Source organism: Schistocerca gregaria, chromosome 8, assembly GCF_023897955.1.
Source record: "Schistocerca gregaria isolate iqSchGreg1 chromosome 8, iqSchGreg1.2, whole genome shotgun sequence".
In the NCBI taxonomy this organism is placed as follows: Eukaryota; Metazoa; Arthropoda; class Insecta; order Orthoptera; family Acrididae; genus Schistocerca; species Schistocerca gregaria.
Window position 1 is genome coordinate 193,864,694 of NC_064927.1, and position 72,089 is coordinate 193,936,782.

Sequence of the window (72,089 nt, forward strand, 5' to 3'; positions counted from 1 at the left end):
AAGACAAAACACATCAAATAATACCTCTTGTAAACACACGATATCGACTTGAGAATCGTAAATAAACTGGCGTAACGCAGCAACACGTAATTGGGAACGTATCCTATTAACATTGAGGGTATTAAATGTATACACCTGCATCCGTTAACACATGGAAGGTCAATAAAACAACATTAAGGAAAAAAGCACAATCACGTCCGTCTCCCCCCAACGTCCGGAGGCGGGGAAAAGAAGGTACAATGCTAGTCCTCCCCCCATGACGCTGAGGAATCCTCGCTTTTCCTTTTACGACGCGCCGCGCCACGGGCAGATTGAAATCGCTGTTTCACACCACTCCGTGAAAATATACACTCTTGATGTGGAGGAGCCATTGTCACCGCACTTATCGGAAATCGGAAAACACAACTCATAACGACCAACAGCAACATCAGGTACAGAAGAGACAGGTAATGCAGTACCGGTGTTGGGTGGCATCTCCTGAACATCAGGAAGAGAACCCGTATAATCCTGTTGTTCGATCGACTCAGCATGGAGGAGGGGTGGTACTGCACTAGAACACTGTAAAGGCTGGCCAGCAGGTGACGTTTCTGCGGGAACAACGGAACCCACGGGAACCGTCACGTTAACGGGTGAAGTGGGGGACGCAGATTGAACACACATTTCAACATCAACAGAAGCAGCTACTTACTCTCTGGTAATACTGGAATCACAATTAACGTCAGTAGACAACGCATTACCGCCAGAAGGTGCACCCTTTGTCAACGCGGTGTCAGAAGAACGAGACTGGAGTGGGGCGTCCTCGAAGTCTGTACCGTCCTCAGTCCGCCGGTGTTTGAGGTGCGCTGCAGGAGCCGTCGTCTCCTCATGGACAGAGGCCGCACTGGGACGCGTCGGTAACGCTGGAAATTTGCGAGGAGTAGGGGGTGATGTTGCCCCTACATCGCTTAAAGCTGGAGACTGACTGACAGTGGACTGCGAAGCTACTATGTCCTTCTTGCCCTGTATACGTAACATGGATGCGGTAACCACAAACAGGTTTAGTGGGAAAGAATATTTTTTAACGCACATGTTCACAGTTCGGATACCATTATAACACTGGAAGCGATGTTGTGCTGACCAGCATTCCCATTGGATATGTCGTATGACTCCAAACGGAAGCAACGCTGTTTTAAGAAATGAATCGTCCACTTCAGGAGGAAGGTTATGAACTCTAACAGGAGTGAAATGGGCTTTCTCGGTTTGTTAATACCACCAAAAGGTGAATGACGGAAGGTGTGGACCAAAGGGATTTGAGGCACTTCATTCACTATTTTTTTTTACAACACACTTCTTTATTAATAAGTAATAATACTTTTAAAAGGCAACAACACAACAGGCCTTGTAAATCGCCTAACTGCATAAGTGAACTACTAAAAATAATCGTTAATATGTTTAGGAACACAATAAACTTCAACTCAAAAATAGCATTCAGTTGTTTACTAATTAATTAAATGTCTGTTCAAGGCAATTTTCCCACATAATCAACAAAAAATTAAAATCAGAATTCAATACACTTCCTTGCTATTAAATGTCTGCATAAGTTAATAACCCTACATAGTAACCTCTGAACAACAATTCAATTGACTTAAAAAAAACACAATCACCTAAACATATTTAAAGAATTATGGGAAAGAAATGCATACACACCTTCTGTTTAGCAAATGAACCACTTCCGGCCTGAGCCACCAACAACGTAAGTCGTTCTCATTATCAACATAGAGCCACTCCGAGGTACTGGAAGAAAAACATACGTGTACACCAAAAGCACAGTTTCCCAGACTGCAATCCGTAAGAAACTAGTCAACACACTCCCGCCACCAAGTACAGGAAGGCGTCGGGCTAGTAAACAACGCCCGCTACAGTGGGCGGGCGCGACTACGTAACTGCTTGCCGCAGTGAGTCGGTTCCTCCCGCAGCCTCTGCGAAGACCGGTGGCGAAATTAATGAAGTTAGCACCACCTTTGACTCAAAGGGCAAGCAACTCACCAACGTAATAAGGACATAAATTATTTGCATATACAACTTGTCCAAAACAGCTGTCTATCGACTACTTCAGGCACGTCAGAGGACACCACTTAAAACAGTGAATTCAGAGTCATCTAAACATGCAGCGCAATCTGCGCAAAACCAATAAACTTCCTGCATGAGCGCACTAAGGAGTATTAACTTAACAGATTGGGTGTTGTGTGATGTCCTTAGGTTAGTTAGGTTTAAGTAGTTCTAAGTTCTAGGGGACTGATGACCATAGATGTTAAGTCTCATAGAGCTCAGAGCCATTTGAACCATTTTTTTAAACTTAACAGAACATACAGCTTCTAAATCTCCGGGTGACTGGATCTACCAACACATCATCATGGCCAATAAACCGCCTCCGCTCTCCACTTGCGAGGCACAAATAGGATATGTCCTGCAACACACTGATTAAAACATTCAATGTCACAGGGAAACATTAATCAGAAACAGACGTCGGTTCGTTACAATAAACGCATAAATTACGTGGCCGAAAAACACAACGAAGTCTGTGGCACACAAGAAGGTCAGTAATAGTAAGGCTCTTTATCATTTTCTCATCCAGAGTGGCCGACCGGTTCTAGACGCTACAGTCCGGAACCGCGCGACCGCTACGGTCGCAGGTTCGAATTATGCCTCGGACATGGATGTGTGTGATGTCCTTAGGTTAGTTAGTAGTTCTAAGTTCTAGGGGACTGATGACCAAAGTATTTAAGTCCCATAGTGCTCAGAGCCATTTTTGAGGGGCGTAAAACAAAAACACTTAAGCACAGAAGTATTAATGCATTTGAGCAATTCACTGACTGACAACAACTAAGTTCTTAAATGCGGAACACAAGTCCTCAAAGGATAAATGCGGCCTTACGCAACGGACTCCTAATAGTAAGGTCAAGCGTCCACTGCTCAATAAATACACCACAACGGCAAGCACACTCAGTAATCGCCAGGACGATGGATACTGAGGACAAAATGCTGCTTATATCCAAACCAACTGTGCTCGCAATGGCATCACATCAGTCACAGAGCCATAGAGACGAGAATGTAGTCACTAGAAACAAACGTTAAGTCCATCATAAGCAAGGAAGCAGCATGTTCCGGACAGCATCGGCGCCTCCACCCACCATGTCTCCCGTAAACGCCCAAACACAAACAGGTAACGTGGCAAACGGCGTCGGCAGACACGGCTTCACGCTCCGCACACTACTGCCTATCCCACTGTTTCTGCTCGCCCTCCAAAATCCAACTACTCGACTATCACAGGTGCCTCGCCGACTTCCCCCACCAGAGGCGCCACTCCTCTCTTTCCTCCGCGATACAGCGATAATATTATACGCGGTACGTTCGATAGATGAAACCCGAGTCGCCGCGGCTCACGGAGTACACTCGAGTGCCGCATTTTGACTTGACTAGCAGAACCATCGAGATGTGTAAACAACACTTTAGAACCAACCCGGGAGAGAAGTCTTTCTACTTGAACGGAATCATAAAACTTCACAAAGAATGCATACAAATCAGAATCAAAGTAAGCGGTATCTACCTGGTCAGGTGTAACACGGATATCACCAGCCAACCAATCGTGAATTTCTATGGAGCCAGGTTGAACACGGCGCGCACTCTTGTCAAAACTGAAACGAACAGTAGCTCGACAAGGAACAGATTTAGGAGACTCGACAGACACCATGGCGCGGGCAGAAAACACCACTGCCAAGAGGAAAAGGACGACAAACTACGCAACTACGATGTGACTCCGGCCGATACACCAACAAGACTGAGTAGCTCCGACACATGCAGCGCTGCGGCACAGGCGGAAGTTAACGACAACTTGCTCGCTCGACGCGCAAGGCGACACTAAGGACCATCCGACCGCCGTGTCATCCTCAGGTGAGGATGTGGATAGGAGAGGCGTGTGTTCAGCACATCGCTATCCCGGTCGTTGTAATGGTTTCTTTGAAAGGAGCCGCTACTATTCTGTCGAGTAACTCCTCAACTGGCATCATGAGGCTGAGTGCACCCCGAAAAATGGCAACAGCGCATGGCGGTGTGGATGGTCACCCATCCAAGTGCCGGCCACGCCCGACAGCTCTTAGCTTCAGTGATCTCATGGGAATCGGCGTATCGACTGCAGCAAGGCCGTTGCCCATTTAGATTCATAAATCAACAATTATAGTAAGATTATTAATATTAATTATTTTTCTAATTTATTTAGGAAGATGTTAAAGCCAAAGGCAAGTAAGAAAGAGTGCTAAATGAAGAGAAGCGACACATGAATACGTTAGTATTTGTGATTTCATCAAAAAGGAAAATACTAAAATTATCATAATTATTAAAGTTTATAACTTCGAGTAAGTTTTAATGTGTATCATGTAGAAAAATCTTTTGTTTTAGACATTATAGTTGTGTCGTAAGTCTTAACGCATATGTAACATTTTTCTGTTTGATAAACAGTTTGTACGTTCGCCTGGCTATGACCACAAAGGTATTTTAGGTCGTTTACTCAGTTTTCGTTAAAAAAGGGACAAGTGAAGAATCAATAACTAAAGAACATCGTAAAGTTTCTGGTGTGAGGAGGTTTCTTCCCCCTGTGTAAGTATGCAAGATATTTCGGAAAGAGCCATCCCAGTCCTTTCTGCAGCAAATGAGATTAAATTAATGGCAAAATCCGCAACTATGGTCGCCAGTTCAACAAGCTACGTAATAAGACAGCGAAGTATCGTTTGCTACTCCAAAACTCTTTATCATACTCACCAAACTCTGCAAATTATACAAGTGTACTAATGAGAGCACTTAGTGAAACACTGAACATAATTTCAAATCTTTCCTAATCATTTTCACACTTACGTGCTTAATGTCAAATATAAACATATTACCTGACTTGTAAAGTAATCAGAAGTTTCCAGTTGTTTTATACATATAGGCTGCATTCTTACCAGAATAGGTGTTTACTGATGTACCACTAAAACGACAATAAAGTAATCTGCGGACGTAAAGTCCGTGTTATAAACAGGATCTCCAAAAATTTGATATAATGCTCATCAAAACCGAGTAGATAAGAAATAAGGCTGCAAATTTGTAAAATTTCTGCTGTCTCTGTCTCGACGAAACGAAATTTAATGAAAATTTTTATCTTCTTCAGTTAAAAACTAAAATAAAACCCAATAAAACGTGAACCTGAGACGTCGGATGATAGATGGGTTAGTCTAGCAAGCAGTGTAATAAATTAGAATCTTTGGAAGTAAGGAACAATGGCCGCTCACTTTCCCGATAAGCCACGCGAGCCAATGAGGCTGCCGCAGCGGTGGAGCTGCAGATTAACGTAGAGACAACGTGGATATCGACTGCGTACACCGTACTGGGTGAACTACCCCCGGCCTACGTCGTTCCCAGGGGCTGTGGAAAGGGGGCAGTGCCGCTGCTAATTGTATCTATGGCTACGCTGCACATCGGCAAAGTGATTTAGAGCGCCGGCAGACAGATAGCGCCCTTTGCTCCCTGCAGGCTCGTATCTCACGACCAGGGCCGTGCCGCGGCGCCCCGCGTCTACGCCGAACACAATCAACGTGCTGGTCAACTAGCCGGCGGGAAATGATGCCTCGCGGTGCGGCTAGCCGCAGGCGTGCGTCTAACGTATTCCCGAAGGTGTCCTCCACTGTCGAAACGTTGCAGAACGGGAAACACCTAGAAGCGCAGTGGATAACACATACACTGCTGTCTATTGGAACTGAATCACCATGAGTGCCAGAATGTCATTTTCACTCTGCAGCGGAGTGTGCCCTGATATGAAACTTCCTGGCAGATTAAAACTGTGTGCCGGACCGAGACTTGAACTCGGAACCTTTGGCTTTCCCGGGCAAGTGCTTTACCATCTGAGCTACTCCAGCACGACTCACACCCACTCCTCACAGCTTTACTTCTGCCATTACCTCGTCTCCTACCTTCCAGCTTTGTAGAAGCTCTCCTGCGTACCTTGCAGAACTGGCACTCCCGAAAGAAAGGATATTGCATAGACATGGCTTAGCCACAGCCTGGGGGATGTTTACAGAATGACATTTCCACTCTGCAGCGGAGTGTACGCTGATATGTAACTTCCTTGCAGATTAAAACTGTGTATAGGACCGAGACTCGAACTTGGGACCTTTGCCTTTCGCGGGCAAGTGCTCTACCACGTGAGCTACCCAAGCAAGATTCACAGCCCCTTCCTACAGCCTTACTTCTGCCAGTACCTCGTCTCCTATCTTCCAAACTTTACTGAAGCTCTCCTGTGAACATGGTAGAGCACTCGCCCGCGAAAGGCAAAGGTCCTGGGTTCGAGTCTCGGTTCGGCACACAGTTTTAATCTGCCAGGAAGTTTCACCATGAAAGTGGTCTGCAACTAACGTCAACCAGGCATGAACACTACTGCATGCTCGTATCTGTAAATGATTGGCATTGCAGCAGTACAAGCTCGGGTGGAATTTTTACTAGTGTCGAGGTATGGAGACTACTGAATTACAATGGCAGTTTACATGAATGTGTGGTGTGTGTTCTTTAGAACATGTCCAAAAGAAAAGGCGCCGTGTATGGCGCTGGAGCATCATACTGTATCTGTAGCAGGAATTTGAGCAGCAGTTGGCACCAGTGTGACACATTGAACTGATACACATTGATTACTTCAAGAACGGCTCCGAGCAAGACGCCTGTAGCATTCATTTCACTGAACCGCAACTATCGCAGTTGCGACTTCGATGGTGTCAAGCGAGAGCTCATTGGATGGTTAGGGTGGAGGTTTCTTGTGTCTTTGATGAAGTGTTTTACCTCGATGGCAATAATGGCCGTGTGTTGGTCAAAAGAAGGGTAGTTCGAGTATTACTGTGTCTGCCTGTTAGACATATTAGACCTATTCCTGGAGTTATGGTCTAGCGTATGATCTCGTATGACAGCAGAGCATTCTCCTGGTTATCTCTTTCACCCAGACTGCAAATCTCTAGGTCAGTCTAGTGATTCGACCTGTTGTGCTGTCATTCATGAACAGCATTCCAGGGGTGTTTTCCAACAGGATAACGCTCACCCGCATACTACTGTTGTAGCCCAACGTGCTCTGCAGAGTATCGACATGTTGCCTTGGCCTGTTCGATCGCCAGATCTGTCTTCAATCGAGCACGTAATGGACATCAACGGATGACAAATCCAGTGTCATCCTCAACCAGCATTAACCTTCCCTGTATTCATCGAGGAAGTGCAACAGGCATGGAACGCCATTTCGCAAACTGACATCCGGCACCTGTGTAACACAATTCATGCACTTTTGCATGCTTACATTCAACATTCTGGCAGTTAATGAACCAGAATTTCACATCTGCAATGGCTTATTTCGCTCTTACGTTAACTTGTGGTCTTGCAACGTTAGTCACTTAAATGTGTTTTTTTTTTTTTTAATGGATATAAACAGTATCGAGCGCAAACAACCATTATTTTTGTGGTTACTGTTAACGTTCATGGCGTTCATAGCGCCTGGTTCGTTCACCGCCACCACTACCAACATGGTATTAGAATTACATTAATACCTTCAGCTGCTTACGGGGGTTGATATACCTGTATATCAACTGGGACAGGGAAAATGTGTTCCTCGACCGGGACTCGAACACGGGATCTCCTGCTTGCATGGCAGACACTATACCCAGCTGAGCCACCGAGGGCACAGACTGTTCTTTCGAATATGTCTGAAATAACAGACACCTTTGATCACCTGCAGGGTTCTAGAATGAAATTAGAATTATATTAATACCTTCAGCTGCTAACGGGCGTTAATATATATGTCCGAAAGAACAGACACCATATCCGTATAAGTATATAGTTCTGGCAAGACCGGCCATTACCTTCTTCTTCTGTGCGGATGCACACATATTCCCCGAACTCTTACGGGACTTGGATAGAATTTCCTCCACGAGTAATGAGTGTGTTGGGGTGGGACATTACGAATGTAGTATGTGGAGATACAAGGTGAGAATGTGTGTCTCGCGGGAGGCGTGCGCGAAATAGTCCCTGCAGTCGCGCTATCCTCTGTGACCTCGGTGACTCAGATGGTTAGAGCGTCTTCCATCTGAGCAGTCGCAGTCGGGGAACACATTTTCATCTGTCCCCATTGATATATATCAACGCCTGTTAGCGGCTGAAGGTATTAATGTAACTCTAATTTAGTTCTAGACAGGTGCAGATCTTCAATGGTGTCTTTTTTCGGACATGTCCAAAGGAACAGACACCATGTCCATATAAACATGGTATTAGGTCTGAGGATGGGCAGTAACTAACCGAAACCAGTAGTCACAAAAATAAACGTTTCTTGCGATCGAAACTGTTTATGTTCGTTTTAAAATACCAAGAAAAATCGATGTTCTCCAAGAGACATTTTTTGAAAAATTACTTACGTATGTTACCTAGACAAAGGTATTCCCGAAATTTCATTACTCCACATCAATTATTTTTTAATTTTGAGATATTTTCCGCCGAAGTCAACCAACTGCCACTCGGGGTGCTTGACCATTGTGCTGTCAAGCCAATACCTTAACTGTCACTTTAAAAGCCCTCGCACTGTACACGTAAATCTTTAGAATGCGTTTTACCTCTTACTATGGCCCACTAAGGCTCAATGTTCTAGGACCCTGAAAGGGGCATTTACCTGCTTCTGCTCACATAGTTTCAGTCAAATCAGTGTGCATCGTCCCTCGACCTGGAGTGTGCGAATTTACATTTAGAGCAGATCTTCGTAACTCTTCAAATTTCACTTTGTGCTCCAAAGACACACGAGAAAATGGCCCCTTCAGCAGGTCATCTACGGGAGACACTTTCGTACCAGATTTCATTATATATTAGCTTTTTTACCACCATTAACAGGCCTTTTAACTTACAATGGTAATGCACGTAACTAAATGGAATATGTTAATTTTACATATATAAAAAATACAGTTAAAATGTATTTAAATTTTATGATTAATCGTTTACCATTCCGAGGATTAAAATAAAATCAAGAACTGTAACAATACAATGAAAAGGATAGTTGCTACTCATCATACAGCGGTTCCCAGACACGAAAAAAGACTGTCATACAATTAGCTTCCGGCCAACAAGGCCTTTGTCAAAATTAGACAACATACACATACGCACAACTCAAGCAAGTACAACTCACATACACATGACCAGAATCTCTGGCAGTTGGAGCCTGACTTCATTATATTGTTACATTCCATCCCGGAATTTCCATTATAAAATTCCTCGACCCAGCGAATCGCCAGTTTTTTTGTTATTATCAGATTGACATAGTACGTTCATGAACATTCAGATAACCATAGCCGAAATCATCAAGTTCAAAAAATGTTCAAATGTCTGTGAAATCTTATGGGATTTAACTGCTAAGGTCATCATTCCCTAAGCTTACACACCCAAGCGCGAGGGAGGATTTAAACCTCCGCCGGGACCAGCAGCACAGGAAATTGAAAAAATAGGTAATTATTAGTAACAAAAAAGCGAACAAAAGTTTGAGTAATCAGGAAAATAATTCACAACCTGTCGCCTATTTTATTTAATGCTATGTATATACATTGTTTTATTTTTTTATTTTTATGTTTATGATGAAGAAAAGTGAACACGTGACTGGGCATCAGAGACAGGGAGGAATCATAAACGTCAGAGAAACTTAACAAACACCCTGCTAATTATAAACATGAAAAAAACATATTTGCAAAAAATCTCTAGGTAGCATGATAACCGCAGACAGTTTCAACGTGCGGTCCTCAGATAGTGGTGAAAGAAAAGAGGATCAGGGACGTTCTCTCCTTCAACGACGTAGTGAACATAGTGGACCAAGAGCCAGATAATCGTATTCGTTTTCCTCTGAGAAAAACAAACGGTACATCCGGACGAATAAGAAATTCATCCGAAAAAGCAGATTGAGGCCCTCGTGGAAAAGAGCCAACTATCGACGAGTCCACAGCCTTTGACTCCATTTACAAGAGATCAGCCTGTGAAGTGGCAGTGTGACGACATTTTTCACATTGATCGGTCCGGCCAAAGCCAATGCGAAAACGACGGTAAGCAGACGGTATCTAACTGTGAGTGACCCTATACCACGACGAAAGGTCTCCATCAGTAAAATACAAAGACGAAGATGAGACTGGACAGTTCCAGAATGTGACAGGGAAGCTATTTCAACAAGGGAGAGAAAATATGGTTGACCCCAACGAGACAATAAGCTTCCGGTAGTGACATACGTCTTTGAAAGGATAAGAGCACCTAAGAAAACGACGGTTATAAAACATTTACGGATATGCGGCAGGGTTAATCGGTCAATATCAACGCGAGGAGTTGGGCTGACGCGCTGGAGACAGGAAAACAAACGAGATGAAACGGAACAAGGCATCTGTATACATGTTAAGGCACTGTGTCGTACAAATAAGATGGATGCCTTCAATTTAATATCAGAAAGACTTCATCCTCCGACCTTGCGCGGCCTGGCCACCATTTCTTATTTAACTCGAAAAATGTGTCGTCGACGGCACAAGAATCGACCTGATAGTTGATTGAGTCTGAGGTCCAATATCGCAGGAAGTGCGAAGATCTGTAGAATGTAGCACACGTTACACAAAATAGGAGAGTCTAAGACCTTCACTTTGAAGAATCTCTCTGTGAACACTAGTCGTAACCATTCTCCAATTAAGTGCCGCCGTTTTGGTGGGGTTGTGATCTACTATGATGCCTTAAGTTGTCAGTATTCCGTATCAAAACCATGACGTCATCAGCGTAGTGGCGACCCAGAATAGTTTCCCCAGTATAAACCTTGCGTAACAGAAGAGATATTGAATTTAATTGACGAAAGGAGATAATATAACAATCCAGTAAATGAAGGATGAAGAGGCATATATCACTAGGGGAAAGATAGATACTGCCTACAGGAAAATTAAAGAGACCTTTGGAGAAAAGGGAACCACTTGTGTGAATATCAAGAGCTCAGATGGAATACAAGCATAAGCAAAGAAGGGAAAGCAAAGAGATGGAAGGAGTATATAGAGCATTTATACAAGGGCTGAGGCAACGGCCTTGCCACAGTGGATACACCGGTTCCCGTGAGATCACCGCAGTTAAACGCTGTCGGGCGTGGCCAGCAGTTGGATGGATGACCATCCAGCCGCCATGCACTGCTGCCATTTTTCGGGGTGCACGCAGCCTCGTGATGCCAATTGAGAAGCTACTCGACCAAATAGTAGCGGCTCCGGTCAAAGAAAACCATCATAACGACGAGGACAGTGGTGTGCTGACCACACGCCCCTCCTATCCGCATCCTCAACTGAGGATGACACGGCGGTCGGATGGTACCGATGGGCCACTTGTGGCCTGAAGACGGAGTGCTGTGCTATACAAGGGCGATGTAGGAGAGGGCAATGTTATGGAAATGGAAGAGGATGTAGGTGGGTATGAAATGGGAGATACAATACTGCGTGAAGAATTTGACACAGCACTGTAAAACCTAAGTCGAAACAAGGCCCCGGGAGTAGACAACATTCCATTAGAACTAGGTGCCTTGGGAGAACAAATCTTGACAAAACTCTGCCATCTGGTGGGTAAGATGTATGAGACAGGCCAAATACCCTCAGACTTCAAGAACAATATAATAATTCCAATCCCAAAGAAAGCAGGTGTAGTCATATGTAAGAATTATCGAACTGTCAGTTTAATAAGTCACGGCTGCAAAATACTGACACTAATTCTTTACAGACGAATGGAAAACTAGTACAAGCTGACGTTGGGGAAGATCAGTTTGAATTCTGTAGAAATGTTGGAACACACGAGGAAATAAAGAATAAGAAATTAGTATTACTACCTGTAAATAGTGCAAAAATTAAAACGGAAGTTGATGGTTTAAGTAAGGCGATAAGGCAAGACGTGCTCTTGGGATTCAAGTGCAAGGAGATTCGTTTTAGTATAGGATGCTTTGTAGTGAATGGACTTTGTGCTGGGAACAGATTTCTTATGTAAATATAAAACTTAGTTTCACTGCATGGGAAGCTGTTTGGATTTTGAAATTGAGGGTGAAAAAATGAATTTAAGAATTTTTGACAGGAGAAACCAGATTGCACACACCATAATTACACATAATTGAGATGAAGAGAACAAGATGTGTGACAAGATAAATGAAACGGTAGAAGCAGTCGAGGGTATATCGGAGGTAGAATCGTGTTAGACGCGCATAAGGTAAATATGGTAATTGTGAGAGAACTCTACCAACCTGGTAATATGGAGGAACGGTTACAAAACTTCAAGAACATAAAATTGATGTGTAGTGTTCACTTGACTTCAGGATTTTGGCAAATACCATCGGCAATATAAAGCAGACGTTACACAGCTTTCTTATAAGATGGACGAAGTCACCGGTTTAAGGTTGTACCATTCGGCCTCACGATTTCAGTGTCAGTATCTGTGAGCTATGGTTCAAATGGCTCTGAGCACTATGAGATTTAACATCTAAGGTCATCAGCCCCCAGAACTTAGAACTACGTAAACCTAACTAACCTAAGGACATCACACACATCCATGCCCGAGGCAGGATTCGAACCTACGACCGTAGCGGTCGCGCGGCTCCAGACTGTAGCGCCTAGAACCGCTCGACCACTCCGGCCGGCTGCGAGCCATGTATTAGGAGCATGCTTAATGAGTAAGTTGGTGATCTATGTGGAAGACATATTCATAGTGACGGAATCCTGGTACGAACACTGTAAATTGCTGGAGAAAGTGCTTGTGGCCTTAAGACGGGCTGGGATGACGTTAAAGATTGCCAAATGCGAATTTCTCCGAGCGGAAATTCAGTTTCTAGGAACACTCATATCTGAGGGAATTTTACCGAGTACCGAGAAACTAAAATTAATCACGGATTGTAAAAGGCCAACCAACAGAAAGCAATTAAACTAGTACCTCGGATTATGTGGGTTTTATCGAAATTTATTGGGGGATGGAAAAATGAATAACCCAAATTTATGTAAATTTTTAAAGAAAAGGGCATCCTGGAAATGTATCGAGAAATGTGAAAAAGAATTTCAGAACAAACGATAAACTGTGTGAAAACAATATTCTCTATTATCCCGACATGACACGTCCGTTCTGTCTGTCGTCGGACAGTTCAGATTGTGATATATGCTGCGAAATCTTCCAAGTAAAACAAATAGAAGACAGGAGGGAAGGAGGGAAGCTTTCGCCAGCCTCATACTCAACAAACACGAACGCGGATACAGCATATCAGAGAAGGAGCTGCTTGCACTCGTGTATGGATTCAAAAAGTTCCGTATGTATTTATAAGGTAGAGAGATAACAGAGATATCCGATCATAAGGCCCTCAGCTTTCTGCAAGACTGTGGAATACCCTACGACCCTTTGATGCGCTGGGAAATGTCCCTGCAGCAATTTGGTTACCAGATACGCTACGTTAAAGGGACCGAGAATTGTAATGCCGATGCTCTGTCGCGGCTACAAGTAGGAGAAAAATACAGTGAAGGAGAGGAGACAAAGAACGAATTTCAACTGCTGAACATGGAAGGAGTCCCGCGAGAAAAAGAAATTCGTGCGGTGTGCAGGGATATACGGAGAGCGCAAAATGGTGACCATGAACTGAAGAACATCAAAATCAACTTTGACAGCAAGGGCTAGGAAAAAATACCCCGCTATTTGAAGATCCACAAGGGTGTGTTGTTTCGCTGAAAAGATGAGAAGACGGATCTCTGGAGACTGTGCTTCCCAGACAAATATGTGTAACAGCTGATAGATTACATCCATGTAAGTCAAGTCATAACGGGGCCAAGAAGTGCACGGAACTTATAGAGCAATACATTCACACTAATGACCTAAGACAGACGAGTACGCGCTCAGCTGGCTGCCTGTGATCGATGTTAGCGAGGAAAATATTGCACTACAGCCCAACAAGGAGAAATGCAAAGTATAATACCGACCAAGGTAGGAGAATTACTGGCGGTTGACAATTTTGGCCCACTGCCCATATGACGTGGCCATATGAAGTACATATTACTTGTTGTGGACCTCTTTTCAAAATGTATTCAACTTTATCCGCTACGGAAAAGTAACAGCAAGACGCTGACAGTCAAATTAGAAAACAAATTCCTTAACAACGTAATCAAACCAGAAAAGCTGTTATCTGACAACGAATCTCAGCTTACATCAGCGTTCGGAACAAATTTATGTACGACTAGGGTATAAAACACATTAAAATATCCGTGTACCACCCGGCGATTAACCCTTGCGAGTGGAATATGCGAGAAGCTGGTCGACTGGTCAGACTCACGCGAGTGATAGGCACTCAAAGTGGGTGGGTTACGTACGTTCATTTGAGGACGTTGTAAACTGGGGAAACCCCGTAGCAGCTGTTTGTGCCCAGGGAGGCGTAGCAGTGTTAAATATGGTGGTCATAAAGGAAAAAGTTTATGAAAATTATTTAGTTCTGTAGTAATTCAGGAAATGAAAGTACAGAAATTTTAATCTACCATCTTTCTTAAATTTTCATGGCGAGCCCAATAAAACTTGAATATTGATCATATCTATAATAGTTTATGATTTACTGTTGAAGTGCATTTAACAAGTTTTGTAACAAAGATCTGAATGCTAAAATCTGAACGCTTCAGTCGATCTTAACGATCGACATTTCATATAGAAAAGCATCATTAAAGTGACAAACGTTGTAAATATCAACTCTGTAACTTCATTCGTTTAAAAGAGATAGTAAATTTAAAATATCAGTATTTTCAGTTAAGCATCAGATCATCATTGCCTCCGCACAAAACACATTGAACGATGACAGCATGGCACCTTATTGAACCATTAGGTAACAGAATATTTGTTGTTAAGTTTAGTGCATAGTACTTTCTTTTGTTCTTTATTTATTTATCAGAAAGCACATAGTGCAAGACTACTAGCTGTGACATTCAATGTTAAGAAGGGAACTGTATTGGTTTTATGTACAAGAATTTAACGTTTATTATGTAATTGATATTATTGTTTCTTTACTTAGAACGTGAAAGTGGTCAAGTTTGATTATTTAAATATGTTGAAATGTAAGACAGCGTAGAATAAGCTGTAGCCAATCAGATGGACGGCCTCAGGAAAGGGAACTGCACTAGTCAGTTGAACGACGATGTTCGGCACACGGGGACGCGACCGGAGGCGGGCGGACAGACAGTGGTGGTGGAGACGCGAAAGCGGACAGTCGGTCTCCAGGTAGCTATGAAGTGAAACGACTTAAAAAAATTCGCTTTATGTGGTATGAGGGGACTTAGTCTCTGAGCGGTGAGCACCTGTGCGCCTGATGTGCACTCTAACGTTTCGATTAGATAACGACGTGGAGTATTGGACTTGTATTTCGCGATGAGATTGTGAATTATCGAACTGTGTCAAATGCATACAGGATCGAGTATAACAGTAACTCTAAATACGACCACCTTCGCTATTAATTTGCTTCCTGAATTAACATTTTTCTAACCAAACCGCAACTGTGTGGCCTACATCATTTATGGGCCTTTAAATTAGTTCCCGATATTATTATTACTGTTATTATGAAGGTTGTCCAGAAAGTAAGTTCCGATCGCTCGCGAAATGGAAACCACTTGGAAAATCCGGTAAAGCTTGGCACAGGTGTGTTCGGCAGTGTTTCCTCTCTGCCCGTCGATCGTGTCGCGTCGCTCTTTTCACATTTCAGTGATCAATGGGCATTCAAGATGCGTAGGGAATTGCGTCTCCCGCTAAGTATGAGGGCCTGGTTATAGATTTCGACTGTCACGCTGCCCACATAACTAAACTGTCGAGCAGTTCCTTCTTCGTGCCAATTCTCGGCCGTACACTGTGGAACAATGAAGACGCTCCTGCAGCGTTTCCGATGAGAAGTGTTTGATCACCGACAACACAGTCCGTAATTGGCTCACCGTGAGTCTCATCTCTGCTCACAAGAACCGATGGCTATGAAGACAAAATTTTTCCACAGACAACGAGCTGCAGACCATTGCAGATAACTGGTCGAAAGCACAGGCGGCTGCCTTCTATGACGAGGATATTGGAAAGTTGATGCAACACTATGACAAAACTCGAAGTTGGAGCGGCGACTATGTAGAGAAGTAGGTGGAAGGTGTACGTAACTGTTGCAAATAAAATGTTTCTGGTTTTCACTTGGTTTCCATTTCGCAACCGATAGGAACTTACTTTCTGGACAGCCCTCGTATATGTTTTATTAACTTTGTATGTTTCATACAATTTCGCCAACTTGGCATCAGCCAGAGAATTTAACCAAAGGGTCACAAGTGTCTAATTTAGGGCGTATAATGCGACACGTACGGTTCAACCCCTAGACGAGTTTGAACCAAGACATTTCAACGAAGAGGAACAGCATGTGAGCACGAACATCTTTGGGATGATAGCTCGCAGAAGGGAGTGGGACACGGTTATAGGCTATCCCTGATGTTATTCATTCTATATATTGAGCAAGCAGAAAAGGGAACAAAAGAAAAATATGGAGTAGGAATTAAAATCCACGATGAAGAAATTAAAACTTTGAGGTTTTGCGATGACATTGTAACTCTGTCAGAGACAGCAAGGGGCTTGGAAGAGCAGTTGAACAGAATGAACAGTAAAGGAGGATATAAGATGAACATTAACAAAAGCAAAACGAGGAAAATGGAATGTAGCCGACGGGATGCTGAGGGAGATTAGGAAATGAGAAACTTAAAGTAGTAGATGGGTTTTGCTATTTGGGGAGCAATACAACTGATGATGGTCGAAGTAGAGATGATCAAAAATGTAGACTGGCAATGGCAAGAACAGCGTTTCTGGAGAAGAGAAGTCGGGTATAAAGTGTCAAGAATTCTTTTCTAAAAGTATTTGTATGGGTGTTGCCATGTACGGATGTGAAACATGGACGGTAAATAGCTTCGCCAAGAAGAGAGTAGAAGCTTTCGAAATGTGGTGCTACAGAAGAATGGTGAAGATTAGATGCGTAGATCATGTAACTAAGGAGGAGGTACTGAAGAGAATTGGGGAGAAGTGGAATTTGTGGTGCAACTTGACTAGAAGAAGGAATCGGTTGATAGGACATGTTCTGAGGCAGTGTGCAGGGTAAAAATCGTAGAGGGAGACCAAGAGACGAATACACTAAGCAGATTCAGAACGATGTAGGGTGCAGTAATTACTCAGAGATGAAGAAGCTTGCACAGGATAGAGTGGCAATGCGAGCTACATCGAAACAGTCTCAGGACTGAAGACCACAACAACACCAAGTGTCCACCCTTGTAGTTATGTGGCAATACGTCGAAGCAAGGGTTCTAAGAACAAAACAAAGAGTGACATGGATATCGGCCTTCCCTGGGGTAGATCGAAATCTATTGTTCACAAACACTGAGGCATGGATTTCAGTGAAAAGATTGGCTAGGACTTGGTATGCGTCGTGAGCAAAACCCAAAACGGTTAACACACTCATTTAGAAACTGTGGCTCACACGCTCAAATACTTTATCGAAATCGAGAAAAAGCAAGGCACCCAAGATATTAGTGGCCGCAGTTACCGAACAGACATCTCAACATTCGATAACAGTGTTAGTATCAGACGTCTAGGTAAAGAAAGTTGGTGAACTGCAATGATTTTTCGAGCAAACTTACGTCGTCAACCATGTGTCTACAACCTGTACTCTTACATCCGCTATGCATATTCCTGTACAGGGGAGATATGTTACTTAAAAGCTGCTTGCCCGGCGTCGGTGAATAAATACGATATTGAAGTACCTGTTTTCTTCCGAATAACGATTCAAAGTAACTTCGGATTTTTATGAGTGTGCCTGTTGCTGCCCGAAAGTACTTTGCATCGTAACTCGGACTAATGTAGGCACTGCAGTATTACATTCATACATAAAATGTCACAAAGCGGCGAGCCAGGGGTCAGAACCAATCCTGTTAATATTCAAAGTCAGGAAAGCATACGCTTGCATAGCCAATTGAACTGAAACAAAAACTACAAAATTATAAAACCATCATAGAACAGAGCTGTGCACCAGAATCCATTCCAGAATCAATGGACAAAACAGAGGGAGAAGAAATGTTGATATCTCCCATAATTTTTCAACTGTTTTTTCTACTTCCATGATAGTGCTCTTTCAGGCTTTATCTGTTATTTACTGAGGCTCCTCGGAATTGATACTATGAGTTGGACACCTTTGCATCTGCACAGCGAGTGGAATAATGTTTGCAGACTTAGCTTACCACTTAGTGCGCAAATGGACAAAACATCTCAACTGTCTTCTTAAGCCCAGGATGTTAAACAGACATTCTATAAAAATATGGCCCTTAAAGACAGCTAATACCACGTTCAGATTGTATGAAAAATAATTAGAAATGCTGCTGTCACTCAACTAGAATGCATGAATTAATAAAAATGAATGTTTGGGGTCTATTCTAGAAAGACAAAACAGCTATTCCCTTTTTTATTCTACATATAATTTATCAACTGTGCTTTCAAGAATCAAGTGATACACAACAATCATGTTCAATTACTTTTGACACTCAGTAACAAAATATTTAACTCTTGCTCATTCTAACTGGCAATTATTAAAATCGTTATCTCTATATATGAAAAAAGTTTTATCACAGGAAAGAATGATTAAAATCTTCATTAGCTCATTTACACCTACGAAGCTGTAGATGGTTAATGTACTGAGTTGATGGAGAATAAATTAACTTTTTGCCAATGAAAAAACTCTCATGTACTCAATGTGAGGGTAGGTTACTGTTCTAGCTTTTGATATTCAATGGTCAAAGTGTACGCAAGCTGGATTGAGCAAAATCTCGACTCATCATTTACTGTGGCCTAACGCATCATGGTACTTCACAAAGTGGCATCTGCAACGGAGTTGTCTCCGTACTGGATCTGAAAAGCTAATTCCCGAATTTGGCCTTGGCTGATATCACAACTTTCCTGCATTCCGTAGAACGTTAATTTTTCCCTAGGCAAAATAACGGCTATTCCACATTCGCGAAGGGTTGGAGCAACATAAACAATTTCTTTGCCCACAAAAATTCCCACAGAAATACACTCCTGGAAACTGAAGTAAGAACACCGTGAATTCATTGTCCCAGGAAGGGGAAACTTTATTGACACATTCCTGGGGTCAGATACATCACATGATCACACTGACAGAACCACAGGCACATAGACACAGGCAACAGAGCATGCACAATGTCGGCACTAGTACAGTGTATATCCACCTTTCGCAGCAATGCAGGCTGCTATTCTCCCATGGAGACGATCGTAGAGATGCTGGATGTAGTCCTGTGGAACGGCTTGCCATGCCATTTCCACCTGTCGCCTCAGTTGGACCAGCGTTCGTGCTGGACGTGCAGACCGCGTGAGACGACGCTTCATCCAGTCCCAAACATGCTCAATGGGGGACAGATCCGGAGATCTTGCTGACCAGGGTAGTTGACTTACACCTTCTAGAGCACGTTGGGTGGCACGGAATACATGCGGACGTGCATTGTCCTGTTGGAACAGCAAGTTCCCTTGCCGGTCTAGGATTGGTAGAACGATGTGTTCGATGACGGTTTGGATGTACTGTGCACTATTCAGTGTCCCCTCGACGATCACCAGAGGTGTACGGCCAGTGTAGGAGATCGCTCCCCACACCATGATGTCGGGTGTTGGCCCTGTGTGCCTCGGTCGTATGCAGTCCTGATTGTGGCGCTCACCTGCAAGGCGCCAAACACGCATACGACCATCATTGGCACCAAGGCAGAAGCGACTCTCATCGCTGAAGACGACACGTCTCCATTCATCCCTCCATTCACGCCTGTCGCGACATCACTGGAGGCGGGCTGCACGATGTTGGGGCGTGAGCGGAAGACGGCCTAACGGTGTGCGGGACCGTAGCCCAGCTTTATGGAGACGGTTGCGAATGGTCCTCCCCGAAACCCCAGGAGCAACAGTGTCCCTAATTTGCTGGGAAGTGGCGGTGCGGTCCCCTACGGCACTGCGTAGGATCCTACGGTCTTGGCGTGCATCCGTGCGTCGCTGCGGTCCGGTCCCAGGTCGACGGGCACGTGCACCTTCCGCCGACCACTGGCGACAACATCGATGTACTGTGGAGACCTCACGCCCCACGTGTTGAGCAAGTCGGCGGTACGTCCACCCGGCCTCCCGCATGCCCACTATACGCCCTCGCTCAAAGTCCGTCAACTGCACATACGGTTCACGTCCACGCTGTATGCTACCAGTGTTAAAGACTGCGATGGAGCTCCGTATGCCACGGCAAATTGGCTGACACTGACGGCGGCGGTGCACAAATGCTGCGCAGCTAGCGCCATTCGACGGCCAACACCGCGGTTCCTGGTGTGTCCGCTGTGCCGTGCGTGTGATCATTGCTTGTACAGCCCTCTCGCAGTGTCCGGAGCAAGTATGGTGGGTCTGACACACCGGTGTCAATGTGTTCCTTTTTCCATTTCCAGGAGTGTAATTAACAACTCATTGCTATCTGTTTCCATGATACCTGAAGTGTATCATCCACATTTCGCAGAAAGCAAAGCTCTCAACGCCCTTGCTATTTTTCACACACTTGTGCGGTCTGCTGCAAGATGAGAGAGATATCTAGAAATTTTAGTTCTCAAAATGCTTTTCTCCCCACCATGTCGTGTCTATGTCGCCCAGTAAGGCTTCAGACAATCACCATCTCATTAGACGTGAATTTTATTTTTGCGTGCCAGGTCGCAGCCTAGCCCTGTTAAAGCCACCCAGCCACTTACCTTCCGTCCCAGCTGTATTTACGTTAAAAGGAATATTGTATTGTTCTGGCCTTATCCCTTTCTGCGCTGATGCTCGTCATTCTCTTGTTAAGTGGGGTTTTCCGATGGCATTAACCACCTGCGAGGTTCATCTCCAAAATGTTTTTCACTTTAATCATTTATTCGTGCCTCTGCCCACATTTGTAGATTTTGTTTTGTTAGTTTTCACTACATGAGATTACTGCAACTGTCTTTCTTGATGTAATATTTTCTGAGGATCTCATACTGTGTCATACTGTCATTATGGATCAAGTTCACATAAGGTCTGTAAAATATTGACACCTTGCAAAACTACCTCATGCAGTTGTCTGCATGGGTCATGCAGAAAAGCAGTTTCAGACTGAGAGTGAAATGCTCTGCACTGCACTCATCGATGGCCAAAGGTTTGCGTATGGAGATTTGTTTAGTAATGATGTAGTTCTCCTGCATCAGTTAGGAATCAATGAAGTTATGCTCATGAACAGGTTGTGGTGTGGAGACAGCGACAAGGCGCAGAAATAGTTTGGGAAACTGAGACAACCAAAGAGATATCTGACAGGGCCAGGGGAGACAAGTGGAGTCTTGAAATTGGTTCGTTAACAGACGGAGCCAAAGAGTCAGGCTGAATGACGGCAGAAGCGTCAGACAACTAAACAATAATCGCCTAATCAGATGCAGAAGCACCCGTGTCTCCCTTGTCCACAAACTCAAGCTGGTGTAGAGGGTCCTTCAATGGAGGGCTCTCTGAAGGTTCATGTATAAAACCAGGAACGACACCTATTGAGTGATGGTGTTAGTGTTGCTACGCATGGGGAGCGGGAGAAAATCAAAAATCACGACGAGCATTATCTCTCAAAGCTCTACTTTGGTCCTCGGTTCAAAAAATGGCTCTGAGCACTATGGGACTCAACTGCTGTGGTCATTAGTCCCCTAGAACTTAGAACTACTTAAACCTAACTAACCTAAGGACATCACACACATCCATGCCCGAGGCAGGATTCGAACCTGCGACCGCAGCAGTCGCACGGTTCCGGACTGCGCGCCTAGAACCGCGAGACCACCGCGGCCGGCGGTCCTCGGTAGCAAGGGATGTTTCAGCTGCAGAATCCTATGGTAGAAGATACTCTAAAGACAATTTTGTACACTGTTCATAAACGGGTTTCAATATCTCAACATGGCGTGGGCAATTCATAAGGATGTGGCCCCTCTGATTACGAATAAAGCAGGTTACTTCCTGGCTGGTATACGTAATATGTGCTCGATAACCTCATACCTGCAAGTGAGAGGGAATAATTGTTTTAATCACTATTTTTAAAGACCAAAGACGATTATAGGCGAGTAAGAGGTGATGAGCAGACCAGTGTTTCACTCGAATATCTCGTATATCCCCATATCGAAGCAAGACTGATGTCAGAGAACTGTAATCCACCACGAGCCGAAGATTAAAAACCCAAACATTTGTACTGACCATTTCTGCATTCGCCAAAAGAATCATGCTGGTGGAACCATCACGAAGGGTAAATGGAGCCTGGGTACCGCGACATAATAATATCCTGTCAACCTGAAGCCGGTCAAAAAGTTGAATGAGAAATACAAACAAATAGGACTAGCGCCGTCTTTTCAGACGAGATATTTTCCCACATACAGCATGGATGTATCGGTGTGTGCAGGCTTCGAGGAAAATGAACGTTACCACGTTGCCTACAACATTGTCATATAAGCTCAGCGTCTGATGTGGTGCTATGGAGTATAACTGAGCACACAGCACTGACACATATGGCTCACATACCTGGTAATTTTGACAGGCGCCGTTAGGTTTGTGTCGTGTTATGGCCAGTGGCGGTGCTTTACCTTCAAAGTCACCATGATAATTACTTTCAAGAAGATAACGTACGACCACGAGTCACCCCTGATGTCCTGACTTACCTCAAAGCAGAGGACCTTCCATTGTTGCCCTGAGCAGTGTATTCTCGAGACCTTTTTCCTGTTGGAAACATCCGGAGGTCGATTAACTGAAAAGTCTATATGATATACCAGTTTCCTACAGCTAGTTTGGAGCTCGTAAAATCGTGAATTTAGTGAGCAGCACTTAGTGGTGTGGGAGGGACGTTGTGGGCCCTCTGGATCTGACGGTGTGTCTGTCAACTCGGGAACAAAAGATCTAAGAGATGAGTTAAGCTATTCTGCCTGTGTGGAAAACTTTTAAAGAGTTCGCCAGGGTTTCCTAATAGAGGGCGTGGAATGCAGCATTGTCTACTGCCGGTTTTCTAGTCGAATGTTCTAGTTTAGGAAGAGTGTGGATGCTCGGTATGAAGAAGACTGAGCCATTAGCTAGCTGCCGCTTGTGTTGTGGAGGCGCTTGTGTTGTGGAGGTGATTTTGTAATTGTCTCTTTCCTTTTGATGTTAAACTGTTAACCTGTTTAGTTTACGATAATCTTATCTGCGTAAATAGCTAGAAATTACTTGGGAGGTTTTTGTGATTGCGATGTTCGTTTTCCAATCTACTGATCTGATCTGAGATTCGTTTTAAAGTAGTTTGATTGCTCCAGAGCAGTCATTAGTCGTATAGGAATGGAGACAATTTTAACACTGTCTCGCGGGATAAAGCCAGACTGGTGGCCCTTAATTACACTGATTTAATAGCGTAGGAGTCCAGAGGATTAATCCGCGTCCACCAATAAACGTTTCAGAGCGAAACGTCGCGTAATTTATCTCGCGCGCCGTACATCGTTAGTATCGAGTGGATTCTGCCACTAGTAGCGAAATGTTGTCTGTACGGCGAAGCAGTGTACTGGAGGAGACTGTTCCAGTATTGCAAGAACTCAAATCAACGTAACTAACGATGACAGGCCTTCGATGTTCGTACGTGATACCGGCCCAAGCCAAGCCCATCCCTCTGCTGACATGGTACGATGCCTGTGAAAAACATTAGTACCCGGCCGTCTTTACACTCTTCTGCACCCACATCAGTACTTCACAAGTCGCTTTATGGTGTGTGGTGGAGGGTACTTGCTGTAAAACTATTATTTCCCTGATTTCCTGTATCATTTGGAAATGGTATGTGGCAATAACGATTTTGGGTAAGCATCTGTATGAATTCGAATCTTTAATTTTACCATTATGGTAAATTTTCTGGTGTGTCTACCACGAAATACGGACAGTTATACCCACAGAAGGCGCCACACGACAATCCAGTCTCCATCGTGATGCGACATAGTTATGATTAGTAACGGATACCATATCATCCTTCCACGAAACACACAGTTCGATAGCCCGCATCTGGTGGTTGTGCGGTAGCGTTCTCGCTTCCCGCGCCCGGGTTCCCGGGTTCGATTCCCGACGGGGTTAGGGATTTTCTCTGCCTCGTGATGGCTGGGTGTTGTGTGTTGTCCTTAGGTTAGTTAGGTTTAAGTAGTTCTAAGTTCTAGGGGACTGATGACCATAGATGTTAAGTCCCATAGTGCTCAGAGCCATTTTTGAACACAGTTCAATACATCCGCCGTAGAGGCCACTGATAACAGCGGCTACTTCTAGCTTCCATTTGACGTGTGACCAATAGTCCGAAAGTGAAAATTCATCGCATGAACGCAGATTTAAGCTGACACCCAGTTAAATTTACGAATAAGATAAATCGTATACATATATGAGATCAGCATGCGGAGCGGCTGAAGGCCACTGGATGAAATCTTCAGAATTCCAAATATACTCTGATGATTACTAAAGGCAGAAGGCCACAATGTTTTAAGATGTTGACAGGGCTGATGGCCCACAAGGTGCACAGAAAGAGATAAACCAACGCAATAAGATGGCTGAAGGCCGCAAAGTGAAATTCTGCGAATTAAATATATATATATATATATATATATATATATATATATATATATATATATATATATATATATATATATATATATTGCAACAATCGGTAAAACAACACATTAAGTTTAAAAATTTCCTTTTTGCAACACCAACGGTGGAAGGGCCACAATAACTTGCAAATCTTTCAGAGGAAATTACAATAATCATTCAAGGGCAGAAGGTGATAATGATTGGACTTGAAGAAAATTCTGAGAACATGTTTCCAGGGCTGAAAGCCCACAACTAACCTTGCCAAATTTAAAAAAAATACAAAATACAATTAAACTACAACAACATTAACACTGCCAAAAGGACAGTTAAGAGAACGGCACTTAGGAGTCTCCAGTGGGTCGGTCTGTCCTCGTTCACTTAAGCGAGACAGGTGGTGAGTCCAACTGCGCAGCTTTACTCGGCCAGTTACCTGCTGTTACAAGTTACCATTGCCAGCAGTTACTGGTGCGAGCAGTTATCATCATACCAATAGTCATCAGACAGTTTTCATATTGTTGCAGGCATTGCACAATCTTCCAGTAGCTATCAAGCGACTCTCTTCCCAGCACCGCCAATCTGGAAGACTAATCATTATACTACATTTACATCTACATGTATACTGCGCAAGCCACCCAACGGTATATGGCGGAGGGCACTTTACGTGCCACTGTCTTACCTCCCTTTCCTGTTCCAGTCGCGTATGGTTCGCAGGAAGAACAACTGTCTGAAAGCCTCCTCGGGAGGTATATGTAGGGGGAAGCAATATATTCGATACCTCATCCAGAAACGCACCCTCTCGAAACCTGGACAGCAAGCTACACCGCGATGCAGAGCGCCTCTTTTTCAGAGTCTGCCACTTGAGTTTGTTAAACATCTCCGTAACGCTATCACGGTTACCAAATGACCCTGTGACGAAACGCGCCGCTCTTCTTTGGATCTTCTCTATCTCCTCCGTCAACCCGATCTGGTACGAATCCCACACTGATGAGCAATACTCAAGTATAGGTGGAACGAGTGTTTTGTAAGCCACCTCCTTTGTTGATTGACTACATTTTCTAAGGACTCTCCCAATGAATCTCAACCTGGTACTCGCCTTACCAACAATTAATTTTGTATGATAATTCCACTTCAAGTCGTTCCGCACGCATACTCCCAGATATTTTACAGAAGTAACTGCTACCAGTGTTTGTTCCGCTATCATATAATCATACAATAAAGGATCCTTCTTTCTATGTATTCGCAATACATTACATTTGTCTATGTTAAGGGTCAGTTGCCACTCCCTGCACCAAGTGCCAATCCGCTGCAGATCTTCCTGCATTTCGCTACAATTTTCTAATGCTGCAAATTCTCTGTATGCTACAGCATCATCAGCGAAAAGCCGCATGAAACTTCCGACACTATCTACTAGGTCATTTATATATATTGTAAAAAGCAATGACCCTATAACACTCCCCTGTGGCACGCCAGAGGTTACTTTAACGTCTGTAGACGTCTCTCCATTGATAACAACATGCTGTGTTCTGTTTGCTAAAAATTCTTCAATCCAGTCACACAGCTGGTCTGATATTCCGTAGGCTCTTACTTCGTTTATCAGGTGACAGTGCGGAACTGTATCGAACGCCTTCCTTATCCATCGAGTTACACTGAGACCAGTGTACACAACAACACTCTAAAGGTAAGTATTTATGTGCAAGCTTTTCGTTAATAGCACGATTTGTGTAAGGTAACAGGTATTTAAGACTTCATAAGATTGTGCAATATTGCACAAAGACAAATGTATGTGTAGAGGGGCAATACGAATTTGAATAACGTGAAGGTTCATGCACAGCATCTGGATGACATGACGGGGCATCACGGCATCGCCCACATCAGAATTTTGCGAATGGCTGAGCCCAATATATATAATAACAACACAAAATTACTGCAGCTGGGATTTGCAGCTCTCTTCTGTCGTCATGGACTTAAGGGCTAGTGCTGGCAGCCTGTGGCTGGTACCAGAGGCCACAATGATCAGTTGTTTCGGTGGTGGGTCCTGTTAAGTATGTTTATTGCAATATAAAAGCAGCACGCGAGAGGGGACCGTAGTCTACAGACAGATCGGTAGTGGCTTTAGTCCGTTGCTCCGAAAGATCGTTAAAATATTGTTTACGATTGTGTAGATAGTTAGACAACCAACTCGTGAGGGTAACGTCTTAAACCTGCTGGCAACAAACAGACCAGTACTTACCGAAACAATTAACGTAGAGGAGGGTATCATTGATCATAAGACTGTGACAGCATCTATGACGACGGGTCCTACAAGAAATGTTAAGAAAGGTAGGAAGATGTATGTTCTCAACAAGGGTGACAGGATACAAATTCCAGAACACGTCGACAGTCAGCATCAAATATCACGTTATGGGGACGAAGATGTGGAGAACAAATGAAAAAAATTCGAAGGCATCGTTCAATGTGGTCTAGACAAGTATGTTCCGAGTAAGGGTTTAAGGCATAGGAGAGATCCACTATGGTTTAACAGCCATGTTATAAAAGCGCTACGTAAACAAAGAGCACTTGATCTCAGATTCAAGAGAAGTAAAAACCTAGCTGGCAAACAAAAGCTGAACGAAGAGAAAATGAGCGTAAGGAGAGCAATGAGAGAAGCGTTCAATTATTTTGAAAGTAAGACATGTCAACCGACCTAAGTAAAGACCTAAGAGATTTTGGTCTTATGTAAAATCAGTAAGTGGGTCAAAATTATCAATTCATTCTCTCAACGACCAACACGCACCGAAACGGATGATAACAGAAGGCCAAATTATTGAATTCGGTCTTCCAAATTTGTTTCACCGCGGTAGATCGTAACACTGTACCTCCTTTCAATCGTCATGCGTTTCTCCAAAGATTATACGAAAGAACTTTCTCCCCTTCTAGTAGTAATTTATCGTAGATCGCTTGAGCAACAAAAGGTACCTAAAGCGCAGGTTACTTCCATCCTTAAGAAAGGCTGTAAGATATCCACACTATTATAGACCAATATCGTTGACGTCAATCTGTTGTAGAATAATGGAACGTGTTTTATGCTCAACAATTATGCCGTTTTTGGAAAATTAACATCCCTTCTATAAAAATTCCGCAAACAGAGAGTCTGCGAAACTCAGCTCACTTTGTTCCTCCAGGCGATCCGCAGCGCAGTAGACAATGGCGCTCAGGTTGAATTTGACACCGTCCCGTCGCCGTTTAATGAAAAAACAGGAGCTTACGGAGTATCGCAGCAGACTTGCAAGTGGATTCAAGACATTCTTGCAGATAGAACTCAGCAGGCCGCTCTTAATGGAGTACCACAGGCAAGTGCTATAGGATGATCTAGTAAAAAGCGTCGTATGATCTTTAAGGCTATTCGCAGATAATACAGTTGTCTAAACCAAGGAATCAACGCCAGAAGACCTGCAGAGAATTGATGACTGGTGCAGACTATGGCAGTTGACCCTGAACGCAAATAAATGTAACATATTGCACATACATAGGAAAAGAAATCCAGTACTCTACAGCTACACTATTTATGACAAACAGCTGAAGGCAGTGTCTGCCGTAAAATATCCAGGAGTCCTTAAGTGAAATGACCACATAAAACAGATAATGGGAAAAGCAGACACCAGACTCAGATTCATCGGAAGAATCTTTTAAGGAAATGTAACTCATCCACGAAAGAAGTGCCTTATATGGCGCTTGTTCGCCCGGTTCCTTTGTTCGTCTGTCTGGGATCCATATCAGGTAGGACTGATAGAGAAGATAGAGAAGATCCAACGAAGAGCGGCGCGTTTCGTCAAGGGATCGTTTAGCTGGCGAGAGAGCGTTATGGAGATGCTAAGCAAACTCCACTGGCAGACGTTACAAGACAGAATTTGTGCATCACGGACAGAGTTTTTATTTAAGTTGCGGGACAGCACTTTTCAGGAGGAGTCGGACAACATATTACTTCGTCCCACATACATCTCGCGTATTGACCACGAGGAGAAAATTCGGCCGCGCGGGATTAGCCGACCGGTGTAGGCACTGCAGTTATGGACTGTGCGGCTGGTCTCGGCGAAGGTTCGAGTCCTCCCTCGGGCATGGGTGTGTGTTTGTCCTTAGGATAATTTAGGTTAAGTAGTGTTTAAGCTTAGGGACTGATGGTTCAAATGGCTCTGAGGGCACAATGGGACTTAACATCTGAGGTCATCAGTCCCCTAGAACTTAGAATTACTTAAACCTAACAAACCTAAGGACATCACACACATGCATGCCCGAGACAGGATTCGATCCTGCAACCGTAGCAGTCGCGCGGTTGCGGACTGAAGCGCCTAGAACCGCTCGTCCACCGCGGCCGGCATTGGGACTGATGACCATAGCAGTTAAGTCCCATTTTTGAGAAAATTCGATAAATTACAGCTAATACAGAGGCTTACCGACAATTATTGTTCGAAGGCACTATTCGTGAGTAGAAGAAGATAGGAGGGATCAGATAGTGGTACCGAAAGTACCCTCCGCCACACACCATTAGGTGACTTATGAGTGTGATATAGATGTAGGTCTAGTCACGGGTAGGTCTGTCGTGCGGTCACGTATGTGGCGTTGGAAATAATTAAAGTATTATTTGCCGAAAATTGCAGAATGCTATTGGTGCCTAATACTACGCCATGTATTATAGCGTGGAGTGAACTGCGGCGTAGAAAATCAGAGTAATCGTTAAACGGGGCCCCTTCAAAAACTTACACTGTGTGCTCTTTACTGCAACCCAAATTGTTAAGGATTTCCTCCAAGTATAACCATTAGAACGCTTCCACTGCAGTGAAAGGACACCTCTGATGACGCAAGGTTAGGGAATGTCAGAAAAACCACGAGATGTAGCAAATTTGCACTCTATTAGAGGCCGGCGTAGATCTTGCCAGCGCAAGGAATGCGCTGTAAAATAATTGTTAACTATCATTCAAATTACTACTGATATTATTTTTGTTGTAGCCTAATTTGCCCCGCGACAAGGCTGTTGCTGCGACCTGGGCCGGCCTTTATAGCGCTTCGGCGTATGAGTACCTCGGAACTATTTTCCATCACGTGGTTGACGTGTGGAAATAGTTCCGGGATCTGCAGCAACCTCTTCCTTCTGTTTATGTGGGACGGTAGTGGCCCCTGGTGGCCTCTGGTGTTTTTGCTGTGGTGTTGTTGTTGTGGTTGTTGCTGTAGCCGTTCATAAATATTGCATGTCGGTTGTGTAGTGCTTCGGCGTGCCTGCGAAGGCGGGCAACCCGCGGCTGCAGGCTGTCAGTTTGGTTGCTAATACTCTAGGCTCCGTGATATCTAGTGGAGCAGGCCACAGCACTCTTCACCTAATTGGCTTGAACCTCGCGAACGATGCCTGTGCAGTATACCAGCAATCGTATTGCAACGCGTCGTGACGTAATGCAGGCAGCAGTGGAGCTAAGGCGGCAGTGATGGGGGTATGTATGGCCTAGTGCAGTAGCGCCGTGGGGACTGGTACTTATGAGCAAGTGCAGCAGCTCCAGACACCTACGCATCTCCGCGATGACGCACAGCCTCCCTCCGCCGCCGGTGGTGGCCGCAGTCACGTTCAAAATTGTCATGGATAGTATTTATTGTCTAGGCTTCACACTCGCGAATAAAACTCGGCACTGTTTCCTCTGTCTCAGTATGTTCCGTTTCGGCATCCTCTTCTGTATCTACCGAATTCACTTTTTATGCCGACGACTTTCACTGTTCAAGTTCCCAGCCCTATTTGCGCCATATGTGGAGGGACCGGGAGGGTAAAAATTATTTACTATGTTCTTCACTTTTAGAAGTTGAAATGTTTCGTAGACTCATGCGATTTTAGGATTCTACAACCTTTCACAGTGACCTGAAAACTGCAAACAACAGAGTGATGCGGGACATACTGTTCATAGTCTTCAGTCCACAGTTCCACAATTCAGCTGGCTGAAAGAGAAATAAAATGTTCAAACTCGATAAGAATAAGGCACAGGAAACAGGAACCACGATGATAGATGAAAGTCTACTGCCGTTTAATTGAGCAATATATTTTGACGAAAGTTCACACGCACACAAACTATTTTACACAGTTCAGAGACGATTCCTATTCTTTCTCCCTAGTTACGTAAAGTTCACTATTCGCCTTGAAAGTGGAGAATAACCTCAGACACTTGCCATCTAGTTTCTGTAATACAGTGGGAAGCACACGAAACATAACATCGAAAAAAACACAGGTTTGCCAGTAAATCATTATACCAATTAAATTCTCTTTTAACGGTTTCAAAAGATATACGTAGTGCTTCATTCGTTCGAAACACAAATAATGTCGGTCATCATTAACACCATCCGAGGCTTAAGCGGACTCTAGTGGACAGAATTACGGTACATTTTCGGCAGAGCGTAACACATTCCTTACGACTGGTGACCATCGAATAACGTCATAAGCTCAGATCCATCGGTCTTTATACATTCACGGTGCGGACGACGAAGGAACCACTTGCTCTAAACTTCCTTCCAGCGTTGGTGCTCACCCAGCAGCCCTTTTGACTATAAAATTCACTGTTAGTTGAAGATCTAAAATGATCCCTATATTTCTCTAGGTAAATCTATACTCTCTCCACATTGTACAAAATTCTCAGCACAATACCTTTTAAACCTTAACATCCAGAATTTTTTCAACGGAATTGAGGGCAGGTAGTGGCCTCTGAACTGTCTCTCTCTAATTTCTATACCTTTTGTTAAGTTACAACACCATAGTAAAAGTTGTCACCGTTTCATTATTCCTTATGTAAAAAACAGTGCTGTCATTTTAACTTTGTGTCCCATATACTAAGGTAATCTACCTTATTTTTCCCGTGTCTGACATGAAAACAGGTTTGTACCTCGTAACTCAAAAAGTAAAGGAGGTAGCTCCTTGAAAACTTCAACCATAAGTTTTTATAACCAGATAACCTAATTCAAAAAGTATAACTTCGTAACATTAATATTACAAGTTTTTAAAATTTGAAAAAACCTGGATTTTTTAAGAAACTAATTATTAGATCCCGATGAGACTCTAAACCTTTGACATCAGTTACTCTGCATAGTTGAACCAAGTTTTGTAACAATATTTAAATATTTATGTTCACATAAGATTACCACACAATGCCTTAAATCGCTCAGTATATGGCAAATGTCAGGTTATGCCAAGTTATTGGCCAAGCGACAAAAAAAAAAAATCAATAACTTGTTCACTAGACATAGCGATAAATGCATGCTTCTCCACACACTGACCAGTTCTGTGCTCAAGTTGTTTATGAATATGTCGTCCCACTTACTCTTCCTGCTTGAGCAATTTTCTATTCGCTTTCTTCACTCCTTTCCACACATCCTGTAACATATTGAGAAGCTTGTTCTCTGTCTCCCCAGTTTTTCCTAACTTCAAAAGGTGACAGCATTCTTATACCATATACCACCTCAAAGGGTGAAAGCCAAATACCTCCATGTACTTCATAATTGTGGATAGCTATGAGATAGTGTAGGTAGACATCACAATTGTCCTGACAGCTGTTCACATAATGACTTAATATTTTGCCAAGAGTGCAATGGGTTCATTAGTTTCTTCCATTTGATTGAGGTTAGTTCTTATTTTCCAGTAGATATTTTAACTGCTTAATCAGCATGGACTTGAAACTGGTGTCATGTGCTGTAATTTTTGTATCAGGAACACTAATCCTCAATGATCACGTGTCCACCAGTGCCCATGCCACTGTACTCACTTGCTAATTTGGGATTCCACCCATCGCCACATAAAATGGAAAGTGGTCTATGATTGTACATAGCTGTTACCTGATGGCTGAATAGACCCAAAATGTCCATTCCCACCTTTCAAATGGCTTTGATGTCTCCAGTAATTTTTCCAGTGATATGTGATGATGGCTGAGATCAATACATAATGTATATGGTACGCAATTCCTCACATACTGGTCGATATACTGTCTCATCATACTCCACCGTTATTACTCATCTGCTCAACAAACAGCTGTACTGCTCCCTCTTCCATTATTATATGCAAGTGTTGAGGTATTCATTATGGCTTATTGTACACCGAGGGGTTGTTCAGTGTTGTGATTTTATGTTGCATCATGGGTGCCATCCGTAATGGTCGACTAGGAATGAACAAAACCTTGAATTTGTTAACAATGTTTCCATGAGTGTCCTGTCTTTTCATTTTAAATGCTGTGCTTCTTCGCATACTGCAGATGCTCTGATGGTATGCTTGTGGCAAAGGTACACATCCAAATTGGCAATCAATAATCCCCTTTGGCAGCTTCACTATGTAAAAGGCAAAATTATCCACACTCACTGGAACCACATAACCCCCATTTACTTCCTGCACACATGCCATGACACTATGTAGAAAATGATGTAAAGTATCAAAAACATCATAGGGTTCCAATGGCTTTATAATATAAAACATGTCGAGTGGTAGGTCAGTAGCAACACCCACTTAATTTTTCCCTTACCTCTCGGTACTATATCATGTAAACTGAGCTTTATTGAATTTGTTTGCAGTTTAAATCCACCTCTACATTTACATCTATATGAATACTCTGCAAATCACACATAAGTGTCTGACAGATGGTTCATCAAACCACCTTCACAATAATTCTCTACTATACCACTCTGAGAAAGCGTCTGGGAAAAACGAACACCTATATCTATCCGTGCGAGTTCAGAGTTCCCTTATTTTATTACAATGATCGTTTCTCCCTTTGTAGGTTGGCGTAAACAAAATATTTTCGCATTCAGATTAGAAAGTTGATGATAGAAATTTCGTGAGAAGATTCGACCGCAACGAAAAACACTTTTGTTTTAATGGCCCCACCCCAAATCCTGTATCATGTCCGTGACTTCTCTCCTCTATTTCTCGATAATACTAAATGTGCTACCCTTATTTGAACTTTCTCGATATATTCCATTACTCCTATCTGGTAGGGATCCCATATCATGCAGCAGTACTCCAAAAAAGTGTGGATAAGGGTAGGGTAGGCATTTTCTTTAGCAGATCTGTTGCATCTTGTAAGTGTTCAGCCAGTAAATCACAGTCTTTGGTTCACTATCCCCACAACATTTTCTGTGTGTTCTTTCAAATTTAAGTTGTTGGTAATTGTAGCTCTTAGGTATTTAATTGAATTTACAGTCTTTTGAGTTGACTGATTTATCATGTAACCGACGTTTAACGGATTTCTTGAAGCACTCATGTGGATGACCTCACACTCTTCATTATTTAGGATCAATTGCCAAGTTTTTGGACCATAAAGATGTCTTATCTAAATAGTTTTGCAATTGATTGTGATCTTCTGATGACTTTACTAGGCGATAAACGACAGCATCATCTGCAGACAACCTAATACAGTTGCTCAAATTGTCTCCTAAATCGTTTATATGGGTAAGGAACAGCAGAGGGCCTACAACACTACCTTGGGGAACGGCAGAAGTTACTTCTGTTTCATTCGTTGTCTTTCATCAAGTACCGCGAACTGTGACCTCTTTGACAGGAAATCACGAATCCTGTCACATAACTCAGACGATATTCCATAAGCACGCAATTTGATTACAAGCTGCTTGTGAAGTACAGTGTCAAAGGCCTTCTGCAAATCTAGAAATGCGGAACCAGTTTGAACGCCCTTGTCAATAGCTTTCAAAACTTTGTGTGAGTAAAGAGATAGTTGTGTTTAAAAAAAGACGTTTTCTAAATCCGTTTATTAAGTGATTTGAGTTGCTTCGCTATTCTGAGGATATCTATTAAGTTACGTTGGGAGCTGTTTTTGATTCGAATTCTGGAATATTTACTTCGTCTTCTTTGCTGAAAAAGTTAACTCGGGTCCACCTTCATGATTTGCGAAACTTGTGCAAATGTATCATTTGCATCAGTTTTCCAGCAAAAACAATGTCCCACTGAGTTCAGAAGGGTGCTGAAAAAGATCAGTCTTAGAATGATGCTTCTTCAGAAATTCCAACCGTAGGTTTGTGCAGTGACCCTCACTGACATTCGGTAATATTTCCATGTATTCGGAAAATTTCTTACTCCAACATTGAAACTGAACAGTTTTGATTCTAATGATCACACATCATTATCCCCTACTCCACATAATCTATATCAAGGAGAATTCAGCATCGTCCTATCCAGAAGTTCCAGACTAGTTGGAGCTACTTGCATCCCTGTGCCAACTAAAATCATATGTTCCCTTCCGTTTACCATGGTCACCAAACAGCACTCCATCACTTCATACAAATCCGCAGCACTGCGCTTTATTCCTATTGGCATCTAATGAAGACTTACCATGAGGCCAAATTTTTTTTTATTTTTATTTTTTTTATTTTTTTTTTTTTTTTTTTTTTTTGCTATCTCGAACCCGATGCCGCACTACCTCCGCATTCATAGCACTGTGGCTGGCGGCATTGTTTCTGAATGTGGCCCACACATCCACACTTTCAGCACTACACTTATGAACGAAAAATCACTTCGTTCAACCTGCGCCCGCGTCGCTATGTCTACTTCCTCTAGTTGCATATAATACATTATGGCAGCAACAAAATCCCGTTTTTCCCGTCTTTACTCTTCTGATAATAATAAGTGTAAGTTGTCTCAAAAATACATCTCGTCCTCTCTGTGCTTTCTTCTTTAAGAATAATTTCATCCCCTCGTAATCCTGCATATATGTACACTCCTGGAAATGGAAAAAAGAACACATTGACAAGGGTGTGTCAGATCCACCATACTTTCTCCGGACACTGCGAGAGGGCTGTACAAGCAATGATCACACGCACGGCACAGCGGACACACCAGGAACCGTGGTGTTGGCCGTTGAATGGCGCTAGCTGCGCAGCATTTGTGCACCGCCGCCGTCAGTGTCAGCCTGTTTGCCGTGGCATACGGAGGTCCATCGCAGTCTTTAACACTGGTAGCATGCCGCGACAGCGTGGACGTGAACCATATGTGCAGTTGACGGACTTTGAGCGAGGGCGTATAGTGGGCATGCGGGAGGCCGGGTGGACGTACCGCCGAATTGCTCAACAGGGGGGCGTGAGGTCTCCACAGTACATCGATGTTGTCGCCAGTGGTCGGCGGAAGCTGCACGTGCCCGTCGACCTGGGACCGGAGTGCAGCGACGCATGGATGCACGCCAAGACCGTAGGATCCTACGCAGTGCCGTAGGGGACCGCACCGCCACTTCCCAGCAAATTAGGGACACTGTTGCTCCTGGGGTATCGGCGAGGACCATTCGCAACCGTCTCCATGAAGCTGGGCTACGGTCCCGCACACCGTTAGGCCGTATTCCGCTCACGCCCCAACATCGTGCAGCCCGCCTCCAGTGGTGTCGCGACAGGCGTGAATGGAGGGACGAATGGAGACGTGTCGTCTTCAGCGATGAGAGTCGTTTCTGCCTTGGTGCCAATGATGGTGGTATGCGTGTTTGGCGCCGTGCAGGTGAGCGCCACAATCAGGACTGCATACGACCGAGGCACACAGGGCCAACACCCGGCATCATGGTGTGGGGAGCGATCTCCTACACTGGCCGTACACCTCTGGTGATCGTCGAGGGGACACTGAATAGTGCACGGTACATCCAAATCGTCATCGAACCCATCGTTCTACCATTCCTAGACCGGCAAGGGAACTTGCTGTTCCAACAGGACAATGCACGTCCGCATGTATCCCGTGCCACCCAACGTGCTCTAGAAGGTGTAAGTCAACTACCCTGGCCTGCAAGATCTCCGGATCTGTCCCCCATTGAGCATGTTTGGGACTGGATGAAGCGTCGTCTCACGCGGTCTGCACGTCCAGCACGAACGCTGGTCCAACTGAGGCGCCAGGTGGAAATGGCATGGCAAGCCGTTCCACAGGACTACATCCAGCATCTCTACGATCGTCTCCATGGGAGAATAGCAGCCTGCATTGCTGCGGAAGGTGGATATACACTGTACTAGTGCCGACATTGTGCATGCTCTGTTGCCTGTGTCTATGTGCCTGTGGTTCTGTCAGTGTGATCATGTGATGTATCTGACCCCAGGAATGTGTCAATAAAGTTTCCCCTTCCTGGGACAATGAATTCACGGTGTTCTTATTTCAATTTCCAGGAGTGTATTTGCACTGATTTTTAGGATTCTATCTAATAATGCTTACACCAACTCGTTTCATTTTTTGAACATCCCTGTAAGTCGATCCCTGAAGAGCCCAGCACTGCTCTGCTTGCAGTAAAGCTGATGTAAACGTAAATGCCGTGTGACTAGGGCCTCCCGTCGGGTAGACCGTTCGCCGGGTGCAAGTCTTTCGATTTGACGCCACTTCGCCGACTTGACGATGATTAGGACAACACAACACCCAGTCCCTGAGCGGAGAATATCTCCGACCCAGCCGGGAATCGAACCCGGTCCCTTTGGATTGACATTCTGTCGCGCTGACCACTCAGCTACTGGGAGCGGACGGTAAAGCTGATATACCTTATTCAGCCTCTTATGGTACATGTCTTATCCACTATAATGTCTTCTCCGCTAACCGTAACTTGTTCGTCTGCAAACCTTTCCTCGTCCAACAAATTTGCTGGAATAGCACTTACTTCCAGATTGTCAATAAATTCCAACACATCTCCAGTTCATTTACTTGAGAAAGAAGCCACGAGTTAGCCGCAGGGGGATCGACATAATCCGTCAAAATGTGTATACTTATGCTTGTAACTTTGATAATTCAGCTATCAGTTTAACCAAATTTAAACAGATTCTTGCATCCGAATTTCTTGTATTTCTGATATTTGTGCAAGTTTTATCTAAAAATATAATATACTTAAAATAAACCGCACAAAAATAAATACAGCTACCACGAAGTCTCAGGCAGAAGTACAAGAAATATAACATTCATTCTTACGATGGATGACAGCCCATCAAGACTCGGGGCATCGATGTACGAGAATCAAATCCCCCATTTAGCTTGTATTGTCTGAATACAAGGCAATTCGTGATGCACCAAATTACAACATTGAGACCTCACTGGTGGTAAATAGCAGACTTTACAATTCTATTTAACAATGCGACAAGTTCGCATGTCACTCTCATTTCTCAAACCTTGACCCCAAATTTCTATGGTCGTCAGTCAAATTCACTATGGCTATACACAAGAACAACAGAAAGGTCACCATAAATGAAAAGTTCAGTCACCAACCTCGTATGGTTGAAAGTCCAGCCGCAGCTGGCCACGATGTTGCAAGTGGAGCGTCCTCTCGATGAATGGGAGTCGCTAACGTTGAGGCACTCCAGAGATCAGAATATTGTAGCCTGGAGGTGAGCCCAACAATGATGTGGAAATGGCTTTACGAAAGTCAGGATGAATCACCGCTTCCTTTGCCTGGACGTGAACTGACAAAGATGGTAGTCAGTGCAGTCGAACAGACCTCTACTAAGATATTCCTGAATGAATTAGACTTTTATTCGCGTTCGGTATCGACTTGTGGTTGCCGCTGGTGTGAAGGCTATTTGTGCCAGGATGATATAATGAACTGTGGAAACTCAGTGAGATCAGAAAGGCCGCCAGAGCAATAAGTGGGATGGCAGGGTCCACGTACTGCGGCTGATGAATGGCAGACACGTCCAGGTTGCTTGCCTGCCTCGGACAGAGAAACGCAGCACAAAGAAGGGCAGTACTCAAACCGTAGCCTACAGCATGATCAATGTGGAAGGCATATGCATGACCTGGGAGGTGGTCAGCGAGAAGGATTGGAGTGAAACGACATGGTATGTATGCAGCTACCAATCAAGGCTCGAATACACGTCCCACTGGGAGGTGGATGCCCTTGAGATGGCATGCTCCATAGGTACTCTAGCACTCTTAATATGTCTTCCTACATCGTAGTGAGCGTCACCGTAACCAAAACGCTCTTTATGACGTCTTTTGCTGCATAAGCATCAGGCAGGTCAGTCTTCCAGACTGTATCGTGAATGAAAATATAGTTGTCATTTCTTTTGGCCCCATACTGCGCAATTCAGTTGGAGGTTAATTTTTTTTATTTGTGTGTATGTATGTGTCTATTTTCCCGTGAGCACGCACACACACACGTGCGTATGTCTGTTTACACAATTCAGAGGCAAATATCCTACGTGATATTCAGTAAATATCTTGTCTTTCAAGTGAATGTTTCTGAAATAATGCATATCTTTGAACTTGGTGCCAGAAATTCCATCTACGTTCTTATTGTATGCTGCACTTCAATATTAAACTGCGATTGAGTGGAAGGGAAGAGGGAAAGAAGTGGAGGGCTTAGCAACGACAGCTGGGCTAGTTGTGCCATCTTCTACTTTTTTATATTTCGTACTAACACGAACAGGCTAGCTCCAACAACTTGGATTATTTGTCTACTATCCAACATCTAGGATTTTGATTGACTGGACAGGAGAAGAGGAGGTAGAAAGAGGGTGTGGCTTGTCATATGAGAGATAAGGATGCATGGCGGAAACCATCATGGATTGTAACATCAGGAGAATGTGGCCCCCACCCCCATCCGAATCTCTGCCTGACACAGTCCGACCTTGTCCATTATGCATAATGGGTCCAGAATCGTCATTGCCCTCCTAACTGCGACATACCGCTGTAACGTGCGTATTTCTACTTAGGTGTGGGATTTGAGTGCACGAATTGACTCATACAGATGATTTTACATGAAATGTATTCGCACTGGTGAATATAAACGACCATAAGCTGTATAAGGGTATGAAGACAGTGAAAATGTGTGCCGGAGTGGCACTGGAAACCGGATTTCCCGCTTAGGCAATGCGTGCACAAATCACGGCTAGATCCAATTTTCAATACGTTGTCGTTCATGTGTCACCACTGACACTTGCACACATTATTTAATTCCTGTACGGGGGTGAGGGACATCTTACTGAGATTTGCTGCCTCATATCGCCGGGAAATACGATATTGCAGCACCTGTGTTATTAAGAGCTATGACGCTATGTTCATTCCTAAACGCTTGCATCCATGTCCGAAGGAACATTACATTGTGCTTCTTTACACCAAACACAATACAATATTGTTTTTATCCGTCGACACTGGGCAACGACTTTCAATTAAAATGTCCTCCCCTATATGGGAATCACATAACGTGTGTACGAGAACACCCATATATTACAATTGACATGCTGACTACAGATGAACAACTACAGGGTAAACTAAACAGCACTCTCATTTGTTTTCCATTTCTATATCCATATCAAATCTTTGCTAAAAATCTGCACTGCTTAATTACGTCCGTCGTTTTAGGTCTATTTTCGAATTTCACATACTCTTTGCCGTCCATGTACCTAAGAAAAATCATCATAGAAATTGCTGAGTGTGTCATGCCTTAAGCTGCATCCAGGATTAGAAAGCTAATGTGATGGTTCCCTTTAGAAAAACTGTAGAAAAGGACTTTCTTTGAGTGTTTCTAGTAAGTAAATACTTGAAAGGCATGATACTGTACCAGGTGCACTCTTGTATACAATTTAGCGACCAGAGCAGATACAGAAGTAGTTGAGCTGCACATAGATTGGTGGAAAAGCCAGTAGGCAGTGCTCCATCTTCACCCGTGTCCACATGCAGATCTGGCCATGAGTAACTGGAAATTCCATCAAATTCTATTCACAAACCTTTCGATGCATACACCACATGAGTACCAGATTCACTTATTTCCATCTTTCTTGCAAGGTTAAATATTAGGAATATGCCAGTTACATGCCATATTCTGCAGACAAAATTACTTATCTTAACATAATGGTACAATAATAAATTACAGAAGTTCAAAGTACCATAACATTAGATTTGGTATGTTTAATTGTATTTTCTTCAAATATTTGACTTATTGCATTTGTCCGTAAACCTCTGTGAATTAAAGTAACTATTTTACTGAGAGGTGGTATACTGTATATTGCGAATGGACAATAAATAATTGAAAGTGTTACAACTTACTAAATGTTGACGTGGTCAATTTTACTTTATAAAATTTGCCAAAATTATTGAATTTTGACAGTGGTAACAATAATTGTAAAAGTATTGATAAACCATAATTATAATTAAAATTCAAATACAATGTAAATTTACAATGTTAGAGGGACCTCTAGTTTTTAGAAATTACGTTGACATAAATTTAAGAAAGAATATTTTAATGTGTTGTGAGATAAAAAGATCTATGAGGTATTACGAACAGTATAAGGCTAGTTACTAGTAGTTGATTACAGATTTTTAAAAGTTAAAAGTTCATTAGAAATTTCATTAAATAACCACGTTGAGATGCAGAGATTATTTCAGTTCGCTTCGCTGCAGACAATGAGTGTCCCTGAAAACCATAACAAGACAATCAACACAGCCAAACTCTTACGGCACTTTGTTAAAAAAATTATGGCAGCAAAATATCAAGAGATATTGTGTCCCTGATTCTTTAAAAGACTTTTGAAATACGGACCTGCAGTCTTTATACATCTCTGTAAAACTGATACTATGATGACCCATCGTACAGAGGCAAGAAAATTAAGAAGCTAATTGATGTAGAAGATAACAACAGTGTAGCATTATAGTGAACACTATCGCAGTTAATGAGGTCAACAATGGCTCTGAGCACTATGGGACTTAACATCTATGGTCATCAGTCCCCTAGAACTTAGAACTACTTAAACCTAACTAACCTAAGGACATCACACAACACCCAGTCATCACGAGGCAGAGAAAATCCCTGACCCCGCCGGGAATCGATCTCGGGAACCAGGGCGCGGGAAGCGAGAACGCTACCGCACGACCACGAGCTGCGGACTGAGGTCAACAACTGGGAACGAAGCACCGTAGCATTGTACAGTTATTAGACATGACGTAGGTGAAAATTGAGGCATTACCATTCATAAACTGTTGTTCATGTAGACACATAGGGCCTCTCCTTTACCGAGGCCGTAATCTGCTCTCTAAGGCTATAACCCGGTAAAAACATTTTACAACACTCAATTCATTCTGCTTTGAGGCTTTACTGAGAAATTTGCAAGTGATCTTCATTCGTCACAGGTCCGACACCTCAAACTCCAACCTGGAGGGAAAGGGGAGGTAGGGGTAAAGTATGCAAGTTTATTATAGTCAGAGTGGTAGAATTTTCCGCATTTTTAAATTGAAGTCACAGGCTAGAATGTAACCAAAAACCCATCCAAATTTTAGCTCCGTCTGATTATAAAGTATAGAGAAATTTACAATTTAGCTAAAATAAAAATTGCTGTATTTTACCGCATAAAACGAGGTGAAACCCGGCAGTTCTGGTCTTTGCCACATTTGAGATAAGTATGGAAAAAATGGATACATAATAAAAGCACTTTGAATAATCGTTTTAAAAATCGTAGTGTCGTAGCCAAGTTACCCAACACGATATTGAACCGAAATGTCTCGTAAATTTGTACATAATGCTTAAAAAATACAAAAATAATATTTTCTTCTCCACGAATGGAGGGTTAACAGGGTAACCTGGAAGAGCTCAGTTATTAAGGCTAAACTCTCTAGTCACCTAGTAAATTGTATACTTCGTTAGGTCCTCTGATTCTTCCATGATCCCCCAGGCTCCTGTCCTTCTTCTTCGGATACTTCTACGTCAACTAGTAACTCCATATCTACATCTGAGCTACTGTCATGACTCAAAGTCTAAATTTACCCTGAAGAATATTCGATTTGCTTTCTTCCTATTTTGGCATTGATGCAATGAAATCTAGCTTACGTCGTTTTGTTTCTATAGGGCACGCTCTTTTCTTTCTTTGGCACGTCTTTCCTTCTCAGTAGCAAGTTTTCCTTTCTCCGTCCATTCCTTCATCCATTCGTTCTTTATTGGGTGTCGATGTTAGAAGCACAAATTTCAATGTTTTGTCAGAAAGTTTCCCCGAAATCTTTATTTTAGACAGCAGAATTATATCTTCAATCGAGATAATCTCACACGGTGTGTGTTTGATATCATATTTTGCAAGGTTGCCACTGAAGAATTGTCGTCACATTCTTGAAGCTGGGAGAATGTACTTCAAAACATCTGCGGGGATTTTCCCATTTTCGCCACTTTCTGACAAATGAAGAACTGTTGATTTTGTAGACGAAGTGGAACAGTTATTTCCACTCGAAAGTGAAGATGAAATGCAGTAGTGTCAACGAGCATCGCGTAGAGTCTTTTTTTGTTTTATTTTCCAAACCCTACAGAATAAAACTATGGAGTAAAACATCAGAAAATGGACATGTAAACAGTGAAAATCAAAGTTACTTCGTTTTATAACCTCTGGAACGAATTGACGGGACGAACTTTCGAGGAACAATAAGTCACCGGAAGAAAAACCTGCTACCAAGTGGTCAACTCTTGAATCGACGGTAAGCAGTTCAAAAACTCGTTGAGGGATTTTCATCCCACGTGAGGCTTTACCCCACCCTACCCTACATTAATCAGTCGTACGGGTTTACCTTTTTTTTTCTTTTTTAATGATTTTCGTACAGAACTTTGAATCTATTCTATCTCGTATTCCTTCTTGAACACTGAGTACCAAATACTATTCAGAGATCGTTGACGATTACGTACCGCACTTTGATCCCACCCTCCAATGGTTGTACGGTTTGGGAGGTACAGCAAGTAGCTACTGTGTCGCCAGCGTACATCAGTGTGTGAGGTAACTAGCGAGTTGTGAGCCCTGGAAATATTAAATTTTCGGAATTGGGGCGGCCGCGCAGAACGCTCGTCAAAGCCGGGGCCCGGCAGCAAATATGTGGTGGGAAACGTTAGCCGGACGAGAGGGGAAGCCCCATCACATGGTCCAGCAGCGTGGCTGGGAATTTCGCTGTGAAGAGGACGGTGCTTTGTGTCGATGAAGGAGACGTCTACGCCGGGAGTGCCAACGATGGCGTACTTTGAGAAACCTCAATGGCAGACATTTCACAATTCGTATGGAAATTAATAGTAGCTAGATGAAGCATAACACCTCAAAAAGAAACATGTACATTACTATTATTTGCACGATGATTCTGATGGTGTAATCAGATTTTCAATATATTTATTAATTTAAAGTTTAGTATCTGACGGTAAATTATAAAAGTAACACCCAGCAACGAATTTCCAAAATATAAACGCTTCATCCGATTTTGTCGATCACCGTGTCTTCCGAAAGCTATTAGTGTAAACCTAAAGTGGTATAAATTACAGGGCCGGCCGGAGTTGCGGAGCGGTTCTAGGCGCTACAGTCTGGAACCACGGGACCGCTACGGTCGCAGGTTCGAATCCTGCCTCGGGCATTGATGTGTGTGATGTCGTTAGGTTGTTGTTGTTGTTGTCTTCAGTCCTGAGACTCGTTTGATGCAGCTCTCCATGCTACTCTATCCTGTGCAAGCTGCTTCATCTCCCAGTACCTACTGCAACCTACATCCTTCTGAATCTGCTTAGTGTACTCATCTCTCGGTCTCCCTCTACGATTTTTACCCTCCACGCTGCCCTCCAATGCTAAATTTGTGATCCCTTGATGCCTCAAAACATGTCCTACCAACCGATCCCTTCTTCTAGTCAAGTTGTGCCACAAACTTCTCTTCTCCCCAATCCTATTCAATACCTCCTCAGGTACGTGATCTATCCACCTTATCTTCAGTATTCTTCTGTAGCACCACATTTCGAAAGCTTCTATTCTCTTCTTGTCCAAACTAGTTATCGTCCATGTTTCACTTCCATACATGGCTACACTCCAAATAAATACTTTCAGAAACGACTTCCTGATACATAAATCTATATTCGATGTTAACAAATTTCTCTTCTTCAGAAACGCTTTCCTTGCCATTGCCAGTCTACATTTTATATCCTCTCTACTTCGACCATCAACAGTTATTTTACTTCCTAAATAGCAAAACTCCTTTACTACTTTAAGTGTCTCATTTAATAATCTAATTCCCTCAGCATCACCCGATTTAATTTGACTACATTCCATTATCCTCGTTTTGCTTTTGTTAATGTTCATCTTATATCCTCCTTTCAAGACACTGTCCATTCCGTTCAACTGCTCTTCCAAGTCCTTTGCCGTCTCTGACAGAATTACAATGTCATCGGCGAACCTCAAAGTTTTTACTTCGTCTCCATGAATTTTAATACCTACTCCAAATTTTAGGATTTAGTTAGGTTAGTTAGGTTTAAGTAGTTTTAAATTCTAGGGGACTGATGACCTCAGATGTTAAGTCCCATAGTGCTCAGAGCCACTTGAACCATAAGTTACAAGCATGTAACTTGAATAGTACATTAATTATTGGAGGTCAACGTGACAGATTACTATCGATCGCATCAGGCCATAAGTACTCCACAGTTACACGAAAAACTGTAGCAGCATGCTTATAAATATATTGATTCATCCATGTCCTTGTTAATATCCTGTATATGCTACTCTTGAAGAAACTGGTGAGTTATTTACTGTGTTTTAGAAAGCACAGAGACATTAGGCTCCTGGCCTACCCTTTGCTTCTTTTCTTTTCATATATGTTTATTTAATAGTTTATGTATTTAATTATGTGTGTTAGAGAGTGTTTATGGTCCAGCCGTAGGAATATTTATTTAATTTCAAGTATTTAAATGGAAATCCAGCTTTAGCCAGTCACAGCGCTCGTGAATGGGGAGACTGGATGGAAGCCAGATTCCAGAGAGGACGGAGAGCTCTGGACAGGACGGGACTGGAAACGGAAAGCGCTGGACGGCGTGGCGGACACACAGTCGCGGGAGGGACTTGGAGTGGAGAAGTTTGCGCGAGATCGCGAGAGATAGAAATACTTCGGAGTGCCAACTTGCGCTCTTGTGTGATTTCCGTAGCTTCTGCAGTGAAGACTTAGTGTGCATTTAGAAGTGAATGTCTCGCGAGCTGTGTTGTCCTTGATAATTAAGTAAGTCCTGTAGGAATCTATTGTTTCCCTGTCATTCGACTCATATTTTATTTAATTCCTGGACCATCGACACCAATAATTGTTTTGCAGGAACGTACCACATCCTCAAAAATACTTCTACTATCGTACTCATCATTTAAAGTCGTTAAGATAGTACCTGCAGATTTTATTTTATAGCAATCTTTCATTTATAAATTTATATATCACATTCACAATTCGCAATTGCCGAGTGATAGAAACCTTCGACCATTCGATTCATGTGCGTATTCTTATCATATAGTGTAGACTCAGCAGTATTTGACCAGCAATGCGGCAACTACGTATCCCAGCCATAACTTTTAATATTGCAACGTTGAATCGGAGGGTGCGTAGTTATTTGAAAGCCTGCAAGTGGAATACACAGATCTCTCTGCATGGCACTGACTTCACTAATGCTGTGTCCCAAGTACAGTCGATAGCATAAGCAGTTACGAATTATTTTGCTGAAAGCTGAAAGGAAGCCACTGTCAAGCATTATTCACACTGTGTAAAACAGGCAGTGGCATATTTAGTATGAATCTTGTGTGAAATGGCACATAGGGGAACGTGGAGAAGTCGAGGAAATAGTAATGGAGACAATCGAAACAAAACATCTTTTGTTCTATGGATGCTTGATAAAGATGAACTAAAGTAGATAGCCATAAAGATTCTGGTATAGGGTTTCCTCAGAGAGGAGGAAGAGCGGACAACGACCAAAAATCTGGTATGGCAATGTTCGTTACACGGTGACTTCACAAGAGGCAGAAGAAGAGTGCTGATAAGGAAGAAGGAGGTTCAAGTTGGAAAACTATCAGCGGTTATAGCCGGAGAAGACTCCAATAATGGCAATAATGGCGATACTGCTTTCAACAAAACTTGTTCATGGGCAAATAGCATTCAGAGATTGTTGACGATTATTTACCATATCTTTAGAAAAGGGTGAAAGTTACAGTACTTTGAATTGTCACGAAAGACTGCCTCGCCGGTGCTCACTTGAAAGGGCTGTTTCTTTATGCTTCGAAAGATTGGAAATGTTCAGAGAGATGTAAAATTTGCCATCTGTACAGTTCTCAGTATTCAGGGCATTTGCAGAAACACGTCGACAAACATATTGTCAGCCACCGCGACATGATTTGCACCGGAAAACATACGATGTCACTATACGTATTTCAATGACAAACTTTCTCAGTAATCTAGGAAACAGCAAGAGAGGATTCCGCAGTGCGGTTTCAGATCATTCATAAAAATGACAAAGCTTCACCATGTATCGACGGCAACGGTACTCTAACAGCTGTACACTCAGTTAAGTGAAGGATTGGGGAGGTGATAAACATGGTCACGGATTAGAGAAAACTCCTAACAGTCAGTAAAATATGAAGAATCAATAAATTTCGCTTTTCATAATGAACGTATGATGTCTGGTCGGACAGTTAGTCATTTCCCATAACAAATTAATTATTTTCATAAATCTATAAATATTTCATAGAGTAACGATAACAAATGATCACAATTATTTTTTTACTAAACTGCCGTATTAGACAAGAAGCCTGTAATTTAAATAGAGTCCTTAAAGGAATCCCCTCCACCCTCGGTCCTGACTGACACAACGAAATTCTGCGCTTAGCTCGGTAACAAGTGTGACATGTCGTATGCCATGCATTTCACAGCGTTGCGTTGGATTTTCGTATTTTAGAGAGGGTGAAAATAAAAAGAGGTAGATTACGTGTGCACTTACATGCACGCGCGCACACCCACACACCCGCTCATACACATACTTTTTTTTGCTACACTGGAAGCAATTTCCCGCGTGAGTGGCTGTACTCTGCGGATCGTACCTGCGATGAGAGCAATGGAGTGGGGATTTTTTTTCTGCTTAAATGGGTGATGGGAGGAGGTGAGGACGGGATGAAGGGTGGTGGAATATCTGGGGTGGACAAGTGCAATTTAACTTTTGACTTCGACGTTTATTAAATTCCGAATGTCACTGCACGCTCGCCATTGAATTATCTCGTGCTCCTCCTTTTTCCACCATTCCCTCCTGCTTTCAATAACCTTGCGGTTCTCCTCGCAGTTCTAATTTGGACCGTTTGCGGCGCGTCTGCAGCACCCCCGCGTTCCACCTGCCGGCGGACCCCTCCTAGCTCTCACAATTCAACCTCGCTACCTGAAAATCCCACTTTGTTATTTGATTTCACCAAAACCTGATCACCATCGACGTGTCTGCCGTAACTCTTATTGAACGTAGCTTAGTACATTGCTCTACTTACGAATGCGGCGTGGACAGAGCTACGATATGTAAGTAGATCGTGTGGCAGTTATCTTCTGTTTCTGAACACAAAGCTGCTGCAAGATTCAACAGCAGTTGTTTTGTAAGATTTCGCAGAACAATAGTAAGGAAAGGTGGACTACAGAGTGGTATGGCAACTGTCGCCATAGGAAAGCTGGACAGGAGCAGAAATGATTAGCGAAGGGGTTAACACAACAGACAGAATATTTACTTAACTTAATTATTTTCAGCCACAATGGCTATGTTTGTGAACCGTGACTGTGTCGGATAATTATTAATTTCAAGTTTCTGCTTCCAGTCACTTTTTATCTTATGCTTAATCTAACATAACACGTTTCGAAATTCTGTTCATCTTCAGGCGTTTATACATACATACATACATGCATAGAGAAATGTTACTTAAAAATAAACAGTCTTAAACTAGATTAATCTAGAACAGTTTGTCCATTGTTTTTTACTGTAGCTACTGGTGTGGCATTTGGGGGGAGGAGGGGGGCAGTGTATGGCTAGAAATCGAAATCAATGATGTCTTCTGCTCTTTTTCTTCTTTGTGGTTGACTATGTATATCACAGATGATGAAACTGCTGTGATATCAGAGATTATGAAATTGCTGTGATATACATAGTCAACCACAAAGAAGAAAACCAGCAGAAGATATCACTGATTTCGATTTCTAGCCCCCCTCCTTTCCCCCAAATGCCACACCAGCAGCTACAGTAAAAAACAATGGACAAAGTGTTCTAGATTAATCTAGTTTAAGACTGTTTACTTTTAAGTAACATTTCTCTATGCATGTATGTATGTATAAACGCCTGAAGATGAACATAACATGTTCGAAACGCGTTAAGCATAAATTATAAAACGACTGGTAGCAGAAACTTGAAATAAATAATTTACTTAACTTGCCTTTCTACAAGCGAACGGAGACTCATTACAAATAAGCAAAAAGAGCTAGAGTCCAGCTATCACTGTTTAGAAGGAAAAATCTCCCAGTCCTGAGAATGAACAAAGGTATCTTAGCACATTGGCTCCAACCGCAACTGGGCTGAGTTGCCGTCCTCTATTGTGACAGCAGAGGACGTAGGACTGTTGAAATCTTTAAAAATAACCATAACACTGTACATTGATATTTTAGAAATATAGCTATCAGATACCAGTATACCGAAGTATGTTCGACAGAAGACAGAAAAAATATTTACGTACCAGCCTATAAAAATATCGGGTGCACATTCTAAATATACGGCCGGTTTTAGAGCTGCATGTTTATATATTGATTTATTATTAGATATTCTGGACGTCAACAAGCTACCAGCCTGCTTAACCTCCTTAGAGCAAGAATTAAAAGGGAAACGATGCGCGTTCACGCTTGGAAATAACCACTTTGCTAACAATGGTAACTGCATCTAAGTGACACAATAAGAGACGTCTCGAAAGGTCGTTCGGTTTCGCCACATATCGGATCTGTCCGGAACACTTCAGGTCTACTTCCATGTACTTTTTCTTTCTAGCGACCTAGCAGCTGTAGTGTCAAAACTGCGCTGTGAAGTTAAGAGTTGCTGATTCTGTCGGTGCTGCCGAACGCCAACTGTGTCAGCATTCCCCCTCGCACGTCTCCGCCCACCGCAAAGACCAACCTTGTCATTCAGATATTTACTCACCATTTTCAGCAACTGTTCTTGAAGAATGCCGATATGAAGAAATAGCACACTACTAACGTTAAAAATTGTTTTTAATGCAAACTGGTGTGGTATTTCTTCACACCAGAATTTTTTTTTATTTCATTCACATCGTCACCTCTCCCACCCCCCCAGTACAATCGGACTTCTTATTCTGTGCCACCTATACTTGCGTCACACATTCAAAGAGAAGGATAGGAAGTGATGAAACCTCAAACACTAGTCAGACTACTTCACATTGTAAAGTAAAACTATGTTCTACTACAATTTCAAAACAACAACTTCAAATATCTACCGAAAACTCTGAAAATAGGTAATATAAAATAAAAATATCAGCACTCGACATTTTGATATCGATATATCGGAAAAATATATAGCCGAATTGGTTTGGGAAAAATGTTGACATATCGATTTTTTATCAACAGCTCTAAGAGGACGCTCAGCAGATGTGTACCACTGGGTTCGGCAGATCCCGCGCCACTGCTACAGGCGTCAGGAGGAAACTTGCCATTCCTTTACCGACCTCGACACACCGGTACGAGATGCCATAAGAGTGCTCACATTTGAAGAGGCCTGAATTTTTTATATTTACCCAACCTATATTACCACTTGAAGTCAAAGCGTGTTGTGTTACAGTGTGTGTGAGATGGAACTTCTTCACTTGTGTGTCCATAGCTGTGGAACAGTGGACAAATCAGATTTCAAACAAAGCTACGGCATTGAGGTGAATTTTGGGTTATCACTTTTAGATTTCACGTTAGTTGAATAGGACAGAAATCCGCTGACACTTGAACAAAATATTGCGTCTTTTTGAGGTAGGTATAGGGCACAGTCAAAGAAAGAGGTGTGAATCGTTTGCTGTATAGTACGTTTTGCTTTATAAATCCAAAATTAATTATGCAAACAAAATTAATTTATGCCACTTGCAGAGTATATGATTAAATTATGTTCACTTTTTCGTGTTGCCTGAGAAGAGGAGGGATTTCGGTGCGAGGCATGTAGCAATAGGGAATGCTGAGTACTACATAGTCTAAGGTATCGTCATCGCTTCTGTTGTACGGAGTAAAGGGTCATAGGACAGCGGGTAACTTGCATATAACACCAACGCTTTGCTCGTTGGAAGAAAGTATATGTCGCCAGTGTCTATTTAGTGTGTCTGTAGTACATAAATGGAAAAGGTCGATTATCGAGAAGGCGTGCTGTCTGACATGCCACGACCGTGAATCATATCTCATAACTAGCAGTTTCGAAAGCTCATTCATTTATTGTAGTGAAAAGTAATAGTTATATGGCAAGCAATGTTGTTGGAACGCAAATAGGGTGAAATATTATGAAACTGGATAATCAGTTCGTCCACTGAATTTCAAATGATTCAACCCCAAAAGAATGTAAGGAAGAATAGGAGAACAGCAATCTGTCGGATTCTCATTTCTTTGTTCCTCTCCTCCCTTACAATACTCCACAGTTTCTATGTATAACGGTTCGTTATGGAATCAATGTTGGCCCGAAACACTGTTTGACAGGTTTTTCATAATATCTCAAATATTAACATTTATTGATTACGGCTTGAACACCGAGAACATTAAGCGAATGAGGGAAAATTTGAAAAAAGTTACAGACAAGGGGAAAAAATTAATTAAGAGGACCATGACAAGAAGAAGAGCAATGTCAGTGACATAAATGGCAGATGCAAAAGAGAAAGTCGTGGGAGGTGGATGCAATGCACCTCTCCACGTGTAACACCTCTTCATCACAACGTATGTGAGACCTGTACGGCTCGCATTTATCTCATTTACTGTTTGTCATCTTCTATTACGGTACTGCCGCCTCGTTTTCTTATTCCATTTACTGGCGTCACTAACTTTCTGCCTTACTTGCCCGTGAGCGGCAGCAGCAGCGCGTATCGATAAGCGCACTGTCGTACCTTCTCTGGAGCGACCGATAGTACTTCCGGGTCGTCGTGTGGTGGCTCTGAGCACTATAGGACTCAACATCTGAGGTCATCAGTCCTCTAGAACTTAGAACTACTTAAACCTAACTAACCTAAGGACATCACACACATCCATGCCAAAGGCAGGATTCGAACCTATGACCTTGGCAGTCGCGTGGTTCCAGACTGTAGCGCCTAGAACCGCTAGGCCACCTCGGTTGGTCGTCTCATCGGCCGGCGTATATTTGGTCCTTTCACCATTTCCGGGCCTGGGCGGTCGGTCGGTCGGTAGGCGTGGAGAAGCGAGCAATTCTCGGCGGGGCATAGTTTGGCCGGGGTTCGCTGGCAGTCTCTGCGCGGTGTCGGAGTGTGTGGCGCTGTTCCCATTGCTACGGGTTCACCGACACTGGACATGAAAGCTGAGTTCTGATTTAACCTATCAGCAAGTCAAGACTGTTCACATTGTGTCGTTTGGAGTTCGTTGTCGGCTGTTGGTATATTCCCGCGAGCAACAACGTGGTTTTCAAGTTGGAAAATTCTAACCATCCTCAGGTGGTGTTTGACTGTATTTAGTTATTTGAGTTGAAGTGCACCAGCGGAATCTTCTGCCTTGTGTCCGTTAATGTTCCGGTTACTTGCCCTCGCCGTTGACATAATTTCAGGCAGTGTAGTTTCCTCATCGTGTTTTTGCTGTGCAGCATGGTGTGTAGTTTGACTGCTACATGTATGTATGATTGGTCGTGGGCACCAATATCTTCTAAGTTTTTCCGTTGAGCTTCCTCTTGTGCCCTGATCGGGTGAAGTGGAAGTTATCTTGTTGGTGGGTCCGTTGACTGTAGGTCGGTTGGGTTGTCGTCGGATCGTGAAAGGTTCGCCCGACTTTCTGTCTCATCTAAGCGAGCATTAGTGTTTGAATTACAGGCCGACCGTTGAACATCTGAACTCCCTAGGGTGTACCGCCCTTTTTTTTAAATTTGTTCTTGTTGTTTGTAATTGTATAGCTTCTAGCCGATGTTTTTAAAATTAGAGTTGTTTTGTTCTTAAGGCCTTCAGTCTAGTTTAAATTACTGTTTCACGTAAGGCCTTTGGCATTTTAAAAAGTTTAATGTTGTTGAATTTTAAGTCTTGGGCCTTCAGCCGATTTTGAGTTTGAGTTGTTTGCTCTTAAGGCCTTCAGTCTAAGTTAAAGAACTGTCTCACGCAAGGCAAAAAAATTAATGTTATGGAGTTTTAGGTGTTAGGCCTTCAGCCGATTTGAATTTAACTTCTATACTTCAGCACAGCTAAAGAACTAATTGAAGATAAGGGTTGCCTTTTAAATTTCTGACTGTGTTTGTGTTTTACGTTATTGGCCTTCAGCCTTTTTTTTTAAATTTAGGTGGCTTTCAGCCGATAATTAAGTCCCAAAGATTAAAGCTGTTTGTTAAAAAAATATTTTTGGGGCTCTTGTAATGTTTGATCAAATAATAAACTTGTATGTTCGAGTGTAACTGACAGTCCCTTATTTTTTCCCCTTTCCACAATTTATATTATTTGTCGTGCCCTGCGGGTTTAGCAGGGCTTCTGAGTATGGATTCTGACGATTATGGCATACGACGGAGAGTGCATAATTTACTTCTTTTTTTCTCTACTTATTATAAAGTGTTTTTCTCAGCGATACTCCTATAGGTATTTAAGGAATAGTTAGGCCATCGCATACTGATATTTATCCTCATTTCTTTATTATAAAATATTTAGCTTTTGTAGGGGCTTAAGGCTGACATAGGTATATTTCAGATGTTATGTAGGCGCAAGACAGAAATAGAGCTGCTAACACCATCAGCTGGATTCTCTGCTATTTTGAAAGAGCATGCAAGGCGACCAGTGCCAACGCTATCTTTGTAATCTATTTCACAATACCGCGAACTATTTCAAGTGGGACACTAGATTTTACGAATGATTGTATTTCCAACTAGTTCTCACACTTCTTCTTTTGTATAAAACTTCCATTGTCTTCCAGATAGAAACCTTCACTCTGCAGCGGATTAGAGTGCTGATATGAAACTTTCTGGCAGATTAAAGGACCTTCGCCTTTCGTATGCAAGTGCTTCGCAGGAGAACTTCTGTGAAGTTTGGTGGGTAGGAGACGAGATACTGGCGGAAGTGACGCTGTGAGGAGGGCTCGTCAGTCGTGCTTGGATAGCTCTGTCGGTAGAGCACTAATCTAGGTGTTGCATAATTCTATTCTGTATGACAGTGTACAATAAAGTAGTCTGTAACTGCTTTGCGCATCAGTGTATAATTGTAGTTATCCGTAATACCTACGTTGTGGAGCGGCGAGTTTTAAATACCATTGTTGCTCAACCAGTTTGTTGCCTTTTAATTATTAAGTTGCAGTGTTTGTGTGATTTTTAAATACCATCTCCTTTTACAAGAGCCTCAAAACTATTTATTGGGACAGCCAGGAAGTGTGCTACTTATAATATCCTGTCCGTAAATCCACAACTCAGCTCGCCGAAAATGAAATGGTTCAAATGGCCCTGAGCACTATCAGACTTAACATCTGAGGTCATCAGTCTCCTATAACTTAGAACTACTCAAGCCTAACTAACCTAAGGACATCACACACGTCCATGCCCGAGGGATGATTCGAACCTGCGACCTTAGCAGTCGCACGGTTCCGCACTGAAGCGCCTAGAAACGCTCGGCCACCGCGGCCGGCGCCGAAACTGCAATAAAATGTTCTAACACTCTATGTATGAATTATAGTGATCAATAAGTCTACTGTCGCTTAACAGATCAGTATAGTCAACGAAACTTCACACGCACAAGCACTGTTTTTGCAATTCATTCACGTTTTCTTCACGTAATCTCCACTCGACGCAGTACAGAGACGATTTTTACTCAAGTTCCAAGTAATGCTAATTATCGCTCTGTCTGTTTATCAAGTACTGTCCATTTCTCGCACTAGAAGTGGTTAATAAGCTACGGCATCAATCCATGAAGTTTTACTTTCACACTTTTGCACAAAATATAAGCGATAAGTAATTCGATAGAATAACACTAAAATCAGAAGCCGTCAGTGCCAACCGAGTCTCACCTTACACGGACGTGTACAGAATTGCAGAACATTCTGAAACGTAGCAAGTTGTATCACGGGTGACTGAGGACGATGAAATGACCTCCCTTATACCACTGCTGGGGTTCTTTTATAACCTCAGCGCTACATCTGTACGGAAGGCAAACAGTACACCTGCAGTTACAATGACATCAGCGCCTGTAGCAGAGCTCCCATGTCACCATGGTTTCGTACAAAAGTACACATATCGATGTTAATTGAACACTAATATCTATCCCAATCAAACTCACAATTATATAACTCTTAAATTACGACTTACAGAATTTTATAACAGAAGCAATTGTTACCTCTAAACTGTCTCTATTCTTCCGTCAGTACTTTTGTATAGTTGTGTGATTATATTGCAAGAAGGTACAGCCCCATCATTACTTGTTGTAAACAGAGTGCTATAATTTCATCAATTTAAAGTACTTTTAAAGGTCAGTTAAAACATCAAATTTTTACAAATTTTTGTATGAGAATAGTTTTTATTTCATAATTCGAAAACTAAAAATGATGACTCCATAGAAACCTCTACAGAAAGAATGCTTTTAGATAAAACTATGCCTAATTCTAAAAGTACAACTTTTTATCACTAATATTACGTGCTTTTCAAATTTAGAGAAAAGTGATGTTTTGTGGAAAGTAATCCACAGATCATATTGAAACTAAGAATGTGTTGCATTGGAATGGATTTACATGTGGCAAAGTATTAAAACATTATTTAAATATTTCATTTCAACATAGATTTTGGACCACTGTTTGTCTGAGTGCCTGTGCACACGTGAAGCATGCCCAGCTCGGCTTGGACCTAGTGACGGGAAAGTCCGGACCTCATTCGCTCATCGCCGTTGCCATGCAGCCACAGTGATTGCTTCTCCAACTTACCCCTGCTTCATTTATAGAAAAACATTAAATACTCGAAGCAAGTGCTGGATAATTGTACGTACTCCTATTAATTATTATCACTATCAAATTCTCTTACATATACTATATGCGCAAAAAACTATTACTTGTAATTACAAATCAACACATTAATACATTTATGAATATACATAAATAAGGAAAATTCTCCATTTTATTTATTTGCTCTCTTGTTATTTATTCTGTTTCGGTCAATATTCCTGGAAAGACAAAACAACACGCGCTTCACATTACAAACTGTAGCACTCATTTACTTCTTCATTAAATGGAGGCACTTTGAAGAGAGCCGTATCGACCTTTCATCCACTCTTAACTTTTGGTGGAGGGACAAAGTCACTTTGGTAAGCGTCCTTCTCACCGCTCTGTTTCACTATAAGGGAGAGGGGAGAAGTTACTTTAGCTTTCTTGCCACTTTCTCCAAACAGCTTGAAGGCTGCAGATACATGAGGCCTCCATGTCCTTGACAACAGATAACATAACTCCAGATTTTACTCTCTCACTATCCTAAGGGAGGACAAAATAAATTTTAAAATCTGCTTTCTCTTTATTTACTCATTTATAACAGATGTTACCATATTATTGTCCGTGCTTGTAAATATCCACATGGTACCCTCTAAATGAAGATGGAAGTGTAAAGCATTTGTTACTTGTTTTAAGGACATTACAACGTTTGTTCCACACCTGTGCTGTGATTTCCAGAAGCTGCATTTCAAGTCTGTACTGTGCTCAAATATAGTTAAAAGCAAAAGCAATAAATGCGGAGACATTTACGCTAACATTTCGTTGTCAAATTAAGATTCTTAGCAACAAAATAATTAATGGTTCGATTTCTTTTCACCTGATTTACTTTCAGAGATCCCACAGATGGGGTTCGCGATTAAAGGGAACGGCTGGTTCGATTTGTCTCCTTGTGTCTCTCCATTTTCTTTTGTCAGCTGCTAACCTTATTTCTTCATTTTCTTTCTTCAGTCTTTAATATCTTTTTAGGTTACTACTTATCCCATTACACGTATTTCTGGCGTGTGCATCATGCCACTCCCTCACATTTCCTTCAAATAATAATGAAACATATGGCACAACCTTACGACACTCTTATAACTTGAGAGATCTTAGTTACCAATCCTAAAATACCAGTTTATGCAGATTTCATTTCCACACAATTCAGAAAATTTCATCCTCGTCAAAGTATATGCAATGTGTTCATGTACTGTCCCACTAATTCTACTTTCAAATTTTTCAATCAATATTTACTATTATCTTTCCTGCTCTTGTCCAAAGGTAACTAAATTTCTCTGAAAATTTTAAATTCACTACTGCAAACTCTCGTCCCAGGATTGTTATGTCACAAATCAGAAAAGTCAAAACTGAACACTAATTCTAACACTGATGAGACAATAACCGGTAGCAAGCTACGTGCACACAAGAAAAAATATCATTTTTATTAACTACGAATAGAAAAGAAGAAGGAATAAAATACGAAAGTGGAAATAAGAATTCATTCAGTCAAAGAGTGGCAGATTTCTTATATTCCACTCTATTGTTAGGAAAGATAAGAAGAAGGAATAAAACCTGAGTAGAACTAAAGTTTCCCTCATATGGAACTCCACACTACACTAAACTGCGCGTCTGCCAAAGAGTGTCACATGCCTTACATAGTTTTACGTGTAATTATCTATACATTTCTTCAAATCCATTATTTGTCTAAGTCCAAAAACTTTCTTATCTTTTGGATACTCATACCCGTAAACATTTGCGTGCGGCTTAGCTATTATTCTCAATGGTTCTTCATATGCATACATAAATTTTTAACCTTCCTCCAATTATCCTCCCATTTTTCGTTACTCTAATGGCTACTTCCCATATTACATTTTTGTTAACAATATGTCTTTCATGAAGGGCATACTAATTACATCAGAGTTTGACGAAGTTAGCACTACTTGGCTCTCAGAAAAGTCAATGTTTCCTTGGTGAGTAAAAAGAACTTAGTGGTAATTAACATAGCGACATTTAAATCTGACACAATTAAATAAGGGTTCTCTAGAATTACGTCTGTTACATCATTTGGTATTAAAGTTTCTTGCTTTACTAATCAACATATTTTTTCAGTAGTCACTATTCATAAACCAGTTCCGCCTATTACAGCTCACTCATTCCTGTTACGAATAGAATCCAATAATATATGGGACAATGTACTCACTTCACTGCCACTATCAAGAAGACAACGTGCTGTTCTTCCTGAAATATTAACTGGTATAATAGGATGGTTTATTTTACTTTGTAGAGAGACCTCATGAAATTCATCGAGAAAATCTTTCTCAGTCTGTCTCCAGCTGAAATACTCTCTTTCAGTTCGAATTACATGTAACTTAGATCTACAGGGTTATCAGTATTCACATTTGCACTTTCTCTTCTAAACTGTCCACCAGTTTAAAATCAGAGCATCTGATTAATTCTCCTACCTACATTTGCTCCACATTAACTAAACCTTTTGAGCAATGTTATTCGTTCACAGTATTGCTATATAAATCATCATTTTCTTCTACTTCTTTTGACAAGCTAACACATCCCATAGGTAAAGCAACCATATTATACTTACTACTTCCATCATCTACTAACTCTTCCTTATCAATATTTTGCGGCACTAAATTCGTCCTACTTTCACCACCATCATAAATCTAAGCATTTCCTCCATCTTCATTACTAACTGTTACAAATGAGCTACTAGTCTCTTTCCTATAATCTGTAATGTTATATTTTTCGACCTTATCCCACTTTTCTAGTGGGTCCAAAACAGTGAAAATTACCACTGACCATTAAAATTGCTACACCAAGACGAAATGCAGATGATAAACGGGTATTCATTGGACAAATATATTATACTAGAACTGACATGTGATTACATTTTCACGCAATTTGGGTGCATAGATCCTGAGAAATCAGTACCCAGAACAACCACCTCTGGCCGTAATAACGACCTTGATACGCCTGGGCATTGAGTCAAACAGAGCTTGGATGGCGTGTATAGGCACAGCTGCCCATGCAGCTCCAGCACGATACTACAGTTCATCAAGAGCAGTGACTGGCGTGTTTTTGTGACGAGCCAGTTGCGCGGCCACCATTGTGCAGACGTTTTTAATTGGTGAGAGATCTGGAGAATGTGCTGGCCAGGGCAGCACTCGAACATTTTCTGTATCCAGAATGGCCCGTACAGGACCTGCAACATGCGATCGTGCATTATCCTGCTGATATGCAGGGTTTCGCAGGGATCGAATGAAGGGTAGAGCCACGGGTCGTAACACATCTGAAATGCAACGTCCGCTATTCAAAGTGGCGTCAATGCGAACAAGAGGTGACCGAGACGTGTAACCAATGGCACCCCACACCATAACGCCGGGCGATACGCCAGTATGGCGATGACGAATACACACTTCCAATGTTCATTCACCGCGATGTCGCCAAACACGGATGCGACCATCATGATGCTGTAAACAGAACCTGGATTCATCCGAAAAAATGACGTTTTGGCATTCGTTCACCCAGGTTCGTCATTGAGTAATGAGTACTCCATCGCAGGCGCACCTGTGATGCAGCGTCAAGAGTAACCGCAGCCATGGTCTCCGAGCTGGTAGTCCATGCTGCAGCAACCGTCGTCGAACTGTTCGCGCAGGTGGTTGTTGTCTTGCAAACTTTCCCATCTGTTGACTCAGGGACCGAGACGCGGCTGAACGATCCGTTACAGCCTTGCGGATAAGAAGGCTGTCATCTCGACTGCTAGTGATACGAGGCCGTTGGGATCCAGCACGGCGTTCCGTGTTACCCTTCTGAAACCACCGATTCCATATTTTGCTAACAGTCATTGGATCTCGACCAACGTGAGCAGCAATGTCGCGATACGATAAACCGCAATCGCGATAGACTACAATCCGTCCTTTATCAAAATCGGAAACGTGATGGTACGCACTTCTCCTCCTTACACGAGGCATCACAACAACGTTTCACCAGGCAACGCCTGTCAATTGCTGTTTGTGTATGAGAAATCGGTTGGAAACTTTCCTCATGTCAGCACTTTGTAGGTGTCGCCATCGGCGCCAACTTTGTGTGAATGCTCTGAAAAGCTAATCATTTCCATATCACAGCATATTTTCCTGTCGGTTAAATTTCGCATCTCTAGCACGTCTTCTTCGTGGTGTAGCAATTTTAATGGCCAGTAGTGTAATTAGTATGGTTGAATAAATTATCAATTCTTGTAGTTGCTACACAAACGTAGTAGTGTGCATTTGGCGAATTACTACTTTGGTCTGTTTATCAATTACTGGCTGTATTACTGTACCTATCTGGTAAGTCACAGTTCCCTGTAGACGGGAAATAGTTTCCCTCATGTGGCATATTATTTTCAGTAACCTTAGTTTCACATTGACTTGCATTCTGCGTTTATCAAAACGCTGAAAACGTGGTAGCTGTCGACGTCCTCCTCTACTACCTCTGCCACGATAATCAGAGTTTGTATTTCGAACTTTTTAATTTCTAACATTCACAGTTCCGTCCTGATCATTTGTGTTGCATGCAGTTCTATCAGAAAACCTATTATTTTTTTCTGTCAGCTCTTTGTGGTAACTGAACAATCATCTGGAAACATCTGAAACTAAAAAAAGAGATAAATAAGTTCGTGTTATTTGTATGTACTTCTCTGTCCTTTCAGGGTATTTATTTCACAATTTCCGTAACTTCTGATAATATTTTATATCGAATGTTCTAGCATAGATTCCACATCTGTTAATAATTTCACTATTCTGCGATAGTGAGACAGAAGAAGAAGCAAAAGAACAACTGTGCCACTTGAGCAAGGCAGGAAAAAGGTGGGGCTATGGATCGCCTACAATAAGATAAAGAAACTGCGCACTACTAGGGAATGGAAAACACAGGAACACACTATGAAAAAGGTGGATAAATTTCAGTCCTTGGAAGAATCTATAAAAGAACGAAACAGGGGCAATAAGGTAACAATAGAGGCGATGTTGATGAAGGCAACCTTCTGTATTACCAGACGTATTCGAAATCTGTTATGAACATAGTTAGTTGTGAAGAAATAATACACGCATAAAAAAAAAGTTTCGATTCAACTCAGTTCCGAGAGTTCCAGAACCTGTACAGAAAATTGGAATAGAGATCAACATGAACATAATTTCCGCCCTTTTTATTGCTCATGAAAACCACACATTGCATGTTGTACAACCATACAGCGAGACAATCAGATGTGGTATTCCAGATTGCTGTACACACCTGTACCTCTAATACCCAGCAGCGCATCCCCTTGCATTTATGCATGCCTGTATTCGTAGTGGCATATTATTCACAAGCAGGAGGCACTACGGAAATCTCTTAAGGGGGGCCTCCCGTGGCGGGAGTCTGCGACTGGACAGTTGATGCATACAGCAGAGTGAGTGTTGGGCCACCAGAAGGAGGCCAGAAAGAAGCTTTAGAAAACTGTGTTTCGGAATTCCAAATGGATACGAACAAAATCAGTGATGCAGTTGATCATGTGAACAGCGAATTGTACACATTCGAGCTGGCACGAAACGTCCGATTAGCGGAAACAGCTAGGAAAGTGTAAAGTCCGAGATTTTGATGCAGTTCAATGGTAGGGCCCATGTGATAAGTAGAGAGGGTTTCCACAAAATAAGAGAAAAGCTCCTATTGGTCGAAAAAAGCTGTGATCTGAAGAAGGAAAGAACCCAGATAGGGAGAAAGTTTGGCTATAAGAAAGATGAGAGTCACATTTTGGGGACTCTTCTCTGAACTGGCGTCAAGTGCAGAATGGAGTGCATAACGCTCTGTATGACACAGAGGAGAAATATGAGTGAATACTGCGTTCACTGCGGCTGACATTCAGCTAGATATTTGCTGTAGCATCATTGAGCTCCCACTGTGGAGAAAAGAACCAGCCAGTTGGTTAACTGTCCTTGCAAGGACTGAGAGAGCATTTTAATATGCATGCTGCTCATACCATCTTCCTGCGTATCGCCATATTTCAAGACTAGGGATGAGTGCATGTTTCCTCGCATCACAAGAAACATAGGGGGAATTTGTGCTGAAAAAAAATCAGCAAAGGCTTAATTAGATTCTATAGGAATTTCAGTGGGTGAGAGCAGCCATGCAGATGACACCTTATCGCAGCTAAGGTGAATACCGCGTGTAGAGGCGTAAACTTGGTTCACCAGCTTGTGTCCAATGGATACTCGAGCGACCTTGGAAAATCTTTTGCTGAACGTGCCACAAAACTAACCATCCTCCGTAGACTTGATTGTCATCCTAAATAGTACTGAACCTTGAACCGAAATCGGATGATTTATTGTAGTACTTGCCAACATCAAGACGTAGTTGTAAGAATAATTTTATAAAGAAACTTCTAGTTAAAATTTATCATTCTTGTGTTTTAGGATTATTTCACTATCTGAGGACGAGATGCGTTCATTTGACAACTGTCGTAACACTGTCGCATCGTAAACTATGTAAATGCGTGCATTTCTGTGATAAGCTTACAACATTAAACCAAAGTTATTTACAGCTCACACAGTTGTTGATCAGACATGAACCATACAAGTTCATCAAGGCACTGTTGGTCCATTTGTGCCACTCCTCAATGGCGATTCGGCGTAGATACCTCAGAGTGGTTGGTAGGTCACGTCGTAGAAAGACACAGCCCTTTTCAATCTATCCCAGGCACGTTCGATAGGGTTCATGTCTGAACAACATGCTGGTCACTCTAGCTAGTCATTCATAAGATGTGCACGACGGGGGCGCGAATTTTCGTCCATGCAGACGAATGTCTCGCCAGTATGCAGCCGATATTCAGTCGGGGGATGGAATCCAAGTATCGTACAGCCGTTACGGCGACTTCCATGATAACCAGCGGCGTATGTCGGCCCCGTGTAATGCCACCCCAAAACAGCAAGGTGCCTCCACCTTGCTGCACTCGCTAAGGCGTTCAGCCTGACCGGGTTCCCTCCAATCAGATCTCCTACAATTGCCTGGTTGAAGGCATATGTGACACCCCTCGGTGAAGAGAACGTCATGCCAGTCCTGAGCGGTCCGTTCGGCATGTTGTTGAGCCCATCTGTACGCGCTGCATGGTGTGGTGGGGTTGCAAAGATGCACTTCGTCATGGATACTGGAAGTGAACTTGAGCATCATGCAGCCGATTGCGCACAGTTTGAGTTGTAACACGACGTCCTGTGGCTGCACGAAAAGCATCATTCAACATGGTGGTGTTGCTGTCAGGGTTCCCCTGGAACCATAATCCATAGGTAGCGGTCATCCACTGCTGTAGTAGTCCTTGGGTGACCTGAGCGAGGCGCGTCATCGACAGTTCCTGCCTCTCTGTATCTCCTCCATGTCCGGGCAACATCGCTTTGGTTCACTTCCAGACGTCTGGACACTTCCCTTGTTGAGAGCCCTTCCTGGCACAAAGTACCAGTGCGGACACGATCGAACCGCGGTATTGACCGTCTAGGCATGATTGAATTACAGACAACACGAGCCGTGTACCTATTTCCTGGTGGAATGACTGGAAACGATCGGCTGTCGGACCCCCTCTGTCTAATAAGCACTGCTCATGTGTTGTTGTTTACATCTTTGGGAGGATTTAGTGACATCCATGAACACTCAAAGAGATTGTGTCTGTGATACAACATCCACAGTCACATCTATCTTCAGGAGTTCTGGGAACTGGGGTGCTACAAAACTTTTATTGATGCGTGTATGTACAATGGAAAGCATATGCATGCAGACGCGAAGATAAGACACAACAAGGCAACGAAGAGGACCGCGGTACTACACGTGACTGAGATGATGACACTAAGGAAGATACGGTACACAACAACTAGAGAAAGAAGAGTGAAAAATACTGAGGAAATTACTTACGAGAGACCTACCACGGAAACAATGTCAGCAGAAAGCAAACTGAAAGGAGCAGTATTTCTGGGGCATATGTTCTGGATGAATTGGGATAGAATGACGAAACAGTACGGAAATAACTGGGAGGACAATTGGAAATACAGGAATAAATTGGACAGTTGAATTCTGGAGGATTAGTCGGCACTGGGGATCAAGAGGAAGGGAGGAAAATTTGTGAAGCAAGTACACACTAACCAGTTCAATTGCACGGACGGATACGGGGAAAGGGTAGAGAATCACCAGTGGATCAGGTAACAGAAGGGACTTAAGAATAACTGAGCCACGTTGCGGAAGCTCGGAGCGCCGATCCACGTTGAGGACTAAGAGAAACATGGGAGTCACTAATCAAACCTAGAAAGCCTTATAAACGAGGACACAAATTAAATATCTGTAATAAGGCCTCAATCAAAGAACAGGGGTTTTCGCAAGTCATAACAAGAACTTTAGTCACGCGTATCAAAATGTGCTCACATTTTTGTTTCTATGTCAGTTTTTCAAGTAAATATTGGCAGCTCTGCGCCCAATGACCGAAGCAGTAGACATGACAACCGTGCTGACTTTGAAGACACGTACCCGTTGTCAAGCCGGCATTTAGAAACAGTAATTCCTCGTACAGTAATTCTTCATATTCCTGAAGACCACTTTCACAGTGAAGGATCACCATCCGTAACATAACGTGCCGGACGTCAGTCGTCGGATAACAGTGGTAGTTGTCATGCAGAAAAGCAAGCAAACATTCCAATACAGTGAGCATGTGTGCAGTTAGATCCCATCGGTGAGCACTTGTGCGGTATGCTAGCGAACCTGGTGGTATATAAGGATTGCAAAAGACGTTAAATGTGTGGCAGGTGTCGAAACCAGTGCACAGATGGCTCACCGGACAGAATCAAGAAGACAACTTGCATGAAATAACGAATATTATATCAGTGATTTTTCTCTTGTGTTTGTTTCTGACTGATGTTAATTTTATTTACACCAGGCCTGAATTATTGAAGTTAATATTTATGGCTTTCCATTTTGAATTCTCATTAGCAGTGTTGTTCGAGTAGTTTATCGGTACCTTTTTTACGTACTGAGGAGATATATGCGGCCATGTGATGTTTATTATGGAGCGAGTGAAGAGAAGTTTCCTTGTTATCGAGTAATAATTGCATTTATTTCGGAGAACTGTTCATCGTTAGATTTGTATCGAAGCAGTTTCTGAAACGGTTGGATGTTCGACTGCCGGAACTCGGTTTTCGCAATGAGCTGAACTAGTCAGATACAATCAGATACTGCATTTAGGGCAGTCAGGAACCGTACGGTGGAACATTTACAAAGTTAGAAGAACCGCCATAAGAATCTGGGAGGAAGAGATGAAATTACGTCCATAAGCGAGCTACCTGTGCTTCTAAAATAGCCACAACATAAGAAAAAGTAGAATTTTGCTGTTCCACGTCTTTCAAACTATTACCTTGTGTGCGTGTGCGTGCGTGCGCGAGCGCTTGTGTGTGTGTGTGTACGAGGCTATTCATTTATTAAGGTCCAATCGGTTACGAAATGGAAACCACAACGAAAATCCGATGAAGTTTTGCAGAGAAATGTTGGTAAATGTGTAAGTAAGCTGTTTAGGTTTTTTTAATTGGTAACGCCGCCGCCTCGTAACGCTCTGTATAAAAATCACTGGCTGTGCCGTGTGCAGTCTGTGGCTGGTTGGCATTGTTGTAATACTCACCATTGTAGTGTTGGGCAGCGGCAGCTGGATGCTTACAGCGCGTAGCGTTGCGCAGTTGGAGGTGAGCCGCCAGCAGCCGTGGGGAGAGAGATGGCGGAGTTTTGAAATTTGTAAGAATTGGTGTCATGAACTGCTATATATATTATGACTAGTGAGGTAAATACATTGTTTGTTCTCTATTAAAATCTTTCTCTATTAAAATCTTTGCTATCTATGCCTATCAGTAGTTTGAATCTTTTATTTAGCTTGCAGTAGTGGCGCTCGCTGTATTGCAGTAGCTTGAGTAACGAAGATTTTTGTGAGGTAAGTGATTTGTGAAACGTATAGCTTAATGCTAGTCAGGGCCATTCTTTCGTAGGGACTTTTGGAAGTCAGATTGCGTTGCGCTAAAAACTATTGTGTGTCAGTTTAAGCACAGTCATGTATAATTTTTCTAAGGGGACGTTTCAAATGTCTCTAGTACACTTGTCGATTGCACCATGTCGCTCTAATCTGTTCTGAGCGCACAGTAAGCAAGTAAATATGCCAACAAAATATTACAAGAATATTTCGCTTGATTTCATGCAGCTCAAGTAACATAACTGCCGTTTCCTTCTTCATGTCAATTGTCGGCCGCAGTTCGCAACAGCAATAAAAACATTCCTGCATCATTTTTGATGATAAATGCTTGTACACCAGAAAAAGGCCGGACTTAACTCACTCTGACTTGCATCACTGCTCACATTACTTGGGTATGAAGGTAATATTTTGGCAGAGATAACGAGCTGCAGACTAGTGCAGAGAATCGGCGGAAAGTACATGCATCTGACATGTATGACGAGGGTATTGAAATTTTAATACGATACCACGACAAATGTCTAAGTCGGAGAGGCGGCTTTATAGAGGAGCTAGGTGTAGCTAACTCTTGCAAATACACTCTGAAAAAAAAAGAAAAAAAAACGCACTTCAAGGAATTATTCTAATGGAACGAAAATCGGTAGACGTGATAAAAACTACAAACAAACGATTAAAATTTCAGAAAAATTGTATGAATTATTCAAGAGAATGGTATTCACTGACATTTGGTCCTTATACAAGCAGTTATCTGGCTTGAGATTGATGGAGTTGTTAGAAGCCCTCCTGAGGGATGTCGTGCCAAATTCGGTCCAGTTGGAGAGTAGACCTTCAGAATCCTGAACTGGTTGGAATTCCCTGCTCATAATGCTCCAAACGTTCTTAATTGGGAAGACATTCGGCGACCTTGCTGGGCAAGATAGGTTTGGGCAAGCAGTAAAAGTCTCACCGTGTGATGACGGAAATCCCATTGACTGGAGCAGATTTGTCTTCAGTGTTGAGTCTCACGTCGAACTAGCCCCGAAGACCAGCGAAGACGTGTCTGGAGACGCTCAACCTGATTGTCACCTGCCATATGTTTAGGTAACCAGAAGTGACGGTCTGGGGTGGCATTTCTTTTCATAGCAGGTACTCTTTCGTTTCATGTGCGAGAAGCTTATAGCGCAGCATTAAGCGGAGGATTACTATCTTCGGCCAGAAAAAAACATGTTCTTTGAGATTTTCTTTCTCGTCATGTGTTATAGATATCAATGTCAAAGTTGGTGAAAATGTTTATGGATATTTCCTCTACAAACTTTAATTTTGTAGACCGGAAATGTCGAAGAGCAAAGGCAGAAGTGCCGTCGGAACGAAACAAAATTTCGATGTAGTCCTCCACGAGCGGTATGTCACAGGTCAGCCGGCTCGTCTGAAATCAAATTTGAGATGACGTTAGCGAAGTATATAAGATTCTTTAGGAGTTGTACCTCGCTTAAGTTATTTGGACCATAGGACACAAATCGGTGGCCATTTGAAAAAAATCGATTCAAAAATGGTTCAAATGGCTCTGAGCACTATGGGACTTAACTACTTAGGTCATCAGTCCCCTAGAACTTAGAACTACTTAAACCTAACTAACCTAAGGACATCACACACATTTATGCCCGAGGCAAGATTCGAACCTGCGACCGTAGCGGTAGCGCGGTTCCAGACTGAAGCGCCTAGAACAGCTCGGCCACTTCGGCCGGCAAAAAGAAATAGGATTTTAGGGTTTTTGTCATCCATTTTTCGACTTCATCCGCCAAGTAAAAATATTTATACTTGATGGATCGGAATAAGAGTGGCACAACTCCTGTACAATTTAGTTAGCTTCGTCGGAAACAAAGAATCGTGCCAATCGGTTCAGTAGATTTGATGTTACCATACCCTAGCGATAAAGTTATTTTGAGTAAAACGCGTTTGAAGTTTTGACTACATTTAAATGCAATTTTATGCAACTTACGTTCAATCTGCTATTCCGGGTCCATGAACTAGTCCTTCCTCTTCCTCACAGAGGGCGCTCTGCTCGATCTGGGCCATCCTGTGCTGCTCCAGAGCCGCTCGTACGACCGGTGACAAGCGGTTTTCGGGGGCTTGAATCCGGTGGTCGTCCGAATGCTTGGCGAACTGATTCGAATGAAGTTCCAGGGTGACGTCCATCGTTGTCATGGTCTTCAGAATTGCTGAATACCCTTCGCTGAAGCTGCTCACTGCCAGGAAAGTCGCAATCTCCACAGTCTTCGCACCAGAATGCAAATGCTTGGGGGCTAACTTCCACACACACGCGTTCAAACTTTGAATTTTGTGTTTCCTCCCAAGCACCGGCAGAATAACTCGTACTCCGAAAGAAAAAAAATGGTGCGTGAAAAAGGCCGATTTCGGGCAGGTGCATTTTTTTGTTCAACCGCGAAAACAAACATTTGCGTTCTGTATTCAGAGAAACCGTTTCAGGGGTGTATTCGAAGCACGTTTATGGAACCAAAAATGCAATTTAAAAGATCGAGTTTTTGAAACAAAAGATAGTAAACTTCCCCTTAGGTCGTCAACATTCTACGCCCTGTTTTGTTGTCCTTCATGGCAAGCCATCCTGAGCTTGCGAAACCCTACCTTAGACAGAAAGGTAGCACGGCCTCTCCCCAATTAAGAGCGCTTGGAGCATTATGGAAGGGACCCTCCAAACAGCTCTGAATCTTGATAATCTAACCCATCGATTGGACGGAATTTCGTACGATATCCCCTAGGAGGGCGTCCAACAGCTCTGTCAAACAAGGCTAAGCCGAATATTTGCTTACATAAGGACCAGAGGTGGACCAACGTGTTGTTTACTTGTTCTATTTGTGAAACTTTTTTTTCTTGAATAAGTCGTCCAGTTTTCCTAAAATTGTAATCAGTTACTTTCCTGTCCATATACACCACATCTACCGATTTCCGTGCCATTCGGATAGGCCCTTCATGGTACGTCGTTTTCTTTTTTATATTATAGAGTAAAATATTTTTATTTTTATTTTCTCTGTCATTTCCACTTCGCTACGATCCACCTGAATGAACGAATAGATCTCGTACGTGTATTTACGATGAAAAACAGTCTTGGTCACAATTTATTTATTACGGTGACCGGTTTCGATCACTACTGTGGTCATCTTCAGACCTACAAGTCGTATAGAAAGCTTTAATTAGAGGGCTACATACATTAAAGAAAATACATGAAGTTATAAAGCTATAAAAAGATGAGTTGCCAGTGAGTAAGAATCTCCTTCTGCTGGAGAATCACGACTGTAGAAACCAGTGCACGTCTTACTATATATAATGGAGGCTGAGGGAATGATGTCATTCCTAACCAATGGGTTATAGGTCGAATAACAATGTAAAATTTCTTAGTTAAAAGAACATTGTCAAGAAATAAAAATAAACACACACTAAACTTAGCTTATTTAACAACTATTGTCAACTAGGAAGCGTTAAAAATATTTAAACATTTAGGATAAATGAACTTCGTTTAGACAGTATTGATCTGTAAGAATTATTATGTAGAAGGAGCGCTTGTGCGAAGTTTGGAAGGTAGGAAACGAGATACTGGCAGAAGTAAAGTTGTGAGGACCGGGCGTGATTCGAGATTCGTGATTCGGTAGCTCAGATAGACACAAGAGCGCCGTCGTCCCGTGGTTAGCGCGAGCAGCTACGGAACGAGAGGTCCTTGGTTCAAGCCTTCCCGTGGGTGAAAGGTTTAACTTTTACGCAGTCCGCTGTTAGCAGCGGTGGGGCAAGGTCGCCGTGCCTGTGTCCCCCTGTTAGCGCACCGCGCGCGCCAGTGTTTACTGTTTACCTTCCGCTGCGGCGAGCGTCACGCGCCCGTGTCTCGGTAGTGCCATGGCGCACTCGTATCGCAAGTCCACAATTAAGATCACATTTCAAGCGGACTACGCAAGACCTCGAGCACTTGACGTTGAACGTTTCATCCGAGAAGAACTTCATATTGCACCTCAAGACATCATTGGGATCCACTTTTCTGTAACACAAAGTGTCGTCTACATAAAAATGATCAATGAAAAGGCGTGCAGTGATGTTGTGTACCGATGCGCTCGTGGACTTAAATTTAAACATTCTGATGGTCACTTAGGAACTGTCACGATCGACCACGCTGGATTAGGCCTTCGCACTCTGAGGGTCTTCGAGCTGCCATTCGAAGTCCCGCCAGATGTTGTGATAACAGCTTTCAAACCGTACGGCAACGTGCTAAGCCACTTGGCTGAAAAATGGCAAACGTTTGAGACGTACCCCGTCTTAAATGGAGTGAGACAAATTAAGATTGAACTGACGAAGCATGTGCCATCCTATCTTGTAATTGGCGGCTGCAGATCCATTGTCATGTACGACGGACAACCGCGTACTTGCGCCGGCTCTGGCCAGGAAGGACATGTCCGATCGGCCTGCATTCAACGCCGACTGACTCAGACACCGGTTGGTGAAGTTCCATCCCCGGCGACGCCTACTTCACTCCCCATCACGTATGCAGCGGCTGCAACCGCAACAGCTGTTCCTGCCCAGGATCGTAACACCATACTGCAGTCAGTGGTCGATGACAGTGTGGCGGATAGCATATCCCCCTCTACGACGTCATCGGCAGACTTGCCTCAAGACGGTGATCAATTGTGCAACCAAGACGAGCCTAAAGAGAAGATGGAAGTAGAAACTAAAATTGTCCCGACCTCTGCCTTCCTACCAATGGAGACCGCATCAGATGATTGTCGCCCGCACTCTGACACAGAACAACATGTCCGGAAACAACGGTCCCCTCGAAAACGCAAGAAACGGCGCCATACGCCGTCCGATGATTGCCTGCTTCGGATGTGCGACCAAGACAAATATCCGGCGTCGGACGACGCTCAGGACTCTACCACCGCAACTCAACATTCCCAACACGATGCTACGGCGGATACAATATCTGAGCCTCGGTCTGACAACACCACTTCTGCTACTGAACATGAGCGCGAGCGGTCGACTGACAGCACTAATCAACAGTTACCAATTGCTGCACAGCACCAGGAGGATGCCGAAGGCAGAGATGCTCCCTCGGCTGTACCCAGCACCAGCCAACAACAGTGACTACGGCTGTATCGTCAGCCTCTGTGGGGCCGCCCCTGCCGCCCACACCTGGCCTCCTACACAACCCAGTTGCCGACCTGGCTGACCAAACATACCGTCTAGCGACGATTAACATCAACAACATACGTGCCCGACATAAACTAGCGATGCTACAGGATCTACTCAACGTGGCAGACATCGACATTGCGCTCCTTCAAGAGGTGTATGTCGCCGACTTCAAGGGACCCTATGGCTACCAGACGTGGGTCTCACATGAGTCTGCCAATGGCAGTGGTGTGGCGATCCTCCTCCGCGACGGTATATCCGCAGAAGACGTCGAGTATCTCCCTGACGCCAGAGGCATGGCTCTTACTATCCAAGGAGTCAAACTTATTAACATCTATGCACCGTCAGGATCTGGTTGGCGTCGCGAACGATCCACCTTTTTCGCTCATACAATCACGCCCATCTTTATGGGCCGTCAGGACGCCTTGATAATGGGAGGGGACTTCAACTGTAGCCAAGCACCTAAGGATCAGTTACCACATCATTCTCCCTGCGCAGAACTTACGACAATTATAAATAATCTTCAATTGGTGGATTCGTGGGAACATGTTTGTGGCGATCGGCCCGGATTTACTCACTACACAAGCCATTCCTCCAGCCGCATCGACCGGATTTACATCTCGTGCTCCATAGCTGTGGGGACAAGAGCTGCCGAAGTTTGGCCCACAGCTTTTTCTGACCACGACGCCTACATCTGCGCTATTACCCTCGGCCGCCAGAAGATATGGCACAGCCGTGGTCCTTGGAAGTTGAACGTCGCCCACCTAGCTTCTCAGGAATGCCGCCGCCTTATAGAGAACACGTGGGACTCTTGTAGCCGCCGGCGTGGCACCTACCGGTCTACACTGTCGTGGTGGTTACTCTGCGCCAAACCAGCCCTCCGGAAGACCTTGATGGGCTACGACCGAGATGTTGCAGCATGGAAGAGACATACCATGGACTTTTACTACAGCATCTTAAGGGAATGTGCGACATTGCCGTACTCACCTGCACGGCAGATGACGGTGAACCGTGCCAAGGCACAGATCATCAGATTAACACGTTGCCACCTTGAGGGTGCGATCGTCAGAGCGCGCACTCAAGACAGAGTGGCACAGGAAGAACCGTCTATGTACCACGTCATTGCAGAACGACGGCGCCGACGCAGGACACTGATCCAAGCTATCACGACGGAAGACGGACGACGCCTTGATACCCAGCGCGACATAGGAAACGCCCTTCATGCTCACTACACCATGCTGTACTCGGAACATCGACATCCCCCAGAGGTGATCGCCGAAGTCTCTCAACTCACTTATGGCTCGATCTCTCCGACAGCGGCGGCGGATTTAACTGCTGATGTAACGGAAGAGGAAATCA